Source organism: Chiloscyllium plagiosum, unplaced genomic scaffold (assembly GCF_037043375.1).
Source record: "Chiloscyllium plagiosum isolate Xiang-an unplaced genomic scaffold, Cpla_swu_hap1 HiC_scaffold_35, whole genome shotgun sequence".
NCBI lineage: Eukaryota > Metazoa > Chordata > Chondrichthyes > Orectolobiformes > Hemiscylliidae > Chiloscyllium > Chiloscyllium plagiosum.
Genome location: NW_028270173.1, coordinates 13461685 through 13533773, shown reverse-complemented (window position 1 = coordinate 13533773; position 72089 = coordinate 13461685). Strand labels below are relative to the sequence as shown.

The window sequence follows — 72089 nt, the reverse complement described above, 5'->3', positions numbered from 1 at the left end:
AAACAGACCCCTTGGCCCAACAAGTCAACACTGACCCGCCAAAGCACACCCAGCCAGACATTTACCCCTTCCACTACAGGCAATTTAGCAAGGCCAGTTCACCTGACCTGCACATCTTTGGACTATGTGAGGAAACCGGAGCACCCCAAGGAAATGGATTAAATCAAGTTCAGGAAAATCATTGAATTATTGATGGCTCACAGCAGTAAAAGAAGCCATTTGGTCCGTTGTGCCCATGCTGTCCACCTGGAAAGACCCACTGAGCCCAGTCTGAGAACCACTGACTGATTCATCTCCAACACCGTCATGTACCGCCACTTCCCGCCTGTGGAGCAACATTTCAGGCAGGAAGGTCCCCGGATTCCTGCAGCTTACAGCTCACTCTACCCAGAAGCAACACCGCCACAGAATCTCGATTTGTTCAATACCTGTACCTGTATATCGTTTCAGTTGTATGACACCGTATTTTTCTTTGTACCTTGTGCCTTGTGAACCTGCTCCACAGCTACCTGATGAAGGAGCAGCCCTCCGAAAGCTCGTGCTTCCAAATAATCGTGTTGCACGAGAACCTGGTGTTTTGTATGGTTTTCAACTTTGTAGATTGCAACAGCCTCAGTAATCGACAGGAAGTGGTGCTGTCTGTTCTCCCGGGAATCCCGACAAATCAGTCAGATCAATTTCTTCTTAGTTTCAGAAAACAGCTTCAGATCTTCTCGATGTTGCTCACAGTGAAGTTTACTGTTGTCTTGGAGAAGGTGCAGCCCAGATTCACAGGATGGAATAGTTCAGCTCTGAAGAGAAGCTGGATAGGCGAGGGTTGTGTTCTATAGAGCGACACAAGTATGAGAGGGGACCTAACTGAGGAGTATACGATTTAAAGGGCATGAACAGGCTGGGCAGAGAGGATCTGAACCCATTAATCTGAGAGTTGAATGGTGGATACCGAGGTCTTTAATTTTAAGATGAATAGCAGGAAAATGTTTTTCCCTCAGTGGAATGCATTGCTTGGGATGGTAGTTGAGGCAGGAAACCTCATGAGCTTTGAAAAAGTCCTTGGATGAACTCTTGAGCCATCATAACATTCACAGTTTGGATCAATTGCTGGGAAGTGAACGAGTTGAGAAAGGTAAAAATCACACACACAGCTCCTTCATCACCACCAGATGCTAGTGTGCTTCCAATTAAACCTGTTGGACTATAACCTGGTATTGTGTGATTTTTAACTTTGTACACCCCAGTCCAACACAGGCATCTCCAAATCAAGAGCTGAGAAAGGTCAGTGCAGGATCGATGGACCAGAGGTTGCAGATCCCACTGAATAGAAGAGCAGGGTGTTCTCCCGGGGTCAAGACAAGATGAATTATTTTCAGACAACTGTAAGCTTCCAAGAGACATTAACCGACCAACCGTTTTATTTCCTGATTGTGCTGTTCAAGACCGTACTTTGTATGTATTGGCTGCTCCATTTCCCTAATTCACTGAGGCTGGAATGGGTGGAGATGCCGGACTTTCTTTGTTACACGATGCATGGCTGCCACCTGCTGACAGCCCCTCAGAACTGCAGGAAGAAAATGTTCACTGAAAAGAGCACGAAAAGAAGAATACCCAAAGAACTGTCGATGCTGCACATCAGAAACAAGAAAAGTTCAGCAGGTCTGGCAGCATCTGTGGAGATAGATCAGATTTAACGTTTCGAGTCCGTTGACCGTTCCTCAAACCAAAAAAAATGCAACAATGCCTTTGATGGTGAACAGCCCGAATGGCCAAGGACTCTCTGAGAGAATTGCATGGCTGTACTTTTACTGGAAAGCAGGAACAAAATTAAACGCTTTTGTTCAAAGTTTGTGAGAAACGGTTTTGTGCTTTTAGAGGGAGGCTGTGTGCTTTATTTTCATCGAATTCCTGCACTTGCCCACTGTCTGTGAAATCGCAGAAATACCGATATCTTTCCGGGAATAAATTATCGTGATCTTGGGTTTTCATTGTTTTCCGTGATCGCCAAGTTCAGTTTTCTCTTAGAATATTGAGTCTGAGATGGATTTATGGCACAGAAGGGAACTATTCGGCCCATCGATTCAAAACCAGCTCAGTGCAGAGCATGCCTTTCATTTAAAAAAATCCTCAATCTCGACAGTCCCATCCCATTCCGGACAGGTCTCCCACAACCCACCCGCTGTCAACCTGCTGTCAAACTCACCCGTGTCCTGTACACACAGCACCAACACCCACCCCCCGGACTCAGTGAGCTCCCTGGACTCCTGGTGAAGGAGAATCTGGGTTTTAATATTCTCCACCTTACTTTGAAATCCATGACCTATCTGCTCTATATTTACAAGATCAGCTCCAGTGCAAACCTCTCTGAGATATCTGCATTCCTGTAAACTCTGTCCTCTGGCATCACCCTTAATTTGAGTCGCTCACAGGTGGCTCTGGCTTCCGATTGCCTGGGCCTCAATCTCTGGGTTGCCCTCCATCCCCCTCGCCCCTCGACTTCGCTTTCACCCTTCTCCCTTCAAACATCCCTCTTTGGCCAAGCTTTTGGTCACATGACCTTCCAGCTCCAAAAGGGCCTGGCTGCCAGGTTTTGTTTTATAATACAGGACCGTGCCCTGGGATGGTCTGAGTCGGTTAAAGGTGATACATAAACGTAAGTGGTTGTTGCCTACAATGTTCAAAGCGTCTTCTGCAGTACTATGACCATTGCAGGATATTATGAAATTGGAGAGGGTTCGGAAAAGCTTTACCAGGATGTTGTCAGGAAAGGAGGGTTTGAGTTATTCAAATGAGCTGGGACTTTCTTCACTGGAATGTAGTAGGTTGAGGGGTGACCTTACCGAGGTTTATAAAATCAAGAGGGCCATGGTAAGGTGAATAGCTGTTTTCCCCGGAGTGGGGAGATCAAAAGTATTTTAAGATGGGAGGAGAAAGATTTATAAAGGACATGAGGAGCAACCGTCTTTTACACAGAGTCGTTCATGTGTGAAGTTAACTGCGAGAGAAAGTGGTGGATACAGGTACAGTAACTGCATTTAAAAGGCATTTGGCTGAGTTCATGAGTACGACAAGTTTGGAGGGATATGGGTCAAACGCAGGCAAGTGGGACTAGTTTAGTTTGGGAACATGGATTACATGGACTAGTTGGACTGAAGAATCTGTTTCCATGCTGTATCACTCTATGACTCTATAATCCGATGTGTATTTGAAATTCTCATAACAACCCAATGTGTATCTGATACTCTCACACAGCCCAGTGTGAGCATGACACTGTAAAACCTACAGAGTTTGCATCGTCCTCAAATAAGCGACATTTAATGCCCTGACGGCTATAATCTGTAAAGGTTGACATATGTTGTGGTTCTGTTCGCCGAGCTGGGAATTTGTGTTGCAGACGTTTCGTCCCCTGTCTAGGTGACATCCTCAGTGCTTGGGAGCCTCCTGTGAAGCGCTTCTGTGATGTTTCCTCCGGCATTTATAGTGGTCTGTCCCTGCTGCTTCCGGTTGTCAGTTCCAGCTGTCAGCTGCAGTGGCCGGTATATTGGGTCCAGGCCAATGTGCTTATTGATTGAATCTGTGGATGAGTGCCATGCCTCTAGGAATGCCCTGGCTGTTCTTTGTTTGGCTTGTTCTATAATAGTAGTGTTGTCCCAGTCGAACTCATGTTGCTTGTCATCTGCGTGTATGGCTACTAAGGATAGCTGGTTGTGTCGTTTCGTGGCTAGTTGGTGTTCATGGATGCGGATCGTTAGCTGTCTTCCTGTTTGTCCTATGTAGTGTTTTGTGCAGTCCTTGCATGGGATTTTGTACACTATGTTGGTTTTGTTCATGCTGGGTATCGAGTCCTTCGTCCTGATGAAGGGCTTTTGCCCGAAACGTCGATTTTGCCTGTCCTCGGATTTTGCCTGTCCTCGGATGCTGCCTGAACTGCTGTGCTCTTCCAGCACCACTGATCCAGAATCTGGTTTCCAGCATCTGCAGTCATTGTTTTTACCCTGGTGAGTTGTTGTGTGAGAGTGACTGTTGGTTTGTGTGCTGTTATGAGTCCTAGTGGTGGTAGTAGCCTAGCTGTCAGTTCAGAAATGTTCTTGATGTATCCTGCTCCTCGGATGCTGTCTGACCCGCTCTGCTTTTCCAGCACCACACTCTCGACTCTGATCTCCAGCATCCGCAGCCTTCACTTTCTCCTCCCTGATACAGTGGGTGTGTGACAGTCGCTGCCAACGTAACCGGGGATTCGTGTTAAGTTTCAGTTTCTATTGCCACTCCTCAACCTTCCTTCCAAAATGCATCCATTTCCATCCCCCTGTTCATTCCCATCTCTCCTGTCTCCGCTCATTTCACCACATCTTCCCGTGGGTCTGTTACTGTCAGGCTCACTGTTTCTGTGTGGAGTTAGTTCAGGAGGAAGTTTGTGGAAAGCAAATGACACGCTCTTTACTGAAAAGCAGTTCAGTGAAATTGCTGACGAGGATTTATTTCCTGGTTAATACAGAGGCTGTCAGCGAGGACAGTGAGCACTGAAATCAATTCTTAAATATTCCAGCAAAGTCAAATTCATTACATCGACTGTTCAATAATTACAGACCGAGTGATAATCATCTCAGTCGCTGATAGCGCCCTGCCTGTCAAAAAGTTTAAAGGCACTTACATAGTGTGGAGAGCAATGACAGATGTTAATCACTCTGGTAAATCTCTGATAATAATTTTGCTGATAAATCCTATTCTGAGAGGACTAAGGGGGCCCAAGGCCTCGTATTAAATACTCGGCTGTTGCCGGCTGTTAATGCCTTTTCACATGTTGTTTTCTGTGGGTTCCTCTGAGTAAGTGACTGAAGTACCCAGCACTGTGTTTATTAACAGTGAAGGGGTCTGGATAAACACATGAAGGGAGCACGGATCTCAGGATGTGAACTCGAGTTTGTCTTGGCGGTCGGACACCTGAGCAGGATTTTGATCAGTGTGTTCGTGGGAGGGTACACAGACATTGGAGAGCATGTGTGAACAGGCAACTAACCGGCTCAGTGGATCCCAGAGGAGTGACAGCAGAAAATGCAAGTCTCTTCTGGATAGTGGACATGATTTGGAGATGCCGGTGTTGGACTGGGTTGTACAGAGTTAAAAATCACACTACATCAGGTTATAGTCCAACAGGTTTAATTGGAAGCTTCCAGTTATGTATAGTGGAGGCCACGTTGTGTCCTGACAATATATGAATGGTGGCAAATGGAATTTAGTCCCTGTAATTATGAAGTGATACATTGTGGGACAACCAACAAGGCCAGTGATTACATGGTGAACGGTAGGACCCAGTAGGTCCAGAGGATCAGAGGGATCTTGATTTGCATCTCCATAGCTCATTGAAGGTAGCAGGGCAGATAGGTGATGGTATATGAGATACTTGTTTCTATTACTCTGGGCCCTAAATACAAGAACAAAGAGGTCTGGATTTGTCTGTATTGCATGCAAAATAATACTGTTCACTGTATGTAGGTACATGTAACAATAATTAATCAATTCAATATTATAATTTGATTACCTACAGTGTGAAAACAGGCCCTTTGGCCCAAAAAGCTCACACCAACCCATTCCCTTCTTCACCTTACACGACAGGCAATTTAGCATGGTCAATTCAACTAACCTGCACATCTTTGGACAGACAATTGCCCGAGGTGGGAATTGAACGCATTGCCCTGGGCTGTGAGGCAGCGCTGTGCCACTGTGCCACCCCACAATGGAGCTGTGTGTAACATTCTTATATGCAACATAAAAATCTAATTGCTTTTGTTTAGCGAGAATTACTTCAGTAGAAAACATTCGATTTTAGCACTGGTACAGACCTCTCATATATTAGAGTCGATCTTTCTCTGCACCTTCTCTGTAGCTATAGGATTATATTCTGCATTCTTTCCTATTACCCTGATGTACTTCTGTAAGGTATGATTTGCATGCACAACAATACTTTTACAGTGTGTTGGTACACGTGGCAATAATGAATCATATCAAATTGAAATTTCATATCTACTTAATCGGCAAGAAGTTCATGGATGTTCTGGATTTCTCAAGGTTGATCTGTTACAAAGAACATAAAGATATACACCAGAGGATTAGGCCCTTCAGCCTCCCAAGCCTGTGCCAATCATCATGCCTGAGCTAATCTAAAAAAACTGCCCTTATTCAGTTTGTATCTCTCTATTCCCTCCCTATTCATGTTACTATCCAGACGTTTCACCAATGTGCCTGCTTCCACCACCTCTTATGGCAACGTGTTCCAGGCACAGATCACTGTCTGTGTGTAATATTTCTTCACTCATCCCCCTTAAACTTTCCCCCTCTCATCTTGAATCTGAGCTCCCTTGTAATTGAAATTTTAACCCTGGAAAAATGCCTCTGACTGTATAACCTATCTATGCCTCTCATAATTGTGCAGACCTCTATAAGTCTTCTCTCAGCCATCATCTTTGCAGGGAAAGCAATCCTAGTCTTTTTTTTTTAACATTTTCTCATTGCCAATGCCCTGAGACCAGGCAACATCCTGGTGTACTTTCTCTGCACTCTTTCCAAAGTTTCCATATCCTTCTGGTAGAGTGATGACCAAAACTCCATATAATGCTCCAAATGCAGCCAAGCACGTGTTTTGGTTGGAACCACTTGTACCGCTGCAGTCGGCAACTGCCTACACCAAGAAGAGTTGCCAAAAGCAACCAAGGGTAGCCTGACATTATTAAGGAAGTTCCTAAGAAAATTGCTCATTTTGGCCAGAGTTGATAAACTTGGCATTTCTCACCAAGTAATTTTCAAGAGCAAGAAAGTGATAATATCAAAAGCATTACACCAAGATATTATGACCATGTTATACCAAGAATAACAGGTACTGAACATACAGAAGGCTTGCACATGAATCTTTAAGCTACCCGGGATGAATGGGGATATCCAACAACTCATGAATGCACATGAAGCACACCAAATGATTAACCTCCTTTCCTTTCCCTCGACTCCCTTTCCAAAGCATCCTCCTTCCTCCCATTCCTCTGTGTGATCCTTCCCTCCAGCTACCAACTGGATTCATTCCTCCCATCTGCCAATCAGGTCAGACCCTCCACCTGTGTTCATCTGTCACTACCTCATCATTTCCCCTCCACCCTTCTCCCCCTGCAAATCCTCCTCCCTTCCCCCCACTCCATTTTCTGCAGCTCCCCTTAACCCCACTCCGTTCTGAAGAAGGATTATATCCGAAATGTTGACTTCTCCAAATCCTGATCATGCCCAGCTTCTTGTGTTCTTCCTGCCTCCTGGCTGTTTGAAAATGATTAACCCGAGCAGTGGAAGGTGCTTCTACATCCATACATTGTTACTTCCAGTCTGCAGGAAAAAAAAGTAACAGATTTACTCACAGTAAATGGGGAAAATTACATCCTTGTGACATTGCTTTTGTAAATTTCTTAAAGTTTAATGGTCTGAGCAACAAAGTGAGTGCAACCATCATTGAAACAAAGACTTCGATTTTCAGCTTATTCACTGTGCCAAAGCAAATTGTATCTGACAAAAAACGCATTTCACTGGCAACGCATATCAAGATATATGCTAATTGGGGAGTTACTCATATCATATTGTCATCCCATAATCAAGTTTAGCACAACTAATGATACATCAAATTCATATACTTCAAGTGTCGACCATAAAAACAAGATTTTCACATTGCAATGCCAAACGTTCAACACTAATTGGGAAAGGACCATCATCCCCAACACAACTTAGACTTGGCAGGACCACCACAATTAGGCACTGGACACAGAGAATGGATCAGAAATCCAGTCACAAGTGCTTGGATACCAAGAAACGTTTCTAAGATATACAATCAACCCATGTTGTATGAGATCATGATTGATCACCACGCTACATTGTAAAACAACAAAAGCCAACTCCAGGGCAATGTCAGGTGTGCTGAAAGTTAGGAATAGAAGACTAAACGTAATGATTGTGTGATGATGCCAGCATCAAGATGACCAAGAGGAACCGTAAATAACACATACCTCTCCAAATGGGCATATAATTATCAGATCAGGGCATACTGTGAAAAATATTATGTCAAAATTTAAGTTGTTAATCTTGTTAACTTTGTTCATACATATCTGTATGGGTACAGAATTGACAACGTGTAGTTATGTACAACATTGTTTATCGATGTTGGATATCTTTTTGGAAACTTTTGAGATATTGTGTTATGTCTCACAGCAGAAGTCTAATGTATCTTCAATAACATGCTCATATCATCACTATATCATAACATGTGACTTGAAGCTCTCAGTCTCTAACTTACTAAACTCGGTCCTTTTGCAACATGGCATGCCATGTGAAGCATGCAGTAATGCATATGAATTGTTCAGCTTAAGCCTGGTCGTGCAAATGGATTTAGTGGTGGTGCAGATAACAAGTACTGGACTAAACATTGCTTGGATTCTTCAGTACTATGCAACCCACATCGCATGTTATGGAAACAATGCCAGTATCATTGCATGATAGTGTAGACCATCAGCATTCACATGTCATCTCTCTTCACAGATCTTGCCAGTCCTGCTGAGTTTCACCAGCAATTTCTGTTTTTATTTCACATCATCACAAATGTAGTACTATGTTTTTATCAAAGTAAGAATGTTATAGTTCAATTATTTAGGGCATTCATGTCACTACATAGATGCATAGAATGCCAGTGGACCGAGAGGTGGTGGATGGAACTTAATTTAGATAAATGTGAGGTACTGCAATTTGGAAAGACAAATCAGGCCAGGACTTGTACACTTCAGAGTAAGATCCTGAGGAGTGTTGCTAAACAAAGAGGCCTTGAGTGCAGGTTCATATTTCCTTGAGGGTGGAGTCACATGTAGGCAGGATAGTGAAGGGGGAGTTTGGTATGCTTGCATTTATTGGTCATTAGATTAAAAAAGGAGTTGGAAGGTCATGTTGTGGCTGTACAGGACATCCTTTAGGCCACTTTTGGATTTTTGTGTGCAATTCTTGGTCTCCCTCCTATGAGAAAGATGACAAACTTGAGGGGGTTCAACTGAAGACACTGGATAGGTTGGGGCTGTTTTCCCTGGAGAGTCGAAGGCTGAGTAGTGACCTTATGGGTATTTCAAAAAATCATGAGGGTCATGGATAGGTTAAATCGACAAGGACTTTTTCCTGGGTTGGGTGAGTCCAGGACTAGAGGTTTAGGGTGAGAGGGAAAAGATTTAAAAGGGACCTAAGGTGCAACTCTTTCAACGGGTTGTGAAAGGGGGTGGTGCGTGGATGGAATGAGCTGCTCAAGGAAATAGTGCAGATTGGTACAATTACTACATTGAAAAGGTACCTGGATGGGTTTATGAATTGAAAGGGTTAGAGGGGTATGGGTCAAGTGCAAACAAATGGGACTAGATTTATTTAGGATTTCTGGTCAGCAGGCACAAGTTGGACTGAAGGAGTTGTTTCCGTGCTGTACATCCTTACGAATCTACCTTTTGGCCAAACTAAACTGGGGTCTGTTCAGTTATCGGAACCTCCTGCTCCCTCCAGTAAATAGCATATTGCACATTTAAGAAACTCCATGGTTTGTTCGTTGGAACTGTTGGGAAAGTCTTTGTTCTCCAAAGACTGTACAGACTTGAAAGGCTTAAGTGACTGTGCATGTCTTTTTTTACCGAATGAAGTAAATTTTTGAAATAAAAAAGAAATCTGGAGCAGGAAGCAAGATGCAGATTCATAAAGCTAAACCTTGCAGCCTTTTGTGCAGTTAGTGATCATCTAAAGCATGAGCAATGAGCTCTGAGAAAGGATTGTTCCCAGAGAGGAGACACACAGTGGGTGCCCTCTTGGTAGGGGAGGTGATGGCCGAATAGTATTATCGTTGGACCTGTTAATCCAGAGAGCCTGGGGACCCAGTTCAAATACCGCTATGGAAGATGGTGACATTTGTATGCAACAAAAATCTGGAAACTTGGAGTTTCATGAATCCATTTTCGATTGTTAGGAAAACCCACCTAGTTCACTAATGTCCTTTAGGGAAGAAAACTGCCATCCTGATCTGATCTGGCCGACATGTGACTCTAGACCCACATCAATGTGGTTGACACTTAACTGCCCTCTGGGCAATTAGAGATGGACAATAAATGCTGTCTGAGGCCCTCATCACGTCAATTAATTTAAAAAAACACAATTCCTCAATCTATCCCAGAAAATCACTCCATTGGAAATGAATGAAGGAAATGGAGTGGGCAATGTGTACAAAGTGCGATCCTGAAAAGTACAATCAGAAAATGAAATGAAATGAGTAAACAGTTAATCCTTTTGCAAGTGAGGGCTGCTGGATGATCATCACTGAGAAATATGAACTGGAAGCAGTGAAATGAGTATCACATCATAGAGTCATCGAGATGTACAGCATGGAAACAGACCCTTCGGTCCAATCCATCCATGCCGACCATTTATCCCAACCCAATCTAGTCTCACCTACCTGCACCCGGCGCATATCCCCTCCAAACCCTTCCTACTCATATACCCAACCAAATGCCTCTTAAATGTTGCAATTGTACCAGCCTCCACCACTTCTTCTGGCAGCTCATTTCATATCTGTACCACGCTCTGTGTGAAAAAGTTGCCCCTTAGGTCTCTTTTATAACCTTCCCCTCTCACCAAAAACCTGTGTCCTCTAGCTCTGGACTCCCTGACCCCAGGGAAAAGACTTTGCCTATTTACCATATCCCTGCCCTCATAATTTTGCAAACCTGTATAAGGTCACCTCTCAGCCTCTGAAGCTCCAGGGAAAACAGCCTGTTCAGCTCTCCCTATATCTCAAATCCTCCTGGCAATATCCTTGTAAATCTTATCTGAACCCTTTCAAGTTTCCATTAGGAAGGAGACCAGAATTGTATGCAATATTCCATCAATGGCCTAACCAAAGTCCTCCCAATTCCTGTACTCAAACTCTGACCAATAAAAGAAAGCATACCAAATGCCTTCTTCGCTATCATATGTACCTGCGACTCTACTTTCAAGGAATGATGAACCTGCACTCCAAGGTCTCTTTGTTCAGCAACACTCCCTAGGACCTTACCATTAAGTGTATAAGTCCTGCTAGGATTTGCTTTCCCAAAATGCAGCTCCTCCCATTTATCTGAATTAAACTCCATCTGCCACTTCTCAGCCCAATGGCCCAACTGGTCAAGATCCTGTTGTAATCTGAGGTAACCCCCTTCGCTGTCCACTACACCTGCAATTTTGGTGTCATCTGCAAACTTATAAACTGTACCTCTTACGCTCGCATCCAAATCATTTATGTAACTGACAAAAAGTAAAGGACACAGCACCGATCCTTGTGGCACTCCACTGGTCACAGGCCTCCAGTCGAAAAAACAACCCTCCACCACCACCTTCTGTCTTCTACCTTTGAGCCAGTTCTGTATCCAAATGGCTAGTTCTCCCTGTATTCCATGAGATCTAATCTTGCTAATCAGTCTCCCGTGGGGAAACTTGTCGAACGCCTTACTGAAGTCCATATAGATCATATCTACTGCTCTGCCCTCATCAATCTTCTTTGTTACTTCTTCAAAAAACTCAATCAAGTTGAGAGACATGATTTCCCATGCACAAAGCCATGTTGACTATCCCTAATAAGCCTTTGCCTTTCCAAATACACATACATCCTGTCCCTCAGGATTCCCTCCAACAACTTGCCCACCACTCACGTCAGGCTCACTGGTCTATAGTTCCCTGGCTTGTCCTGATGACCCTTCTTAAACAGTGGCACAACGTTTGCCAACCTGCAATATTCTGGCACCTCGTCTGTGACTATCGATGATACAAATATCTCAGCAAGAGGCCCAGCAATCACTTCTCTCGCTTCCCACAGAGTTCTCGGGTACACTTGATCAGGTCCTGGGGATTTATCCACCTTTACCTGTTTGAAGACATCCAGTACTTCCTCCTCTGTAATCTAGACATTTTGCAAGATGTCACCATCTATTTCCCTACAGTCAATATCTTCCATATCCTTTTGCACAGTAAATACTGACGCAAAATACTCATTTAGTATCTCCCCCACTTCCTGTGGCTCCACACAAAGGCCGCCTTGCTGATCTTTGAGGGGCCCAATTCTCTCCCTAGTTACGCTTTTGTCCTTAATGTATTTGTAAAAACCCTTTGGATTCTCCTTAATTCTATTTGCCAAAGCTATCTCATGTCCTCTTTTCGCCCTCCTAATTTCCTTCTTAAGTATATTCCTACTTCCTTTATATCTTCTAAGGATTCACTTGATCTATGCTGTCTGTACCTTACATATGCTTCCTTTTTTTTCTTAACCAAACCCTCAGTTTCTTTAGTCATCCAGCATTCCCTATACCGACTAGCCTTTCTTTTTACCCTGATAGGAATATACTTCCTCTGGATTCTCGTTATCTCATTTCTGAAGACATCCCATTTTCCAGCCATCCCTTAACCTGCAAACATCTGCCCCAATCAGCTTTTGAAAGTTCTTGCCTAATACCATCAAAATTGGACTTTCTCCAATTTAGAACTTCAACTTTTAGATCTCATCTATCCTTTTTCATCACTATTTAAAATCTAATAGAATTATGGTCGCTGGCCCCAAAGTGCTCCCCCACTGACACCTCAGTCACCTGTCCTGCCTTATTTCCCAAGAGTAGGTCAAATTTTGCACCTTCCCTATTCGGTACATCCACATACTGAATCAGAAAATTGTCTTGTTCACACTTAACAAATTCCTCTCCATCTAAACCTTTAATACTATGGCAGCTCTAGTCGATGTTTGGGAAGTTAAAATCACCTATAATAACCACCCTATTATTCTTACAGATAGCTGAGATCTCCTCACAAGTTTGTTTCTCAATTTCCCTCTGACTATTAGGGGGTCTATCATACAATCCCAATAACGTGATCATCCCTTTCTTATTTCCAAATTCCACTCAAATAACTTATCTAGATGTATTTCCGGGAATATCCTCCCTCAGCACAGCTGCAATGCTATCCCTTATCAAAAATGCCACTCCCCCTCCTCTCTTGCCTCCCTTTCTATCCTTCCTGTAGCATTTGTATCCTGGAACATTCAGCTGCCAGTCCTGCCCACCCCTGAGCCATGTTTCTGTTATTGCTATGATGTCCCAGTCCCATGTTCCTAACCATGCCCTGAGTTCATCTGCTATCCCTGTTAGGCCCCTTGCATTGAAATAAATGCAGTTTAATTTATTAGTCCTACCTTGTCTCTGTTTGCCCTGACTGTTTGACTCGCTTCTCTTCTCAACTGTACCAGTCCCAGATTGATCTCTTTCCTCACTATCTCCCTGGGTACACCCCCCCCCCCCCCCCCCCACCCCCCAACCTTACTAGTTTAAATCCTCCTGAGTAGCTCTAGCACATTTCCCTGCAAGTATATTAGTCCCCTTCCAATTTAGGTGCAATCCGTCCTTCTTGTACAGGTCACGTCTCCCCCAAAAGAAGTTCCAATGATTCAAAAATCTGAATCCTTCTCCCACACACCAGCTCCTCAGACATGATTCATCTGCTCTATCCTCCTATTCCTGCCCTCACTTGCTCGTAGCACTGGGAGTAATCCAGCTATTACTACTCTCAAGGACCTCCTTTTTAAATTTCTACCTAACTTTCTGTAATTTCCCTTCAGAATCTCAACATTTTCCCTTCCGATGTTATTGGTTCCAATGTGGAGAGTGACCTCTTGCTGGCTCCTCTCCCCCATGAGAACATTCTGCACCCTCTCTGAGACATCCTTGATTCTAGCACCAGGGAAGCAACACACCATTCTGCTTTTTGTTGCAGGCCACAGAAACATCTGTCTGTACCTCAGACTTCAGAATCCCCTAACACAATTGATCTCTTGGAAGCCGACTTCCCCCTCCTTGCATTAGAGCCAGTCTCAGTACCAGAAACTTGGCTGTTCGTGCTACTTTCCCCTGAGAATCCATCACCCCGTACCTGTTTGAAATGGGTATATCCACAAAAGACTCCTGCACTACCTGCCTATCTCTCTTACCTTTCCTGGAGTTAACCCATCTATGTGCCTGTACCTGAGTCATCGCCCCCACCTCCGTTAACTGCCATCCATCACAAAGTGTTGTTGTTGCAAATTCCTCATTGCTTCTAATTATCTCTCCAACTAATCCATTTGATCTGATAAGATTCGCATCCAACAGCATTTATGGCACATATAAAACATGGAACATAGAACAATACAGCACAGAACAGGTCCTTTGGCCCTTGATATTGTGCCAATCTGTGAACTAATCTAAGCCCATCCCCCTACACTATCCCTTCATCAGCCATGTGCTTAGCCAAGGATTGTGTAAATCTCACTAACTTTGCTGAGTTAATGACATTGACAGGCAGGGCATTCCATGTCCGAAGCATTCTCTGAATATAGAACCTGCCTCTGACATCTGTCTTAAATCCATCACCCCTCAATTTGTAGTGATGCCCCCTCATACAAGCTGATGTCATCATCCTCGGAAAAGGACTTTAACTGTCCAGCCATCTTGTATGTCTCTATTAAATACCCTCTTAGCCTTCTTCTCTCCAAGGAGAACAGATCCAAGTCTCTCAGCCTTTCCTCATAAGACCATCCCTCCAGAGCAGGCAACATCCTGGTAAATCTCTTTTACATCTTTCCTGTAATGGGGCAACCAGAACTGTACACAATATTCCAAGTGTGGCCGCACTAGTGTTTTGTCTAGTTGCAGCATAACATTATGGCTCTGGAACTCAATCCCTCTACCAATAAAACCGAACACACCTTCTGCTTTCTTAATAACGCTATCAACCTGGGTGGCAACTTTCAGGGATCTATATACATGGACTCCAAGATCCCTCTGGACACCCACATTACCAAGAATCTTTCCATTGACCCAGTATTCTGCCTTCCTGTTATTCTTCCCAAAGTGACATTTATCTGCATTGAACTCCATTTGCCACCTCTCAGCCCAATTCTGCAGTTTATCCAAGACACCCTGCAACCTGCAATATTCATCCACGTTGTCAACTTTTCCATCGACTTTAGTGTCCTCTACAAACTTACTAATCCATCCACCTATGCCTGCATCCAAGTCATTTATCAAAATGACAATCAGCAGTTGTCCTAGAATAGATCCTCATGGCACACCACTAATAATCAGACTCCAGGCTGAATATTTTCCATCAACCATCACTTGCTGCCTTCTTACAGAAAACCAGTTTCTAATCCAAACTGCTAAATCAACCTCAGTCCCATGCCTCTGCATTTTCTCCAACAGCCGACTATGTGGAACATTATCAAAGGCTTTACTGAAGTCCATGTACACCAAGTCAACTGCCCTACCCTCATCCACATGCTTCATCACCTTCTCAAAAAAATCTCAATGAGGTTTGAGAGATATAATCTGCCCTTTACGAAACCATGTTGACTATCTGAAATCAAATTGTTGCTTGGTCGATGGTTTTAAATCCTATCTCTTAGAATCCTTTCCAAACCTTTTCCAACAACAGATGTAAGGCTTACTGGTTTATAATTACCTGGGTCATCTTTACTGCCCTTCTTGAACAACGTTTGCATTCCTCCAGTCCTCTGGTACTAAACCTGTAGATAATGACGACTCAAAGATCAAGACCAAAAGCTCCAACATCTCCTCCCTTCCCAGAGAATCCTCAGATAAACCTCATCTGGCCCAGGAGACTTGTCTCCTTTCACTCATTCTAGAATTGATGACACCTCCTCCTTACTAACCTCAATCCTATAATCCACAGTAACCCGTAAACTCTTTTTAATCTCCCACATTTGACAAGAAGTACATATCACTGTACTAAAGGCCATTTTTGCTCCTTCACAATCTACAGACTGAGAAAATAACACCCTCTTATTCCTCTACAAAACACTTCCCCAGGTTAAATTAATAATTATGGCTTAAATTTCAAATTTAATCAAGAGACATATCTCCAAAATCATACAAACAAGAAAGAACCCACTCTACTCACTACTGCAGACTTTCTGCAGGCCACTTAAACAATTAAATTATCTGATTCTGTGCTGTGAACGTCACCCAAACAGTTCCTCCAAGATCAGTTGTGAACTTCACTGTTTGTTAATTTTCCGAGACACACTCCAGAGATACATGAATTCAAAACAGCAATTGCAGTAAGTGTGCAGGTGCCCTCTCTCTCTGCTGCACTGTGTTCACCATGTGCTTCCTTTTTTGTTCTGCTCCCTTTTAAAACTGCTGTTGTTTTGACTTTTTTTTCAAAGGAAATATTAGAATTCTCCGTTAATGTGTAATGTGTGATACATTCTGCAGTATTTCACTGGCTCTGAATTAGTCGACATCAACCAAGTTTATTGACATCAGGGTCTTGTTTTCACAGGGACAGCGACACTGCTATCAAGGGGAACAAATGTTTCGAGATCTCAGGGATTGAGCAGGTTCATGTCCTGGCTGGGGTTCAAGTGCCTGATGTATTTCCTTCATCACTTCGGTCAGTACATGTGTGGAGTTTGCATATTCTCCCTGTGTTTGCGTGGGTTTCCTCCGGGTGCTCCGGTTTCCTCCAACAAAAATGTGTAGGTTATGTGAATTGGCCGTGCTAAATTGCCCGTAGTGTTAATTGAAGGGGTAAATGTAGGGGAATGGGTCTGGGTGGGTTGCTCTTCGGAGTGTAGGTGTGGACTTGTTGGGCTGAAGGGCCTGTTTCCACACTGTAAATAATCTAATCTAAAAAAAATTTCAGAGGGGCCGAATGGCTTCAGTATGTTCTATTGTTGTGATCGACGCTACATAAATGCAGGGAACTCACAGTCCCATTTCTGCATCTGTCATCGCAGTGTCATCTGGTCATTTTATAATTCTTTTTGTTTGAGGTTGAGTGCCTGTAATCATTCACACAATTCAGGTTACGGATCCCGATCTGACCCTGAGTTTCACCAGAGGGTTTGTGATCGCCAGTGAGATTCGTCAAACCTGGGTCCCAGCCCATCTACACACTTTCTCTCCTCCCTCCCGCCCTCTCTCTCACTGTCCCTCTCCCAAAGGTAACTCTCCGGGCACCTTCACCCTCCCGGCCAGGGTGAAATCCCCCTCGGCGGTCTAAAGCTGTTTTTATTTCAAAATATTGTCTTTCACTGGTTCCCAGGTCAAAATCTTCTTAAAACATAGTTACTAATTACTCTTCTCTGACATTTGCAGTGAAATCCATCGGCAAGTGATTGAACTGAATGTGTTCACCAGCGCAGTCACATTGAAACTGAAAGTGGTTTGAATCGGGAAGTGCTGAGATCGATCATGGCTTCCAAACAGCAGCTCCAGAAACTGACCGAGGAGACAGTTTGTCCCATTTGTCTGGATTTCTTCACTGATCCGGTTACACTGGATTGTGGACACAATTTCTGCCGCTCCTGTATCACCGAGAGTTGGGAAAAGAAGGAGATAAACTCCTGCCCGGCATGCAGAGAGGAGTTTCCGGAAAGAAACCTCAGGGTAAATCGGGCCTTAGCGAATCTGGCCGAGGAGGCTCGAAAATTAAAGCTGGATCCGAAAGAGAAGGAAAGTAAACCTCACTGTGAGGAACATCAGGAAGATCTGAAGCTGTTTTGTGAAACTGACAGGAAATTGGTCTGCCTGATTTGTAGAGATTCCCGGGAACACAGAGAGCACCGCTTCCTGCCGATCAATGAGGCTGTTGAAATCTACAAGGTAAAAGACAGAATATTTTATAAACTGCGCGTTTCATCACATATCCCTGATCCCACACCAGACCTAACACATTTAACTTTTCAATTTCTTTTTCAATCACAGGATAAACTGAAATCTTCCTTAGATTCTCTCACAGAGAAAAAATCGGCGGTTCTACAAACGGAACTGACCCAGAAACGGAAGATTTCCGAAGTGAGGGTGAGCTCTCCCTGTGCTGATTCTCTGGGATCTCGGTTAGTTTTGTTCCCTTTATCGCGGGACATTAATGAGGTTTCACATTTCATTTGGTAGGAACAGGCGAGCAGACTGCAGACCCACATCACATCCGAGTTCACTAAAATGCACCAGATTCTCACTGAGAAAGAGCAGCGTTTACTCAGAGATCTCAGGGAAGAAGAGGAGAGGGTTGTAGAACCAATGGAGAAGAACCTTCGAGAGATTCAGGAGAATTTAAATTCTATTGAGGAGAAACTCTCAAAGTTGCAGAAACAGATGGAGCAAAAAGACAAGCTGATGTTTCTGAAGGTGAGGGAAGATATTGCAGGTTATTTCAGACAGATTTCGGACATGATGACAACTGTAAAAATAATATGGAATGTCGTGTAAAAAAGTGAACTGACCTTGTGACTGTCCGGACGGTTCGACTGTTAAAGTTAAAAATCACACAACACCAGGTTATAGTCCAACAGGTTAACTTGGAAGCACACTGGCTTTCTGCTGTTGGCACTGAAGAAGGGTCAATGCTCCCGAAACGTTCACTCTGATTTCTTTCCACAGATTCTTCCAAACCTGCTGAGATTTTCCAGTAATTTCCTTTTTTTGTAACCGCTGCCACACTCTCTGCACATTCTCGGGAACGCCGACATTCTCCCGAGAATGGGTTGGATGTTTTTATTTGTTTTGATCTCCGTGTTCCCCAATTTTAATTATCTCGTGAACTCCCATTGTTAATCCAGTTCCAGTTCCATGTGGAGAGTGTGTGGGTGTGTCTGGTATAATGGGAGTATGAGAGTCACTGTGTCTGTGAGCGGGATTGATGGCTAGTTCCAGTTTATTTTACCCTCTCCTCAATCTTCCTTCCAAAATGTATCACTTTACACTTCCGTGTTGTGTCTGCTCATTTCAGCAGCCTGTCTGTCTCCTCCTGAAATCTGTAACTGTCATCCTTACTGTTTGTGATTCATTTCTTTCAGGAGGAAGCTTGTCGGAAGAGAAGGTAGGGCATGCTCTTTAATTAAACTCTGCACAGTTTGCTCAATAACTCAGGGACGGGTTATGATGGGGTGATTTCCTGGTTAAAATCGCCGCTTCAAAGGGTGATTCATCGGATAACAGTAACTCCGGTTATGATTCACACACGATTGTTTTTATAAGAAGAAGATTGTTACAGGTTTTAAACAGTATTAGATTTTATAAAACTGTTCGACAATATTGTAAACAATGACAAGATACCTGTGAATACAGCCTGGAAGTGATCACTGCCCCGATTTGGGCTGTTTGCCTGACTGTGACCTTCCCCCTGACCCTGTGAGAGACACACTGCCCATGTTTCCAGGGAATGGCCATCCCTGTCCCTGCATGGCTCCTGACCAGCCCGAGACAGTCAGAGTTTAAAGGGCGAATCATTTTTGTTTCACCTTTTACAATACTAACTCTCACCGTAGCCTTTATAAAAGGTACAATAAATGCAAAATAAAAAGATCTTTAATTAGTACAATCTAATGTTCTGAGGTATTTTACAGGAGAGTTAGAAAGTGTAGAAAAGTGTCACTGAGCTATTAATCCAGATGATTGCTGTGGGTTTTAGTGGATCTTAAAGGAGGAAAAAGGAATACAGAGATGGAGAGTCTGGGGGAATGGAATTCCAGAGCTGAGGATCTCAGCAGCTGAAGGCCCAACATCCAATGGGTGGAGAGACTAAAATCAGAGATGGTCAGAAGGCCGGAGGAGTAGGACTCTCTGAGGGATGTGGGACCCATGTATTGCACAAATGGACGTGGGGCTTTTAGATTTTTCAGGTTTTTTGCCTCTGTTCCACAAGCTCTGTTTAGAATACAGCAAGGGGATGGGGAAATGTATATCATCTCCATGGTGTGTGATGTCTCAGTTACTATTCTGTTGTCAGGACATGGGCCTTTCTCTGGACCTGGGCATTTCCAATCCTTGCCCGTGCATTGTCAAATTCTTGTTGGATTAGTTACAAAAATAAGAGGAACATTTCACCTTCTAACCCAGGGACTCAAACATGGAAAATTCAGAAAGCTTGAATATTTAAATGTTTTCATAAATGTTTGAAGAAAGCAGAGGTTATCGTGTCATCTGTTTAATGTTTACAGGATTAGTGATGAGGAGATGACACTCTCAGCTGCTGATGGCTCTCTGTCTCTTGGACAGTTCACCGGCCCTTTACAATACACTGTCTGGAGAGAAATGATACACACCATTCACCCAGGTAAACATGTGTATTCATTTTCCTAATGATAGATCCAGATGTGCAGGGTCTCCAAGGCCCCAGTTTACATCTTCACATCACTAGTTGTTAATTCTTGGAGACTCTCCCTGGAAACATTGTACTTTCTCTGGGTCCATTTGGGTAAGTGTCTGAAGCCATCAGCTCTGTGTGTCAGAGCAGTGAAGGGTTCTGTCTAACCAGAGGAATCGAGCATGGAGACAGGATTTTGAGAGGAGACTGGGCTGGCTGCATCGGGAGTGACATTGGAGGACAGTTTTATCATAATATCAGGAAGGCATGTAGACATTAAAGGGCCAGTGTTAAAAGACACATATCTCATGGGGGTTGTGAGAGAAACAAAAACAGAAATTGCTTGAAAAGCTGAGCAGGTCTGTGGAGAGAAATCAGAGTTAACCTTTCAGATTGAGTGATCTTTCCTCAAAACTGATAGTAGCTGGGAAAAGTCAGTTTATCTGCAGAAGGTACAGTGGGGAGGAGGTAAGAAGGAAATGATAGGTTGGGATAGACCCCAAGGAGAGAGAAGAACAGTTAGAAAGATAAAAGAGTAGATAATTATTAGGTTAGGAGAGTGAATACCTGGTGATGGAGACTGTTAATGCCTAATAATAGGCAGAGTGTAATGGCAGTGATATGTGGGGTAGTGGTCTAGTTCATGGTAGAGCTCTGGGCCTAGAATTATTGGACTTGAAATTGAGTCCAAAGAATTGCAGGGTCCGGAAGTGTAAAATGAGGTGTTGTTATTCCAGCCTGCACTGAGCTTCAGTGGAGCTCTGCAGCAAGCCTGAGACAGAGATGTTGCCCAGAGAACAGGACGGTGTGTTAAAGTGGTAGGCAACTGGATGCTCAGGGTCTTTTTTTTTAGGCAGAACACAGATGATTTATTTCCCCAATACAGAGGAGACCACATTGTGAGCAGTTAATAAAGGACACGACATTGTGAAAGTGCTACTCACCTTGTGGGTGTGTTGGACCCTGGATACTGAGGAGGGAGGAGGTAAATGAGCGGGTGTTGTACCTTTGGAAGTTGCTGAGGATGTTGCTGTGGGGCTGTGCGTGGGTGTTGGGAGTGAAGGAAGAGTGCACCAGGGTGATTGGAAGGGAACGGTCCCTGTGAAAGGCTGACAAGGGAGCAGAGGGAAATATGTGCCTGGTGGTAGAAATACTGTCTGATGCTCTTCTGGTTGTGGATCCTGGTGGGATGGTAGGTTGGGACGAGGAGAATGCTATCACTGTTGTGGCAGAAAAGAGAGAGGGTGTGGACAGAAGTGTGGGAGGTGGGCCAGACCCGATTGAGGGTACTCTCAACAACATTGCTGAGGAATCCTCAGTTGAGGAAGGATGTGGGCATTTCCGAGGCTCCCTTGTCAAAGTTTGCCTTGTCGGAGCAGATGGAATGGAGATGGAGAAACTCGGAGAATGGAATAAGAGTGTTTACAGGAAGCAGGATACAAGGATGTATACTTTAGGTAGCCAGGGGAGTCGGGTTTATAGTGGATATGATTGTTCAGTCTGTCCCCAGAAATGGAAACAGACATGTCAAGGAAGAAAAAAGGAGGAATCAGTGATCGACTTGGTGGAGGTGAGGGTGGGATGGAAGTTGGAAATTGGCAGTGTCAGAATGGGGGGAGATGATGGTCAAATGGGGAAGGTGGGATTTAGATAGCTTAGCGAAGAGAAGGAGTTGCAAACACTGAGAGACTACATTTTATAATAGAAGATGTAGGATGGTCTTACTGAAGTGATCAATGATGAAAACCGCAGCAAATAAATATCAATTGAAAGAACTGTGGATGCTGTAAATAAGAGACAAAAACAGAATTTGCTGGAAAAGCTCAGCACATCTGGCAGCATCTGTGATGTGTTAAAGGAGCAGGCAACTGGAAACTCAGGGCCTTTTTTACAGACAGAATGCAAGTGTACAGCAAAGCTGTCACCCAGTCAATGCTTTATTTCCCCAATGTAGAGGAGACCACATTGTGAGCAGTGAATGCAGTAGATTAGATTGAGTGAAGTGATTGAGTTTTTTGAAGAAGTAACAAAGAGAATTGATGAGGGAAGAGGAGTAGATGTGATCTATATGGACTTCAGTAAGGCGTTCGACAATCGGAGACTGATTAGCAAGGTTAGATCTCATGGAATACAGGGAGAACTAGCCATTTGGATACAGAACTGGCTCAAAGGTAGAAGACAGAGGGTGGTGGTGGTGGGTTGTTTTTCAGACTGTGACTAGTGGAGTGCCACAAGGATTGGTGCTGGGTCCTCTACTTTTTGTTATTTACATAAATGATTTGAATGCGAGAATAAGAGGTACAGTTAGTAAGTTTGCAGATCACACCAAAATTGCAGGTGTAGTGGACAGCAAAGAGGGTTACCTCAGATTACAACAGAATCTGGACCAGATGGGCCAATGGGCTGAGAAGTGGCAAATGGAGTTTAATTCAAATAAATGCGAAGTGCTGCATTTTGGGAAAGCAAATCATCGCAGGACTTATACACTTAATGGTAAGGTCTTAGGGAGTGTTGCTGAACAAAGAGACCTTGGGATGCAGGTTCATAGCTCCTTGAAAATGGAGTCGCAGGTAGATAGGATAGTGAAGAAGGCGTTTGGTATGCTTTCCTTTATTGGTCAGAATATTGAATACAGGAGTTGGGAGGTCATGTTGCGGCTGTACAGGACATTGATTAGGCCACTGTTGGAATATTGCATGCAGTTCTGGTCTCCCTCCTATCGGAAAAATGTTGTGAAACTTGAAAGAGTTCAGAAAAGATTTCCAAGGATGCTGCCAGGGTTGGAGGATTTGAGCTATAGGGAGGGGCCGAACAGGCTGGGGATGTTTTCCTCAGAGCGTAGAGGCTGAGGGGTGACCTTTTAGAGGTTTACAAAATTACGAGGGGCATGGATAGGGTAAATCGGCAAAGTCTTTTCCCTGGGGTCAGGGAGTCCAGAACTAGAGGGCATAGGTTTAGGGTGAGAGGGGAAAGATATAAAAGAGACCTAAGTGGCAACATTTTCACGCAGAGGGTGGTACGTGTATGGAATGAGCTGCCAGAGGAAGTGGTGGAGGCTGGTACAATTGCAACATTTAAGAGGCATTTGAATGGGTATATGAATAGGAAGGGTTTGGAGTGATATGGGCCGGGTGCTGCCAGGTGGGACTAGATTGGGTTGGGATATCGAGTCGGCATGGACAGGTTGGACCGAAGGGTCTGTTTCCATGCTGTACGTCCCTATGACTCTAAGTGCAGATAAGGCATTGCTTCACCTGGAGGTCTGTTGGGCCCTTGAATGCTGAGGAGGGAGGAAGGAAACGGACAGGTGTTCCACTTTCAGCAGTCTCAGGGGTAGGTGCCATGAGGCAGTGGGGGCTGTTGAGAGTGAGGGAAGAATAGACCAGGGTGTCCATGGAGGAAACAGTCCCTGTGGAATGTGGACAAGGGAGGGGAGAGGAATATGTGTCTGGTGGTGGCAGAAATTATGGTTGATGATCTTCTGGATGTTGGTGGGATTGTTGATAAGGACAAGGGGAACCTTATTAGTGTTGCAGGAGGGAAGAGAAGGGGTGAGAGTTAAAATGCCAGAGATGGGTTGGACCCAGTTGAGGGCCCTGTCAACAACAGTGCTGGCGAATCCATGGTTCAGGAAGAGAGATTGCATATCCAAGGGAAAGAGGAGCCAGCTGTAGCCATAAGCTGGAAGTTTTGGAATGGGCATAAAGTGTCAGAGGAATGGTATTTCTAAGTGAGCAGAGACTGGAGCAGGGGAGGCAAGACTGCGTCATGGTAGGAAATGATGAGGTCTGTGAGGCAGGAGCAGGCAGAAAGAATGGGTCTGCCCAGGTAATCCTGTTTGTGTATTTTGGCAAAGCGGTAGAAGCGAGTTGTGTGGGATTGGGGGATGATCAGCTGGAGGCAGTTGAAGTGGGGGCAGATCCCCAGATGAAATGAGGTTGGTGACCATGAGTCACACAATGGCCTGATGTTCCATCATGGGGTCACAGGCTAGAAGCAGATAGGAGGAGGTATCTGAGTGGTACCTCAGTTTCTGCAACGCAGTGGTCAGTTTGCTGACTATCATAGCACCACCCTGATCAGCAGGTTTAATAACAAAGTCAGGATTGGAGCTGAAGGCATTGAGCATGGTGCTGCTTCCCTCTTCCAATCGGAATTAAAAAGCTTTATCGATTTTCTTTCCAACTTCCATCTCACTTTCCCCTTCACCCAGTCGCTCTCCAAATCCGCCCTTCCCTTCCTCAACATCTCTGTTTCTATTTCTGGGGATAGATTGGCCACTAATATCTACAATAAACCCACCGACTCCCAAAATTACCTGGCCTTTATATTCTCACATACTGCTCCCTGTAAAGTCTCCATTCCATTCTCCTAGTTATTCCGTCTCCATCGGATTCGTTCCGATGATGTTAACTTTGACAAGGGATCCTCTGAAATGTTCACCTTTTTCCTCAACCGAGGATTCCTCTGGGCCCTCAAGTGGGACCAACCCATCTCTTGCACTTCAGCCCTCACCCCCTCTCTTCCCAGTTGCAACAGTGATAGGGTTCCCCTTGTCCTTACCTACCATCCCAACAGCATCCATCTCCAGAGGATCATCAGCTGCCATTAACAGCGAGATGTCACCACCAGACACCACGCCCCTCACCTCCCGCAGGAACCATTCCCTTTGGGACACTGGTTTACTTCCAACACCCCCTCACAATGCCATAGCACCTTCCCCTGCAACTGCTGAAGGTGTAACATCTGTCCATTTACTTTCTCTTTCCTCAGTATCCAAGGGCCCAAACACACCTTCACCTGCCTGCACTTCTCACAATCTCGTCTACTGCATTCACTGCTCACAGTGCAGCCTCCTCTCTACTGGGGATATGAACGGTTGACTTCAGAACACTTGCATTCTGTTTACCAAAAAAGACCCTGAAATTCCAGATGCCTTTTAACACACTACCGTGTAACCTGGCCAACACCTCTGCCTCAGGCTTACTGCAGTGCTCCAATGCAGCTCAGTGTAAGCTAGAAGAACAGCACCTCACTTTCAGCTTAGGGATCTTGCAGCCTTCCAGACCCAATAGCAAATTGATTAACTTTGGGGTCTGAGCTCTCCCATGTCCTTACCCCAACCCAAACAACCAGGCCTTGTTATCACAGAGTCTGCTATTACATACAAATCATTTTTAGCCACTAACAGTGTCCATAAACAGCTATTCACCCCCCCTAGCCAGATTGTCTATTCACCCCACTCCTTTGTCTGTCTAACTGCTCTTCTCTCTCTTTGGGCTCAATCCCCATCTATCATTTACTCTTCATCCCTTCTCCCCCACCATATCTTCTGTATATAAACTGACATTTCTTAGCTATCAACAGTTCTGAGGAAGCGTCATTCAATCCAAAATGTTAACTCTGATTTCTCTGCACAGATGCTGGCAGACCTGTTGAACCTGATAAATATCTATAAGTGTAACATAGTCAAATATTAAACAAAGCAGATATTTATAAACTTCCATAAGGGGAGGGTGAAAAGCCAGCTTGCAGCTAGTGAGATTGTTAGAATCACATAATCCTTCCTGTGTGGAAGCAGGCCATTCAACCCATCGACTCCATACTGACCCTCTGAAAAGCATCCCACCAGGACCTAACGCCTTCGCATACTCTTTTAACTCCATATTTCCCATGGCAAATCCACCAAGCCTGCACTTCCCTGGACACAATGGACAAAAGCTGCACACTGTTGGACTGTGGGAGGAAACCAATGCAGACATGGGAGAATGTACAAACTTCATACAGTTACCTGAGACTGGAATTGAGCCCAGCTCCCTGGTGGTGTGAGGCAGCAGTTCTAATCACGAAGCGACTGTTCCAATATTTTCAGTAATCCTATTGATCAAGCAGTAAACCCAATGGCTACTCCATGAAGTTTTGGATTCCAATTCAATCTGAAGTTTCTTATTCAGTGTAATGTTCTTGGTCAGTTTTCCAAGGGTTCAGAATGTGAGAAGGCACAGGATGGTCCTGCAGGAGGGAGCAGGTACCTGGAAAACTGCTATCACTTCCAGGTGAGGGAAGGATGTAATTTGGAATGTTGGGAATATGGGAGCAAATGAGCAATGAGTAGCCACCCGAGCTACAAATCTTCACGTGAACCTCGAAAGCAATCTAACATTTTGAGTCTAAATGACTCTTCATAAGTGCTTAACTTCCCTAGTTAACCATCGCTGGCTTATCCCCTTCCCAGAAATCTTTTTTCTCACTGAAATATATCTTTGCTGTGAGTCATGTACTGTTCTTTTAAACATCTGCCATTGATTCTCAAATTTCTTTGCTGCTAAATACCTTTCCTACTCCACTCCAACAAGCTCAGCCCCCATTCCTTTGCAATTACCCTTGTTTAAGCTTAGCACAGTTATTTCCCAGCCAAGATCCTCCCTTTCAAACTGAATGCTACACTCCTCCATGTTGTGGTCAGTGTTGACTCTGACATCATTTACTAAACCTGCCTCATTAGACATCACCAGATTCAAAATAGCCAAATATATGGTTGGATTCACAATATTTTTGTTTCAGGAAAATACGTGCTCATGGCTTCCTCTGCTAATCTCACTGTTTAAATGGACATGTTGATAAAAGTCACCCTGCTTTAATGTTTCTTGCACTTTTTATCTCCTGATTATTCTCTGCCCTGTTTGGGGTCTTACAGACCATTTCTGCCAATCTTCTTACTTTATTTCTTACTTTCACTCATGTGGAGCCTATATTTTTCTGATTTCAGATTATTTCTTGCTGTTGTATTTACTTCATCCCAAATCAACAATGCTATCCCATCGCGCTTTCCTTTCTCCTTATCCTTTTGAAATTTACATATTTGCTAGATGACGTATCCCCTCTTGTTTTTTGAAAGCTACAAAGAGGATTGATGAGGGCAAAGCAGTGAATGTGATCTAAATGAACTTCAGTAAGGCATTTGACAAGGTTCCTCATGATAAACCGGTTATCAAGGTTAGATCTCATGGAATACTGGGAGAATTAGCCATTTGGATACAGAATTGGCTTGAAGGTAGAAGACAGAGAGTGGTAGTGGAGGGTTTCTTGTCAGACTGGAGGCCTGTGACTAGTGATGTCCCACAAGGATCGAGGCTGGGTCCACTACTTGTCATCACTTATAAAAATGATTTGAATGTAAACATAGGAGGGACAGTTAGCAAGTTTGCAGGTGACACAACAGGATCATGATCAGATGGGACCAATGGACCGAGGAGTATCAGATAGATTTTAATTTAGATAAATGTAAAGTGCCGCTACTTTGGAAAGGCAAATCTGAGCAGGATTTAAACACTTAATGGTCAGGTCCTGGGGAGTGTTTCTGAACAAAGAGACATTGGCGTGCAGGTTCATATTTCCTTGAAAGTGAAGTCGCAGGTAGATAGGATAGTGAAGAAGACATTTGATATGCTTTCCTTTCTTGGTCAGAGCATTGAATATAGGAGTTGGGAAGTCATATTGCAACTGTACAGCACATTGGTTAGACCAGTTTTGGAATACTTTGTGCAGTTCTGGTCTCCCTCCTATTGGAAGGCTGTTGTGAAACTTGAAAGAGTTCAGAAAAGATTGACATGGGTGTTGCCAGGGTTGGAGGATTTGAGCTATAGGGAGAGGCTGAATAAGCTAGGACTGTTTTCCCTGTAGCGTCAGAGGCTGAGGAGTGACCTTATAGAGGTTTACAAAATTATGAGGGGCATGGATAGGGTAAATCGGCGAAGTCTTTTCCCTGGGGTCGGGGAGTCGAGAGTAGAGGGCATAGGTTTAGGGTGAGAGGTAAAACAGTTAAAATGGACCTAAGGAGAAACGTTTTCATGCAAACGATGGTCCATCTATGGAATGAGCTGCCAGAGGAAGTGGTGGAGGTTGTCACAATGACAACATTAAAAATGCATCTGGATGGTTATATGAAGAGGATGGATTCAAGAAGGATATGGGTCAAGTGCTGGCAAATGGGACTAGATTAGATTATGATATCTGGTCAGCACAGACGAGTCAGACTGAAGTGTCTATTTCTGTGCTGTACATCTCTCTGACTCTAAATGAGAGAATCAATCTGTGAACAGTGATATCACAGAAACGGCATTGTGATGATGAAAAGTAATCAGTTTTGATGATATCAGTTGTGGTGGAAAAGTTCAGTGACACTGAGGAAACTAATACATTGTTTTGTTCCTAATAGTGATGCGGGGGATTACAAAGAGGTCCTCAATGGTAGTAATATCTAGATTACTCCCAGTACCATATGCTGGTGAGAGTAGGAGTAGTAGGACAATGTGTGGCTAAGGAGCTGAAGTAAGGAGCAAGAATTCACATTTTTGGACCGCTGGGACCTTTGTTGGAATAGACGTGACCTGTAGAAGACAAATGGTTTGCACCTGCATTCCTGCATTGGAGGGGGATCAATATTCTGGCAGGAAGATTTGCTCGTGTGACTTGGGAGACTTTAAACTAGTAAGCGGGGAGAGGCTGTATTGATGGGACTCAGATATTGATATAAGAAATAAGGTGCAGTAGATAAAGGGCGCAAATTAAGTACTCAAGGTAGGCATGAGCACAGCAGAGAATGAGGTAAGAATAAGCAATTGAACTGCATTTATTTAATGCAAGAGGCCTGACAGATAAGGCCGATTAACTTAGGGCATGGTTAGGAACACAGGATTGGAATATCATAGCTATTAGTGATGAAACGTGGCTCAGGGAAGGGTAGGGTGTCATAGTAAAGATAGAAAGGAAGGCAAGAAAGGAGGGGTGTGGTATTGTTAATAAAAGATAACATTATGGTTGTACTTAAGGAGAATACTCCTGGGGACAATCCAGGGAGGTTATTTGGGTGTAACTCGGGAAGATCTCATTGTGATTGTAGTATAAGCTGTCAAATAGACAGTGGAAAATTGAGAAGCAACATGCAGGGAGATCTCAGATATCTGTAAGGTTAATAGGGTTGCAATAATAGGGAATTTTAACTTTCCAAGCGTAAACTGGGAATTCCATTGTGTTAAGAAGTTGGATGGCTAGGAGTCTATGTGTGTCCAAGAAAATTTTCTGCGGGTGTACCTGTTTTCCCTGGAGTGTCAAAGGCTGAGGGGTGACCTTATTGAGGTTTATAAGATCATGAGGAGCATGGATTGGGCAAATAGACAAAGTAGGAGTGGGGGAGTCCAGAACTAGAGGGCAGAGGTCTATGGTGAGAGGGAAAAGGTTTAAAAGGGATCTAAGGGGCAAATGTTTCATGCAAAGGTTACTGCGTGTATGCAGTGAGATGTAGAGGAAGTGGTGGTATGATTCCAAAATTTAAAAGGCATCTTGATGGGTACACAAATAGGAAGTGTGAGGAACAAAGCTCACGTATCAATAAATTTCAGTCCGAGTCAAATTCTGAAGCAGCAAACATTATTGAAATGTTCTTGCTAAACGGGTGGCTAAAAGGTAGGCACACCGATCCAAAAATTACTTCACAATTTATAAAGTTTAACTGAGTCTCTCTCGGTACTTCCCCGTTTACTTCATTAGCCTAGCATATTATGCGTCAAACCTATCACTATTCCTTACTGTATTCCGCTCCTGCCTAGCTGCACTCCGCCCTTGTTTACTTCTCCCACTACTCTAAGCCTGGCGCTCCTTACTCTTGTTTGTTTTATCCCTTACTTGTAACTAACTTGGCTCATTCTGGTGCCTACGTGAAGATAATGCGCTGAGCTGGTATGGCTCAGTGTCCTTTTCTTCCTACCATCTTCCTTGTCTACTAGTCCGTAACATATTCCGTTGTTGCTCGTCCAAGTCTTAACCTGACTCCCTTCATATAGTTTCATCTTTGCATGCAAGTTTAGCTAACTCAGCTCTTTGCTGAAACAATTATGCAATTGTGTAAGTTAGCTCAGAAGCAACACTGCTTTACTTATATACCACAGGAAGGTTTAGAAGGACATGGTCCAAGTGCTGGAAAATGGGACGAGATTAATTTGGATGAGTTGGTCCAAAGGGTTTGTTTCCATGCTGCATACCTCTGACTCTAGTAACATCTTATTTTCCACTCCGCTGAGGCCACACGGGGAGAACTTTATAAAAATTGGGGATTACATTGTTAGGAATGTACTATAGACCCACACCAGTCAGAGATTAAGTGCTGACAGGCAGACAAATCTCAGACAAGTGAAAAAACAAAAGGGTTGTTACATCAGAGGAATTCAGCCTCCCCAGGATGAACTGGGACAGGCAGATTGTGAAGGGCTTAGACAGGACAAAATTCTTAAAATGTCTCCACTTAATCTTTTTGAGGAGTGTGTCGAAAATCCAACAGGAGACAGGGCAGGACTGGAACAGCTGAGATTCACCAAGATGTTGCCTGGGCTGGAGCATTTCACCTCTGAAGACAGACTTGATCGGCTGGAGATGTTTTCATTGAAGCAGAGAAGGCTGAGGGGAGAACCTGATGATGGTGTAGAAAGTTATGAGGAATGGATTGGACAATAACAGGTGCATAGATTTAAGAGAAGGAGCAGGGGTTTTCAAGGGGAATTAAGGATAATATTTTTACCCAAGATCGCAGTTGGCATCAGGACCTCACTGCCTGAAAGGAGACAGAAATCTTTGCAACATTTAGGAAGTTATTCAGATGGAGTGATAGAGTCACACAGGATGGAAACAGGCTCTTCCATCGAATGAGTCCACACAGAACAGATATCCCAAACAGACTCCAGTCCCATTTGCCAGCATTTGGTCCATATCCCGCGAAACCCTTCCTATTCATATTCCCATCCTGATGCATTTTAAATGTTGTAATTGGACCAACCTCCACCACTTTCTCTGGCAGACCATTCCATACATGCACCACCCTCTGCATGAACAAGTTGCCCCTCAGGTTCTTCTTAAATCTTTCCCAACTCACCTTAAATCTGAGCCCTCCAGTTCTGGAGTCACCTACCCTGGGGAAAATACATTAGCTATTCACCCATTCCATGCCCTTCACGGTTTTATAAATCTCTAAAAGGTCACCCCTCAGCCTGCAATGCTACAGGGAAAAAAGCCCCAGCCTATTCAGCCACTCCTTATATCACAAACCCTCCAGTCCCAGCAACAGCGCTGCAAATGCCCTCCACACTCTCAGGCCTCACAACATACTTACCCCATGGTAGGGTGACCAGAATCACACTCCAGTGTGCCGCACAGCCACAACATGACATCGCAACTCCAATACTCAACGCTCCGACCAATGAAGGCAAGCGTGCCATACTCTCTCTTCACCACCGTGTCTCCCTGCAACTCCACTCCAAAGAACCATGTACCTGCACCCCCAGGCCTCCCATTCAATAACACCCCCCAGGCCTACACCATCAACTGTACTACTCTGGCCTGGTTTGTCCGAACAAAATGCAACATCCATCAAAGTTTTACCTGCACATCCACCAATATCATTTATTGTAACTGTTGCTCCCGATGCAGTCTCCTCTACATTGGGGAGTCTGGACACCTCATAAAAGAGCGCTTTCGGGAACATTTCTGGGACACCTGCACCAATCAACCCCACCGCCCTGTTGCCCAACATTTCAACTCCCCCTCCCACTCTGCCGAGGACATGCAGGTCCTGGGCCTCCTCCACTGCCGCTCCCTCACCACCCGATGGCTAGAGGAAGAATGCGTCATCTTCCACTTCGGAACACTTCAAGCAATGGCATGGCCACTCCCACAGCCACTTCTACCCCTCACAATTCCTCATGCACAACACATGACATCACTTCTGCCCCTCACATCATCGCTGATGTTACACGCTGAGTGAGTTCCACAGCCCCACTGCCATGTTCACCACCACTTCCGCTCCCACTAACGCCACTCACCTGCATTCTGCTGACACGCCCCCCCACATATCCCACTGTTACCATCCCTGCCCACCAGAACCCTGAGGGGAACACCACCCCTGCTCATGACTCCACCCCCATTCCCCCTAACACTACACCCACTCCAGTTACAGGCTCTGCCCCCACTCCCAGCTCCACACCTTCACCAGGCCCTAACTCCCAGCCCTGCCAAGTTTTCACCATTCCCCCGATCTCTACCTCATCTGAGGATAAACGATCAGTCCTCAGCAAAGGCCTCACCTTTATCCCCCTCCATCCACACATCAATGAATTTAATACACACCGTGACATCAAACACTTCTTCCGCCGACTCCACCTCCGAGCTTACTTTCACAATCAGGACTCCCGCCCACCTTCCGAGGACTCCTTCGCCGGCCTCCAGCACACTCCATCCACCTGGACACCCCGCGCTGGCCTATGACCCGCCCTCGACCTCTTCATTTCCAATTGCCGCCGAGACATTAACCGCCTCAACCTATTGATGCCCCCCCACTCCAACCTCTCACCCTCACAACGCGCAGCCCTCCACTCCCTCTGCTCCAATCCCAACCTCACCATCAAAGCAGCAGATAAAGGGGGTGCAGTGGTAGTCTGGCGCACTGACCTTTACACCGCTGAAGCCAGATGCCAACTTGAAGACACCTCCTCCTACCGCCCCCTCGACCATGACCCCACCCCCCCATCACCAAACCACATCTCCCAGACCGTACTGAACCTCATCACCTCAGGAGGTCTCCCACCCACAGCTTCCAACCTCATAGTCCGGGAACCCTGCACTGCCCGGTTCTATCTCCTTCCCAAGATCCACAAGCCTGGTCACCCTGCCCGACCCATTGCCTCAGTATTCTCCTGCCCCACCAAATGCATCTCCACATACCTCGACACTGTCCTATGCCCCCCCTAGTCCAGGAACACCCCAAATATATTTGAGACACCACGCACGCCCTCCACCTCCTCCAAGACTTCCGTTTCCCAGCCCCCAATGCCTTATCTTCACCATGGATATCCAACCCCCCTACACCTCCATCCGCCATGACCTCCAAACCCTCTGGTTCTTCTCTCCCGACGTTCCCAACAGTGCCCTTCCACCGACACTCTCATTCGTTTGGTTGAACTGGTCCTCAGCCTCCTCCAACTCCTCCCACTTACTCCAGACCAAAGGGGTAGCCATGGGCACCTGTATGGGACCCAGCTATGCCTGTCTCTTTGTTGGCTACGTATAACAGTCCATCTTCCGTAATTACACCGGCACCACTCCCCACCTCTTCCTCCACTACATTGATGACTGCATTGGCGCCACCTCACGCTCCCGTGAGGAGGTTGAGCAATTCATCAACTTCACCAACACATTCCACCCCGACTTTAAATTTACCTGGACCATCTCTGACACCTCCCTTCCCTTCCTGGACCTCTCCATTTCCATTAATGACGACTGACTTGACACCGAGATTTGTTACAAACCCACCGACTCTCACAGCTACATGGATTACACCTCTTCCCACCCTACCTCCTGCAAAAATGCTATCCCATATTCCCAATTTATCCACCTCCGCCTTATCTGCTCCCAGGAGGACCAGTTCCACCACAGAACACATCAGATGGCCTCCCTTCTTTAGAGACCACAATTTCCCTTCCCACGTGGTGAAGATGCCCTCCAATGCATCTCATCAACATCCTGCCCCTCCGCCCTCAAAAAATCCCACCCCTCCAACTGTAACAAGGGCAGAACCCCCCTGGTGCTCATCTTCCACCCTACCAACCTTCGCATAAACCACAACATCCGATGACATTTCCGCCACCTCCAAACGGACCCCACCACCAGGGTTTTATTTCCCTCCCCACCCATTTCTGCTTTCCGCAAAGACCGTTCCCTCTATGACTACCTGGTCAGGTCCACGCCTCCAACAAGCCACCCTCCCTTCCTGGCACCCTCCCCTGCCACTGCAGGAATTGCAAAACCTGCGCCCTCACCTCCATCCAAGGCCCCAAAGGAACCTTCCACATCCATCAAAGGTCTACCTGCATATCCACCAATATTATTTATTGTATTCTCCACACTGGGGAGACTGGACGCCTCCTAGCAGAGCACTTTAGGGAACTTCTCCAGGACACTAGCACCAATCAACCCCATCGCCCTGTGACCCAACATTTCAACTCTCCCTCCCACTCTGCTGAGGACATTCAGGTCCTGGGCCTCCTCCACTGCCGCTCCCTCACCACCCGACGCCTGGAGGAAGAATGCCTCATCTTCTGCGTCGGAACACTCCAACCCCAGGGCATCAATGTGGATTTCACCAGTTTCCTCATTTCCCCTTCTCCCACCTCACCCCAGCTCCAACCTTCCAGTTTAGCACCGTCCCCATGACCTGTCCTACCTGCCTATCTTCCTTTCCACCTATCCACTCCACCCTCCTCTCTGACATATCACCTTCATCCCCACCCCCATTCACCCATTGTACTCTTTTCTACCTTCCCCCACCCTCCTCTCTGACCTATCACCTCCATCCCCAACCCCATTCACCTATTGTACTCTATGCTACTTTCTCCCCACCTCCATTCCCCCTCTCATTTATCTCTGCACTCTGCAGGCACCCTGCCTCTATTCCTGATGAAGGGCTTTTTGCCCGAAACGTTGATTTTCCTGCTCCTCGGATGCTGCTTGATCTGCTGTGCTTTTCCAGCACCACCCTAATCTAGACTCTGGTTTCCAGCATCTGCAGTCCTTGTTTTTACTCGACCATCTTCCTTGTGAAGACTCCCTTTCCCCTTTGAGCTAAAGGGGACAGTGAACCTGTAGTTCTCCCCTCCAGTTCAGCCATCCCTTCCTTCTCACTCTCAACACCCTTTCTCTCTTCCCCTCACTCACTGCATTTCCATCCCACTCACTCTCCCGATCTCCAAACCGCTAATGTCCACTTATTTTGCAGACCTCCTGTTGTCACCCTCCCATTCTATACTGTCACTCACTCTCTCCTACCCCATCCCAAACAGTCACCTCCCCTCAAAAAACCTCCATACCCTCTTCTATATCCTTATTCAGCTTCCAATCATTCCCTTCTCCATCACTTACTCCATGTCTTCACTCTTTCATTCCCTCTCCTGAGATTAAAAACCTTCCCTCATTTCCTCCCATTCTCCATGATTCTCCCCTTCCCCTTCCATAAACCTTCCCCTACAAATACAACCCCACTCTACCCTCCCTCAGTCTCCCCACTGCCTTGCTGCCCATTTCTCCTGCCTCCCCTCACTGTCCCCCTTCCCACCCATTCACATCACTTTGCTTTCCTCTTTCCCTTGCATTCACCCACCTTCCACTTCTATCCCCACCTGCCCCAATCTTCTTTTCCAATCCTCCATGTGCTCCCTTCCTCATGTTATCACACTCCTCATGCTCACTTTCCCAGCATTCTCCCCTCCTCTCATTCTTCCCTTTCTCTCACTTTCCCTTCTCCATTTTGTCACGTACATTCTCCTACTCACCCTTCCCTCTTAATTTGTCTCTTCCTCCTGGACCCAGCCATCTCCCCTTCCAGTCCATGCCCTATCCCTCTCTCTCTCATTCTGTCCTCTCCCTCACGTTGCCTTCCCCCACTCTGTCCACACCGTTCACTCTGACTAACCCCTTCAATCTCCCCCATCTCTCCCGTACCCCTCACTCTGCTCATCACTCTCCCCTCCCCCTCCTGGCCCCCACCATCTGACACTCCCCTATGCTGTCCAATACCCCCTTGCTCTCCCCTCACTCTCCTTCCCCACCCCTGAGTGCTTCATCTCCCTCGACTTCTGCCACACTCTCTGCTCCTTGCTTTCCCCTCACCTTCTGTTTCAGTTTACCCTCTCCACCACACACCCCCTTGCCACTACTATCACACTTTCCCCATTTCTCCCCACTCCTACTGGCTCCCCAGATGATCTTATCCCGAGGGATACCCCTTCCCACTGCTCTCACCTGGGCACTCAACCCTCCCATTGCCAATTCCCCCTCAGAGCTCCCCCTCATTCTCTACACCTCTCTCTCTTATACCACCTCTTCACTCTCCTCTCCTCTCACTCCCACATCTCCTCACTTTCCATACTCTATCCCACATCTACTCACTCTCCCCCTCTTTTTAACCTTGCCCTCCATCCTGCGATAGGATTAGGTTTAGGGTTCTGTTCTTCCTGTGCACTTCATTTCCCCATCACTCTCCTCCAAATGAGCCCTCTCACCTCCCTTCCCTTACTCCTCCCTCCCCAGCCCTCTGCCTCACCCATCCTTCCTCCTCATTCCTCCACTCTCATCACTCACTGCATTCTCCCTCACTCACTCCTCTTTCCCTGTCCCTCCCCTCCATCAACTCACCTTTTCCAGACTCGCTCCATCTCTCTTTTACTCCCACACCCTCTATCGCTTCGCCCCTCACTACCTGCTCTCTCTCTCTGACGGTGTTATTTGATCTCTCCCCCCAGCTCCAGCCTCTCTGACTCTGGATCCGAACACAGCGCATCCCCGGCTCATCCTGTCTGAGGGCCGGACCAGTGTGAGACTCGGAGACACAGAGCAGCCGCTCCCTGACTCCCCGGAGAGATTTGATCCCTGGCTCTGTGTCCTGGGATCAGAGGGATTCACATCAGGGAGACATTACTGGGAGGTGGAGGTGGGGGAGAAGACCTGGTGGGCTCTGGGAGTGGCCCGAGAGTCTGTGATGAGGAAAGGGGGGATCACCCCGAGCCCGGAGACCGGATTCTGGATTGTGGGGCTGGGACCCGGACGTGGTTATTTTGCCGCCACCTCCCCCTCACTGACCCCCCTCTCCCTGAGTGTGAATCCCCGGAAGATCGGGGTTTTCCTGGACTATGAGGGTGGACAGGTGTCATTTTACAATGCGGACACCATGTCCCATCTCCACACTTTCACCCACACTTTCACTGAGAGGATCTTTCCCATCTTCAGTCCGGGATGGAATGACGGCGGGAAAAACCCCGCCCCGCTGACAATCTGCGGGATTAAAGGGCACTGACAGATCCATCCCATAATTTCACCCCGTCCCCCTGCCTCCTGCCAGCTGTAAACTGATGGAGGTCGGTCTCAGTCTGGGGGAAAGAAGGAGGGAGGGGGAGAGAAGAAACAAATAGAAGCTCAGTTGTAGAGTGGGACTGACTGGGTAGAGTGAGCTGTGAGCTGCAGGAACCCGGGGACCTTCCTGCCTGTAATGTTGCTCCACAGGCGGGAGGTGGCGCTACATGACGGTGTTGGAGATGAATCAGTCAGTGGGTCTCAGACTGGGTTCAGGGAAGTCTTTCCAGGGGGAGACCAAATCATTTCAATGCAGGTCAGTGGAGTCTTTCCAGGGGGACTGGGCTCAGTCAAAATAAAAATGTCAGATTGATCTTCTTTAGACTTCCACCATGTGTCAATAATGTATACCCCATACATAGAACATAGAATAGTACAGCACAGAACAGGCCCTTCAGCCCACGATGTTGTGCCGACCATTGATCCTCATGTGAGGTAAACCTAATGTACGAACCCTCAAATTTCTGTGACCATATGCATGTCCAGCAGTCTCTTAAATATCCTCAATGACCTCGCTTCCATAACTGCTGCTGGTAACGCATTCCATGCTCTCACAACTCTCTGCATAAAGAACCCGCCTCTGACATCCCTTCTATACTTTCCACCAAACAGCTTAAAACTATGACCCCTCGTATTAACAATTTCGGCCCTGGAAAAAAGTCTCTGGCTATCAACTCTATTTATGCCTCTCATTATCTTGTACACCTCAATTAGGTCACCTCTCTTCCTTCTTTTCCAAGCCCAGTCAACCTCTCTTAGTAAAATAAGCCCTCCATTCCAGGCAGCATCCTGGTAAACCTCCTCTGAATCCTCTCCAAAGCATCCACATCTTTCCTATAATAGGGCAACCAGAACTGGACACAGTATTCCAAGTGTAGTCTGACCAAAGTTTTATACAGCTGCAACAAGATCTCATGGCTCTTAAACTCAATCCCCCTGTTAATGAAAGCCAAAACACCACATGCTTTCTGAACAACAACATGATGTCATAACATTGAGAAACTGGTCTTGTTTTGCTCAGGTTTGTAACTATTGCCCAGAATGTGACTGCTCTTTCATAAAATTGGAAAATTTGAAAACCTCAGATTTGAAAGTGATGGGTGAACTGATCATTTATGTCATGATCATATAATATTTAACCATGTTTGAAACCATTCGTTGATTGAGCTTTTGACTGAAGACACAATTAGGATTCAGAGGGAAATTGATCCTGAACTAGAAAAATGCTTTTGAGAAGTTGTCACCTGAAAGAATTAGAATTAAAATCGAAGCCCATGGAATGAAATGCCAGTGATAATGCCAGGGCAGCATGGTTGCTCAGTTTGCAGCACTGCTGCCTCACAGCACCAGGGATCCCGGTTCATTTCCAACCTTAGGCGACAGCCTGTGTGGAATTTACATACTCTCCCCATGGATTTCCTCTGGGTATTCCGGTTTCCTCCAATAATCCAAAGATGTCCATTTAGGTGAATTGGCCATGCTGAGTTGCCCATAGTATTAGGTGCGTTAGTTAGGGGTAGATATAGGGGAATGGGTCTTTGGAGGGTCGGTGTGGACTTGTTGGGCCAAAGGGCCTGTTTCCATACTGTAGGGAATCTAATCTAATCATAACATGAAGATGAATTTGACAGGGTGACAGTGAATGAGGACTTCTGTGATGAGTTTTTCAGCAATGTTCTGTGTTGGCCTGTTCCAGGCACAGGTCTAGCAGCATTTGTGCAGAGAAAATATTTTCTCAATCAATTTCTACTTTGTTTCAGATTTCCAGCATTTGCAATTCTTTGTTTGTTGAACACTAGGTGTGTTACAAACTTCAATTTTCACTGCCAAGGAGTGCTACAAAAACAGAAATTGCTGGTGAGAATCAGCAATCTGGCAACGTGAGTGGAGGGAAAGAAGAGACAATATTTAGATCTAGTGACACTGCTCCAGGTTCTCGAGCATTTTTTTATTTTTGTAGGAAACCTTGTGATTGGCAGTGAAATGTAGATTCTTCCAGATCATTTCAAAGGGTTGATGAATTAGGTTTCAAGTAGGCTGAGGCATTAACTTCCCCACTGCTGACCAAGGACTCTTGAATTCCCTTTTACATTGCAGGGCTATGCCTCTGTGGTGAGAAAGGGACTCTGAAGCCTGTCTGACCCATCACATAAATCAACACATTTCTACACCCTCCCACTGGACAGACACAAACAGATCTGAACAAGAGTCACACTGGATTTGAAACATTTCTCACACCTCAGCTGTTGCCAGACCTGCTGAGTTTCTCCAGCATTCTCTGTGCTTGTGTGGAATTTGAAGCTGCAGAGGGCTGTTGAGGCTGGGTCATTCAGGATATACAGATTTTTAACAAGGAAGGAAATCAAAAGTTATGGAGTTCAGGCCGGAAAGTCGATTTGAGAATGATCAGATTAGCTATAATCTTATTCAATGGCAAAGCAGAGGAGAGGTCACATCTGACAAAACTCAGTGAGTTTTTTGAGGAAGTGACAAAGAAGATTGATGAGTGCGATGGAAGTGTGTTTTTCTGACTGGAGATTTGTGACCAGCGGTGTTGTGCAGTGATCTGTGTTAGAACATAGAACATAGAACAATACAGCACAGTACAGGCCCTTCGGCCCACGATGTTGTGCCGAACATTTGTCCTAGCTTAAGCACCCATCCATGTACCTATCCAATTGCCGCTTAAAGGTCGCCAATGATTCTGACTCTGCCACTCCCACAGGCAGTGCATTCCATGCCCCCACCACTCTCTGGGTAACGAACCTACCCCTGACATCCCCCCTATACATTCCACCCTTCACCTTAAATTTATGTTCCCTTGTAACACTCTGTTGTACCCGGGGAAAAAAGTTTCTGACTGTCTACTCTATCTATTCCTCTGGTCATCTTATAAACCTCTATCAAGTCACCCCTCATCCTTCGCCATTCCAATGAGAAAAGGCCGAACACTCTCAACCTATGCTTGTACGACCTATTCTCCATTCCAGGCAACATCCTGGTAAATCTTCTCTGCACCCTCTCCAAAGCTTCCACATCTTTCCTAAAGTAAGGCGACCAGAACTGCACACAGTGCTCCAAATGTGGCCTAACCAAGGCCTTGGACAGCTGCAACATCACCTCACGACTCTTGAATTCAATCCCTCTGCTAATGAACGCTAATACACCATAAGCCTTCTTGCAAGCTCTATCCACCTGAGTGGCAACTTTCAAAGATCTATGAACATAGACCCCAAGATCCCTCTGCTCCTACCACCTTAATAAGAACCCTACTGTTAACCCTGTATTCCACATTCTTATTTGTCCTTCCAAAATAGACAACCTCACACTTGACAGGGTTGAACCCCATCTGCCACTCCTCAGCCCAGCTCTGCATCATATCTAAGTCCCTTTCCAGTCGACAACAGCCCTCCTCACTATCCACAACTCCACCAATCTTTGTATCATCTGTAAATTTACTGACCCACCCTTCGACTCTCTCTTCCAAATCATTAATAAAAATTACAAACAGCAGAGGTACCAGAACTGATCCCTGTGGAACTCCACTTGTAACTGGGCTCCAGGCTGAATATTTACCATCTACTACCACTCTCTGACTTCGACTGGTTAGCCAGTTTTCTATCCAACTGGCCAAATTTCCCTCTATCCCATGCCCCCTGACTTTCCGCATAAGCCTACAATGGGGAACCTTATCAAGTGCCTTACTAAAATCCATGTATACTACATCCACTGCTCTACCCTCATCCACATGCTTGGTCACCTCCTCAAAGAATTCAATAAGACTTGTAAGGCAAGACCTAACCCTCACAAATCCGTGCTGGCTGTCCTTAATCAAGCAGTGTCTTTCCAGCTACTCATAAATCCTATCCCTCAGTACCCTTTCCATTACTTTGCCTACAACTGAAGTAAGACTAACTGGCCTGTACTTCCCGGGGTTATCCCTATTCCCTTTTTTGAACAGGGGCACAACATTCGCCACTCTCCAGTCCTCTGGTACCACACCCATTGACAGTGATGACAAAAAGGTCATTGCCAACGGTTCTGCAATTTCCTCTCTTGCTTCCCACATAATCCTAGGATATATCCCATCGGGCCCGGGAGACTTGTCTATCCTCAAGTTGTTCAAAATGTCCAACACATCTTCCTTCCTAACAAGTATCTCTTCTAGCTTACCAGTCCGTTTCACACTCTCCTCTTCAACAATATGGTCCCTCTCGTTTGTAAATACTGAAGAAAAGTACTCATTCAAGACCTCTCCTATCTCTTCCGACTCAATACACAGTCTCCCACTACTGTCCTTGATCGGACCTACCCTCGTTCTCGTCACTCTCATGTTTCTCATATACGTATAAAATGCCTTGGGGTTATCTTTGATCCTATCCGCCAAAGATTTTTCATGCCCTCTCTTAGCTCTCCTACTCCCTTTCTTCAGCTCCCTTCTGGCTATCCTGTATCCCTCCAATGCGCTGTCTGAACCTTGTTTCCTTAACCTTATGTAAGCCTCCTTCTTCCTCTTTACAAGACATTCAACCTCCCTCGTCAACCAAGTTTCCCTCACACAACCATCTCTTTCCTGCCTGACAGGTACATACATATCAAGGACACATCATATCTGTTCCTTGAAAAAGTTCCACATTTCCACGACATCCTTCCCTGACAGCCTATGCTCCCAACTTATGCTCCTCAGATCCTGTCCTTCAGCATCGTATTTCCAAAGTACAGCATCATATTTACGGTGTTGAGACACCGTACAATAATAATTTGGAGAGAAATGTGAATGTCTGAGCTTGCAGTGTGTGACATGATGATAAAACCTCAGACTGACACTTGAGTTCAGTCCTGGGGGAGTGCTGCAGTATTGGGACTGCACTCCATTCAATGACATTTTGATTCAAACCTCATGTAGGGGTGAATATAAAAAAGGTCCCATGGCCAATGTTTATCCCCCATACAACACCAAATCGATTAGATGATGTGTTCACATTGCTGTTTATGGGAGCCTGCTCTGTACAGACTGGCTGCTTTATGTTCCATTTTGCAACATTAAATACAATATTGAAATACTTCGTAGACTGTAAGAAGCTTTGAGATGTCATTACAAGTGCTTTGCAAATTCCAGTCTTTTTATTTGAGGCATTCAATAGGTTATTCAGGAGCTTGACAGGGTCCCTAATCCATTCAATCACTTGTGACAGTGACTCACGGTTATAAATATAAGACAGTCACTAATATATCCAGCTGCAGGCTTCCCCTCTGTTGACTAAAAGATGCAGCAGCAGAATGAGGTCAAAGAAATGTGATGTGTTGCATCTCTGAAAACCACCCCAGGTCTCCTCCACCATTTGATCGTGGCTGATATATTTCTTAGTCCCCATTCTCCTGCTTTCTCTCTGTAACCCTGGTCCCTTTACTAATCAAGAAGCCATCCATCTCTGTCTTAAACACACTCAATGACTTGGTCTCCACATCATTCTGTAACAATGCGTTCTTCAGATTAAACACCCTCTGGTTGAAGAAATTCCTCCTCATTTCAGTTATAGAATCAAAGAATCATAGAGACGTTTAGCATAGAAACAGACCCCATGATCTTACTTGTCCATGCAAATCAGAGATCCTGAATTAATCTAGTCCCATTTGTCAGCATTTGGCTGTTAGCCTCTCAACCCTTTCAACTCATATACCTATCCAAATGCCTTTTAACTTTGTAATTTTACCAGCCTCCACCACTAGCTATGGCAGTTTCTTTGAAAACATTGCCCCTTCAGTCCTTTTTCTTTTATATTTTTCCAGATATTTCTCTTGAAAGAAGTAGTTTTTTTGTAAAATTACAAAAGTACAACCACAATAAACCAACAAAAAACACTACTATCTCTGTCTATATATATATATATATATATATATCTCAAAAAAAAGAAACAACAATGCAAACAAAACACAACTATATTCAGGTGCAAACTGAAGAAATCAGTGAATGCAATAAATAAATAAATAAAACAGCTTAGCACAAGGAAACATTCACTCTCAACCTCCGAGAGCATTGAGTATTACACATGAATTTATTTGAAATTCTTCCTTCAAGGGCATCAAGTTCACTAAATTAGATTGTCATGGCAACGCAAAAGCCCTAGTTAAGATGGCAGATAAATCCACATCCAGGTAATCCAAAAGGGTGGCCATATCTTGCACAAATTTTCAGTTTTTCGGCCTACCATATTCGTAAGAAAGTCCAAAGGAATATGTTCCATAGTTAGCCTACACTAAACTAACAGAGACTCTGGGGGTTTTCAGGGGTCCAACACATCACAATTCTTTTCCTCACACGAAAAGTGAGAATATTAAGATTTTTTTTCCCATAATCATCTAAAGAAAAAAATTAAGGAGGGCCACGAGAAGAAATACTTCGATTCCCAAGAACCTCTCTATTACTCCTGCCACAGCACTCCAATATCTGCCTGATGCAAGACCACTGACAATGAGTGAGAGTCCCGATACTTACTTCACATTTAGGTCAAAGGGCAGATATTCCCACCTTAAATTTTGTGAGATGCTCTGGGGCCAAATGGGCCCTGTGCAGAATCTTTACCTGCCATGGCAAGGGTCCTGTCACAGATTGAAACCTTTCTCGCATTTCAAGAAATGTCCTCCCATGTCTCCATATACATCTCAACCCTGAGCTCTCTCTCCCAGAACCCACAAAGCCGCTCAACGTCTTCTGAAAGATTACTTCTGAATATATAATAAACAGTACTAACAGAGAAGTCAATTATAGCATAAAGTGCCCTCTCCTCTGTGACAGATCTGTAGGAGTCAGTCGAAAGCATAGTCCTTTTTTGAATATAATCCCTGACCTGAATAAAACAAAAAAGTTCACTGCCAGCCAAACCATACTTAGGGGTGATTTGGTCCAAGGACATCATTATTTCACCTTCACATAAAACACCCAGACAGGAGATTCCACTAGCTACCCAAAGCTTAAACACGGGGTCCATTATCCCCAGTTGAAAACCTGGCACACCAGCGATAAAGGTAAGAAAAGACCTTTTGAATATATTCCCCTCATTCTGCCGAGTTGCCTTCCATGCTTTGACAGTATTAATAATTGTAGGATTATGACAATGTTCCGGAATTTTCTTCAATTTATCTAAAAACAACAGGCTAATGAGGGGGCATTTTGCCTGGGAGGCCGCAATATCTAGCCATACCTCTGCTGGATCCTCACAAGCCCTATCACTAACAAAAGATAATAGAGAACTTAGTTGATATCTTTTTTATCAGGAGGTCTGCTCTCCCCAACCCATGGGGCAAGCAGAATTAAGCCAGCTTAATGAGTGGCTGCCTCCGGTGCCAGATAAAGGAATTAAACCAACCATTACACTTCCGGAATGTTTGCCGAGGAAAGACCAAGGGGAGCATTCGTTCAGGATATAGCAAATGGGGAAGGACATTCATTTTAATGAGAGCCACTCAGCCTAGCCAGGATGTTGGAAGCACCTCACATGGGGAAAGATCTTACTTAATCCTGTGAAGCAAATGGGCAAAATTGCCCTCAAGCAACTGACCAAAAACAAGATGCCAAAACAAAGAAATCCGCCATGACCATTTAAAGGGGAACCGTGATTCACCCTGTACATCAGATATTCTTGTCAAACCACCCCCCCCCCCACCCCCACCGCCACATCCCGCCCTCCCAACATTGGCATAGCCTCCGGTTTTGAGAAATTAATCTTATAACCTGAGAAGGAGCCAAATGAATTGATACATTGTATCAAATGGGGTACTGAGACCACTGGATTCAACAAAAAGACAAGAATATCATCCGCGTATAACGTGATATTTTGCGATATTGATCCTACTTCCAGGGCAGCTATATGAGGATCCCTGCAGATAGCCTCTCCCAGCGGATCAATCATCAACAAAAAAAGTAGTGATGAGAGAGGACAGCCTTGCCGACTGTCCCTACAGATATTAAAATTACTAGTTCTCACACAATTGGTGAGAACCACTGTCAGAGGATATCGACACTCGACCCAATCAAATGCCTTTTCTTCATCCAAGGTGATCACCAATCCCTGAACCGACTGCTGCTGACACACTTGAATCATATTCAGTGATCTCGGGATATTATTGGAGGATCCATGGGCTTTTATAAAACCAGTCTGGTCGTCTCTAACAATGGAATGCAGCACATTTCCAATCTTAATGCAAGATCCTTGGACAAGATTTTAAAATCAGCATTTAAATGTGAGATGGACCTATAGGAGGCACATTCCTCTGGGGTCTTACCTTTCTTAAGGCTAAGAGAAATATTAGTCTCTCTTGAGGATGGCGGGAGGCAATTGTGGCTGTCCAAGTAATAAGCTATGTCTACATTTATTTCTAATTTCTTTGTAAAACTTGGTAGGAAGATCATTAGGGCCAGGCACCTTCCCACTCTGCGTCTGCTTCACAGCCTCCTGCATCTCTTGCTCTGTTAAAGGGGCATTGAGGAAAGATGCCTGAACGGAGGTAATGCCTGGAAGGTTCTTAAGGAAGGACTCCATCTTAGCCCTGAGCAAAACTAATGTAGTGTACAAAATCCCATGCAAGGACCGCACAAAAGACGAGATAGGACAAACAGGCAGACAGCTAACGATCCGCATCCATGAACATCAACTAGCCACAAAACGACACGACCAGCTATCCTTAGTAGCCACACACGCAGACGACAAGCAACATAAATTCGACTGGGACAACACTACCATTATAGGGCAAGCCAAACAAAGAACAGCCAGGGAATTCCTAGAAGCATGGCACTCATCCACAAACTCCATCAACAAACACATCGACCTGGACCCAATATACCGGCCACTACAGCGGACAGCTGAAACTGACAACCGGAAGCGGCAGGGACAGGCCACTATAAATGCCGGAGGAAACACCACAGAAGCGCTTCACAGGAGGCTCCCAAGCACTGAGGATGTCACCTCGACAGGGGACGAAATGTTTGCAACAAAAATTTCCAGCTCGGCGAACAGAACCATAACATTCTATCACTATGAAGAACTTTGGGGCATCCTGACATCAAGAAAGGTATTGTATGAATGCAGGTTTTTCTCTGTACTGTATGGAGATTGTTAACCTGAATTTTGCTCTCTGATCTCTGGAATGAGGGAGCTCCTGGCTGAGCTTCTGAGGAACTATGTTTAGCTGAACACACTGTGCAAGGAATCCATGGGATCTGGAGTTTGGGGGAAGAACCTTCAACTTGATGCTCGACATGGTGCTTGAGGGTAGAAACTGCTCTCTATCTTTAAACAACATTGGGATTTGCCCATGAAGTTCTGGAACCTACACAACTGCCTTTCAGGAGTTGGAAAACAGTTGGAACACTAATTCTGTGTCTTTCCATTAGCATGAATCCTGACCTGAAATGATATAGGCCATTCGACCCATCTGGACTGCTTCACTATTCAACCATGTGTGATCTGTTTCTCAACCCAATTCCCCTCCACTTCCCACACCCCCAGCCCTTGATCAAGGATAGAACCCACCCCTGGTCCTCGCCTTCCCCCCCACCAACCTCTGGAGAGAATGCATCATCCTCCACGATTTCCACCACCTAGAAAACAGATCACACTACCAGGAATATAGTTCCCTTCCCATCCCTACCTGTATTCTGCAGAGACCATTCCCTCCGCAACTCCATTGTTAAGTCCACAGCCCCCGACAACCCATTCTCAACTCAGGGACACGCACTAAACAACCCCACCACATTGTGGCCAAACACTTTAACTCATCCTCACACTCCACCAAGAATATGCAGGTCCTGGGCGTCCTCCACTGCCAAACTCTAACCACCCGATCCCTGGAGGAAGAACGTCTTACCTTCTGTTCGGGAGTATCCAACCACATGGAATCAATGTAGATTTCACCAGTTTCTTTCTTCCTCTCTCACCACCTTTTCCCAGATCCAACCCTCTAACTGAGCACCACCCTCTTAAACTGTCCTACCTGCCCATCTACCTTCACAACCTTCCTTTCCAACCTGTCACCATAATTCCACAACCTCCATCTACCTATCACATTCCTGTCTAGCTTCCAACTATCCCCAACCATCTCCCATTTATCTTTCAGCCCCCTTGTACCAGCCCCTCATTTCCGGATGAAGGGCTTTTGCTCGAAACATCTACTCTCCAGGTCCTCAGATGCTGCCTGACCTGCTGTGTTTTTCTAGCACCACACGTTTTGACTCTGATCCACAGCGCTTGCAGTCCTCACTTTCTCCTATAAATTGCCTTTGCCTAAACTCTCCACCATTATGTCTCTTCCAGACGCCATTTTCACTCATTAGCCCTCCATATCTTCTGTGCATTTATCTCATCAGTTGTCTCACCTTCACGGTTGTCTCTCTACTCCACAACTGCTTTTTGTCCTAATGCTGTCAATTTGCATCCTCCTGTCCACTTCCACCTCTTCTATCCACCTATATCTCTTTTGTCTGAGCTCTGATTGTCCTATTCAACACACTCTCCAGTTCCCCAAACATTGTGGGTTTTCTCCGTCATTGCCTCTTAGCCCGGTATCTCTTTATATCGCCTGTTATCTTTATGACCACTTACATACTATATCATCTTGCCACAATGATTGTGTCTCCCCAGCCCCACATGATGGCTTTCCCCTCCTTCCTACACTGTTTTTGGTGATTTCCAAGATTCCAGACAATAAAACCCTGATTCAGTGTGGCGATAGGCTGAGATATCTCCTCCACAGGGTATAAGCCCTGTTGTGGCAGCAAATCTCACACACCACCCAAAACATGGAGTGACATTGTCAAATATAATTGTTTAAGTAAATGATAGCACAAATTTACATAGCTATGTTACTTAAATTTCTCCAGCTCCAGTTTCTCTGATACTGGATCCAATACAGCGAATCCTTGGTTCATCCTGTCTGAGGGCTGGAGTAGTGGTTTGTGGGCGGCACGGTGGCACAGTGGTTAGCACTGCTGCCTCGCAGCGCCAGAGATCCGGGTTCAATTCCCGCCTCAGGCGACTGACTGTGTGGAGTTTGCACGTTCTCTGCGTGGGTTTCCTCCGGGTGCTCCGGTTTCCTCCCACAGTCCAAAGATGTGCAGGTCAGGTGAATTGGCCATGCTAAATTGCCCATAGTGTTGGGTAAGGGGTAAATGTAGGGGTATGGGTGGGTTACGCTTCGGCGGGTCGGTGTGGACTTGTTGGGCCGAAGGGCCTGTTTCCACACTGTAAAGTAATCTAATCTAATCTAATCTAGTGTAAGACTTGGAGACAAATGCAACGGCTACCGAACAACCTGGAGAGATTTGTGAACTGGCCCTTTGTCCTGGGATCAATAGACAATAGACAATACATGCAGGAGTAGGCCATTCTGCCCTTCGAGCCAGCACCACCATTCATTATGATCATTGCTGATCATCCTCAATCAGTATCCTGTTCCTGCCTTATCCCCATAACCCTTGATTCTACTATCCTGAAGAGCTCCATCTAACTCTTCCTTGAAAGTCTCCAGCGACTTGGCCTCCAAAGCCTTCTGGGGCAGAGCATTCCATATACTCACCACTCTCTGGGTGAAGAAGGTTCTCCTCAACTCTGTTCTAAGTGGCCTACCCCTTATTTTTAAACTGTGTCCTCTGGTTCAGGACTCACCCATCAGCAGAAACATGCTTCCTGCCTCCAGAGTTCCAATCCTTTAATAATCTTATACATCTCAATAGATCCGCTCTCAGCCTTCTAAACTCAAGCGTATACAAGCCCAGTCACTCCAATCTTTCAGCATAAGATAGTCTCACCATTCCAGGAATTGACCTCGTGAACCTACAGTGCACTCCCTCAATAGCCAGAATGTCTTTCCTCAAATTTGGAGACCAAAACTGCGCACAATATTCCAAGTGCGGTCTCGCCAGGGCCCTGTACAGCTGCAGAAGGACCTCTTTGCTTCTATACTCAATTCTTCTTGTTATGAAGGCCAGCATGCTCTTAGCTTTCTTCACTGCCTGCTGTACCTGCATGCTTGCTTTCATTGACTGATGTACAAGAACACCTAGATCTTGTTGTACTGCCCCTTTACCTAACTTGACTCCATTTAGGTAGTAATCTGCCTTCCTGTTCTTGCCACCAAAGTAGATAACCACACATTTATCCATATTAAACTGCATCTGCCATGCATTCATCCACTCACCTAGCCTGTCCGGGTCAACCTGTATTCTCCTAACATCCTCCTCACATTTAACCCTGCCACCCAGCTTTGTGTCATCAGCGAATTTGTTAATATTACTTTTAATACCTTCATCTATATCATTAATGTACATTGTAAAAAGCTGCAGTCCCAGCACTGATCTCTGCAGCACACACTGGTCACCGCCTGCCATTCCGAATGGGAGCTGTTTATCACTACAGCCAAACAATTTTCAATCCATGTCAGTATTTTGCCCCTAATACCATGTGCCCTAATTTTGCTCAAAACCTCCTATGTCGGACTTTATCAAAGGCTTTCTGAAAGTCCAGGTAAACTATATCCACTGGATCTCCCTTGTCCATCTTCAGAGTTACATCCTCAAAAAATTCCAGCAGATTAGTCAAGCATGATTTCCCCTTCATAAATCCATGCTGACTCTGACCTATCCTGTTACAGCTATCCAGATGTGTCGTAATTTCGTCATTTATAATTGACTCCAGCATTTTTCCCACCACTGAGGTCAGACTAACCGGTCGATAATTTTCTGTTTTCTCTCTCCCTCCTTCCTTAAAAAGTGGGACAGCATTAGCGACCCTCCAATCCACAGGAACTGATCCTGAATCGATAGAATATTGGAAAATGATCACCAATGCATCCATGATTTCTAGAGCCACCTCCTTCAGTACCCTGGGATGCAGACCATCAGGTCCCGGGGACTTTTCAGCCTTCAGACCTAACAGTCTCTCCAACACCATTTCCTGCTTAATATAAATTCCCTTCAGTTCAGGTCCTTCAGCCACTATTATATCTGGGAGATTGCTCGCATCTTCCCCAATGAAGACAGATCTAAAGTACCGATTCAACTCTTTTGCCATTTCTTTATTCCCCATAATAAATTCACCTGTTTCTATCTTCAAAGGCCCAAGTTTAGTCTAAACCTTTTTTTTTCAAATACCTAAAAAAGCCTTTACTATCCTCCTTTATATTTTTGGCAGTTTACCTTCGTACCTTATTATTTCTTTGCATCTTTCTTTTTTAGTTATCCTCTTGTTCTTTCAAGCTTCCCAGTCCTCTGATTTCCCACTCATCTTTGCTATGTTATACTTTTTCCCTTTTGTCTTTATATGGGCCTTAACTTCCCTCGTCAGCCACTGCCACCCCTTAGGATCTTTCTTCCTTTTTGGAATGAACTGATCCTGCATCTTCTACATTATACCCAGCAACACCTGCCATTGTTGTTCCACTGCCATCCCTGCTAGGGTATTGCACCATTGAACTTTGGCCAGCTCCTCCCTCGTAGCTCCATATTTCCCCTTATTCAACTGAAATATTGTCACTTCCGATTCTACCCTCTCCCTTTCAAACTGCAGATTAAAGCTTATTGTATTGTGATCACGACCTCCTAATGGATCCTTTACTTCGAGGTCCCTGATCAATCCGGTTCGTTGCACAACACCAGATCCAGAACTGCTTTCTCCCTGGTAGGCTTCAGCACAAGCTATTCTAAGAATCCATCTCGGAGGAACTCCACAAACTCCCTTTCTTGGGGTCCAGTACCATCCTGATTCTCCTAGTCTATCTGCATGTTGAAATTCCCCATAACAACTGTAGTAATATCTTTGCGACAGGCCAATTTCAGCTCCTTATTCAACTTACACACTATATCAAGGCTATTGTTTGGGGGCCTGTAGTTAACTCCCATTAGTGTCTTTCCACCCTTAAAATTTCTCAGCACTATCCATACTGATTCTACAGCCCTTGATTCTAGGTCCCCCCGGGCAAGGGACTGAATATCTTTCCTTACCAACAGGGCCACCTCACCCCCTCTGCCAGTCAGTCTGTCCTTATGATAGCACGTATAGCCTTGAATATTCATTTCTCAGGCCCTGTCAACTTGATGCCACGTCTCAGTTATCCCCACAACATTGTAACTGCCAATTTCCAAATAAGCCTCAAGCTCATCCACCTTATTTCTAATGCTTTGTGCATTCATATATAATACTTTTAATTTGTTACTCCCCTCACCCTTCCTATCAATCCCTATTTCACTTGAACAGATTCATATCAGGGAGATACTGGCAGGTGGAGGTAGGAAACAATGGATTCTGGGAGGAGTCTGGGAGTCTGTGGAGAGGAAAAAGAAAAAGGAAATTTGTCTGAAACTTGACACCGGCTATTGGATTATGTGGCTTTTCTGTGGAAAAAGTTGTTTGGCCAACACCACCACCTTCTCGACCCCTCTCACCGCGAATGTTAAACCCTGGAATATTCGCACTTTGCTGGACTATTAGAATGGACAGGTGGTATTTTACAATGTGGTCAACATGTCCCATCTCCACACTTTCACCCACACTTTCACTGAGAGGATCTTTCCCTTCTTCAATCCAGCATCTAAGAATGGGTGGAAAGAATTAAACACCACTGACGATCTGTGAGATTTAAGATCAAACAAAGGGCCTGCATGTAATTTCACACCATCTTCATCTTTCTGCTATAAAATGTCAGCTATAAACTGATGGAGATTTGTCTTCGTTAGCATGAAATGAATACTTTATCTGTTTTGTAATAGAGAAACATTGATTGACAACACACTGATCAATGCTGTTGGGAAAGTAAAGCATGAACTGCAATAGAATAAAAACCAAAAAAAAACTGGCTGCTGTAAATCAGACTCAAAAATTGAAGTTGCTGGAACAGCTCTGCAGGTCTTGCAGCATTGTGAAGATAAATCAAAATTAATGTTTCGGGAAAGATGCCGCCAGACCTGCTGAGGTTTTCCAGCAACTTCTGTGTTTGTTGATGAAATGTGATGAGTTGTGTGCAAAGTCAGCTCTGAGAAGGACCTCAAAAAGTTGCAAGTAATGGGAGTAAAGGCACTTGTGTGTCATTGGTCTAATGCTTTGGCTGCTTGTTTTATACCCTCCCCACCTGGAGCTTACATGAAACCTGTTAGATAAAATCAAATCACAAGCTCAGGTTTGCAACAGATTGCAGACCATGAGATGTAATTGATTTTGATAAATTGGATGATAAAATAACAGATTAACTTGGGAAAGGAATCTAAACAGTTAAAACTTAGACAAATTCAATTCACTGCACAGTAAGAGACAGGGGAAGATGTGGACATCATGGGCTAGGCCTCAATTTGTATCCCATTGTCACAATCTTTGGAAAGATGGAAGCAAGTAGTGTTTTGGACCTAGTGGAATGCTTGGCATGTTGAGATATGCACAGGGTTAGTTCCAAGATTTTGATGCAGTCACATTGAGGAAATGCCAATATAATTCAAAATCGGGATGGTACTTGGTTTCGAGGGTAACTTGTAGGTTCCTTTATATCTGCTGACCATACGTTTCTAGGTGGCAGAGGTCATGGATTTGGAAGGCGCTATCGATTAAGATTCCCAAGGAAAACCTGCAGTTATATATTGACTTTCATGTAGTTCAGTTCATTCCGTACATAGAGTCATACAGAACAGAAACAAACCATTTAATCCAATTCATCCATGCTGACCATACATCCCAGTCCAACCTAGTCTCATCTGCCAACATTTGGCCCTCAAAATATGTTGAGTTCTGTGTGAAGCCAGCTCTCTGAGGGCCCAAAAAAAGTTGCAAGTAATGGGAGCATATGTACTTCTGTGTCAGTGGTCTAATGCTTCTCCACCTGGAGCTTACATGAAACCTGGAAGGTAAAATCAATGCATAAGCCCAATGTTGCAACTGATTACACACTAGGAGAGGTAATTGATTTGGATAAGTCGACAGATAAAATAACAGATTATCTTGATTATCCAGGGATGGTGTGGTAGCTCAGTGGTTAGCACTGCTACCTCACAACACCAGGAATCCAGGCTCGATTCCAGCCTCAGGAGACTGTGTGGAATTTGCACATTCTCCCTGTGTCTGCGTGAGTTTCCTTTGGGTTCTCCAGTCCCCTCCCACAGTCCGAAAATGTGCAGGTTAGGTGAATTGGCTATGCTGAATTGCCCATGGTGTTAGGTGCATTAGTCAGAGGGAAATGAATCTGGGTGGATTACTCTTTGAAGGATCAGTGTGGACTTGTTGGGCCAAATGGCCTGTTTCCACTCTGTGGGGAATCTAATTGAGAAAGGAATGTATGTAGTTAAAACTTGGACAAATTCAATTCAATGCACAGGAAGAGGTGGACAGAATGGCCTTGGCCTGCAGTTGTTGCCCATTCTCACAATCTTTGGGAAGGTGGAAGAAAGTAACTTTTTGTGCTGGTGCAATCCTTGGAATATAGGGATTCCACAGAGCTGGTTACAAGATTTTCATGCAACCAAATTGAGGAAATGCCAAAATAGTTCAAAATCAGAATGTTACGTGATTTCGAGGGTAACTTGTAGGTTTCTTTACATCTGCTGCCCTTACATTTCTGAGTGGAAGAGGTCATGGATTTGGAAGGTGCTATCAATTAAGATTCCCAAGGAGAATCTGCAGTTATATAATGCTTTCCATGTAGTTCAGATCATTCAGCACATAGAAATCATAGTCATACAGTGCAGAAACAGATGCTTTAATCCCACTCATCCATGCCGACCATACATCACAGTCTGACCTAGCCCCATCTGCCAACATTTCGCCCTCAAAACAATTCCTATTCATCCAGCCATCCGGACCCTTTTTAATGTTGTAATTATACCTGCCTCCAGAACTTCCCCAGGCAGCTCGTTGCAAACATATGTTATCCCTCAGGCCATTTTATAATCTTTCCCCTCTCACCTTAAACCTCTGCTTTCTAATTTTGGCTTGTCCCACCTAAGAAGAAAGAGATTGGTTAATGACCCCATCCATGTTTCTCATGATTTTATAAACCTCTAAACTCTCCAGACTGAGAAACAAATCACTGATTCAAGGGGTCATGGACATTGATGAGTAATCCTCCCAGCGGTCCTCTCTGGGTTTCCTTCCTCACCAGAGATCTGGAGCTTCACTGGATTCCCCAGGAATGAAAGGTCTTGTTTGTAGCCAGCATGGTTTTGTGCAGGGAGGTCTTGCCTCAGTAACCTGATTGCATTTTTTTGAGCAGATAACAGAGGTATAAGTGGTTGATGTTATTTACATCACAGACTTCTGCAAAGCCTTTGACAAGGGCCCCAATGGCAAACTGTTGCGAAAGGTGAAGTCACCTGATATCAGGGGTGAACTGCTAAGGTCGATACAGAATTGGTTTAGTCACAGGAGACAGAAGATAGCGGTGGAAGGATACTGTTCAGAATGGAATGTTGTGACATGTGGTTCCACAGGGATCAGTACTGGGATCTCTGCTGTTTGTGGCCTACATAAATGATTTGGTGGAAAACGTGGCTAGTATAATTAGTAAGTTTGCTGACGTAAAACAGATTAGTGCAGTTGTAGATAGTGAGGAGGACTTCCAGAAAATACAGCAGAATATAGATCAGATGGAGGCATGGGCAGAAAATTGCAGATGTAGTTTAATCTGGACAAACCTGAGGTGATGCCTTTTTGAAACAAATTACAGATAGAAACTTTGGTGACAGAGCCTTAGGAGGATTGATATGTGGAGGGATTTGGGTGTGCAGGTTCACAGATCACTGAAGGTGGCAACGCAGGTAGTTAAGGTAGGAAAAAGGCCTATGCCATGCTTGGCTTCATTGGAAGGAACATTAGTGTAAGGATAAAAACATTATGCTGCAGGTCCACAGAAATGTAATTACTCCACACTTGGAATATTGCTGTTCTGGGTCTCACTACCAGAAGGATAACAATGATTTGCTCAGGGTACAGAAAAGGATGTTTACCAGGAATTTGCCTGTTCTGAGAGATTTTAGCGAAGAAGAAAGGTGGGATAGATTGTGTTTGAGATCATTGAATGCAAGGGGCTAAAGGGAGACAGAAGAGAAGTTTATAAGATTGTGAGTAGCATGGATAGAGTGAAAATTATGAGGCATTTTTCCCAAGGTGGAGTGGTCAATTACTAGGGGACACAGGTTCAAGGTGTTGGTGGGATGGGGTGGAGGATTTAAAAGAGATGTGTGAGGCAGGTTTCTCACACAAAGATGAGTGAGTGCCTGCAATGCGCTGCCAGAAGAAATGGTAGAAGCAGATACAATAGCAGCATTCAAGAAACACCTGAACAAATACTTGAATGGGAAGGGAATTGAGGAATATGGATCCTGCAAGTGAAGACAGTTTTAGTATGGAAGGGCCAAATGTATCTACGCAGGCTTGGAGGACAGAAGGGCCTGTTCCTGTGCTATATTGTTCTTTGTTCTATTACACACAATGTCCGCCCCACCCCCGCTCCTAGCTCGGGTACATGAACTATCCCCCTTTCTCTGCCCCAGGATGGTGGCTGTTCCCTGAAGTGATGCTTCCTGGCAGGGAGAGTTAAAAAAGAACCATCTGCAAATGCAAGCTGCTCTTTCTGCAGGCTTTATGGCCTCCACACTGAGTGTCCGAAACAGCCGTCCAGCCACCGCTTAAATTCTGCAAATCCAACCAGGGTCCCGGGAGAGGGCAGCTCCGTGCAAGCGCACAGTATCTTACAGTGCAGGAGATAGAGGGAGTAACGTACCATGCTGTATGTTGGTCCACAGCTCGCCATTGGAAGCCTTTTGCTCGCTGTGGTTAAATATTTGCTGTGACATTGTAAAGACAGGTGTTTTCTAACTAATGGAGTAGCGGAGTTCCACACATAGCAAGAAATATAGTGGATTCTCACATAATAGCAATCACAGCCGGAACAATTCCTTCAAACAGATGTTAGCTCAGTGATGCCCAGAAGGTGAGATGCTTTAGTGAATCTTTTCTGTTAGGAGCTGCCAAGATCACATTCTCATCGATGTTCCAAGGCAGGCATTTTACTTCTGCTCGTGTATGAAGAAAGAGGGAATCCTTGGGACGTAGTCCACAGCCGCTTTGTTAATCCCGACAGGCTGTCATTACTACCAGCATGGCCTTTTGTTATTGCTACTCTTAATTGCCCTGAGAACATTCTGTTGCACTCATATTTGGTCCATTTGTTGCAATCCATTTTGATTGTAGTATTTTCAAGTGATTTGTACACTTCCACAGCCAGTTAGCACTCAACCACTTTGCTATGACTCTGGAGAAACCTGGAGGCCAGAATCGAATTGCAGGTTTCCCTACTGAAAGGAACAACATCATTTTTAAAAAAAATACGTACTTTTGAACTATGGATCAAAATTGGAACATATTGCTTTGAACTGTACACAGAAAATGACCACAGTTTATAAAGAAATGACTTTTGCTGAATTTGCATGTAGCTTGCAAAGCAAGAGAATTGAATGGGTGCGTAATAAATGGTGTTACTGTGTGGGAAGACTGACACCAGACAATTTCTCTCTACTTGTCTTTTTTCAGGAACATTCTAAGCAGTGACAATTGTTTGACAATGGCTCGCTTTTCCAGTGACCAAGAGGAGTGGATTGGAGACAGAGCAAATGAGAAACAGTTTTATTTTATGGTGACCAGTTTTTCCATGTAAGTAAGAAGGGAAAATTTAAGTCCTGTCGGGAATGAATCTAGAGAGAACTCTGTCTCTCACACCTACATCTGAAATGAACCAGCAAATCCAACTTTTTAAAAATCTGTTTGTGGGATGGAGACATCTCTGGCTGGATAGTGTGTTGCCCTTGAAGTGACTTTTTAGTGATTGGTACATCTGAATGTCTTGCCCAGCAATTTCAGAGGGTAGTTGAGAGTTAACCACATTGGAGTTACATGAAGGGCAGACAAAGTGAGGATGGCAGTTTTCTTGCATGTAAGATATTAATGAATCAGATGGGCTTTCCTGAAAATAGTTTCATGATAGTCAGTCAAAATTTCAGATTTTTTATTTTTTTTATATATTCAAATTCCACTTGACTTGAACCTGCATCCACAGAACATTAGCTGAATCTCTGGATTAATACGATAGCAATTATACCTTTGGGCCATTGCTCCTCATTCCTTATGTTAGTCATTCTCATCTCTCCATTTCCACAAAACTATATTTTGCATTTCCCAACTAATGGAACAAAAAAAACCTTTCAGAGTAGGGTAAGGATCTATTCTAAATCAGTGACTGAAGATTCAATAATTGGACAAACTGTTGCATTTTCAGCCAATAACTGTGAAAGGATCAAGGGGAACTGGAAGACATCGAAATGAAATGGCCAATCACAGCCAATCTTGACACTGTTAAACAGTACTATCACTGTTTTCACTCCTAAAATCCATATATTTAACTGTATCTATCTGTGTACTTATTACAGTATCAGTGTGTTCAGTCTGCAGCTAAGGACTCTGGTTGGGCTGTCGACAGGACTTTAAACTAAAGAGGGGAGCGGGGGAACAGGAGCGTTCAGATACAGGGCACATCAGAAAACCTGAATTAAAGGAGGAGGTAACAATGCAGAACTCAGGAGAGGTTATTAAAATCACCAGCACAGGTACAAATAGAGTGTATGGGAAGAGTTAGCAATCAAACTTCAAGTATACTGGGCAAGTGAATTCCAGTGAGAAGTGGGAAGGTTAATACAGGACTCCAGGTGTTATGTCTGAATGCAAGCAGGAGAAGGAATAAGGTAAATGAACGTGTGCAGATGAAAATTAGCAGTTATGATGTTGTGGGCCTTATGGAGACATGGTTGCAAGAGGATCAGGACTGGGAGCTGAATATTTAAGGATATACACTCTACCGAAAAGATAGGCAGGTGGGCAGAGGGGTGGGGTTACTTTATTAATAAGAAATGAAATTAAATCAACAATAAGAAATGAAGTAAGGGCAGATGGTGTATAATCTGTGTCGGGCAGATGTGAGGAACAGCAAAGGTAAAAACACCATAGTTGGAGTTATGTACAGTCCTCCAAACAGTAGTCAGGAGCTGGGGTGCAAGTTACACCAGGAGATAGAAAAGATGTGTAGGAAAGGCAAAGTTACAGTGATCATTGGAGGATTTCAATATGCAGGTCGACTGGCAAAATTAGATTGGTTGTGGATTGCAAGAAAAGGGATTCGTGGAATGTCTATGAGGTGGCTTTTTGGAGCAGCTTGTGGTGGAGCCTACTAGAGAATAGGCAATACTGGATTTAGTGTTGTGCAATAAGGCAGTCTTGATAAGGAAGCTTAAGGTGAAGGAACCCTTAGGAGGCTGTGATCATAATATGATTGAATTTATTCTGCAAGTTAAGAAGGAGAAAATAAAATCAGAGGTAACAGCTGAACAAAGGCAAATACAGAAGCATAATGGAGAAGCTGGGCAAAATAGACTGGGAGAGGAGGCTGGCAGAAAAGACAGTGGAACAGTGATGGCAGAAGTTTCTGGGAATAATTGAGAAGACACAGAAGAGATTAATCCCGAGGGAAAAAAAGCATGGTACAGGAAGGATTAGGCAACCTCCGAAAGTCAGGGATAACTGAAAAGCAAAACAGGAAGCATATAATGTGCTGAAGGGCAGTGGGAAACCAAAGGATTGGGAAGCTTATAAAGACCAACAGAGGGCAACAAAAAAAAAGAAATAAGGAGAGAGAAGATTAAATATGAAGATAAGCCAACCAATAATATAAAGGAAAAAGGTAAGAGTTTCTTCTGGTATATAAAGAGCGAAAGAGAGGCAAAAGTGGACATTTGGCCACTGAAAAATGATGCTGGTGGGATAGTAGTGGGGAATAAGGAATTGGCTGATGAACTAAATAATTACTTCACATCAGTCTTCACAGTGGAAGATATGAGTATATCCCAAAAATCTGACAGTGAGAGGTCAGAGTTGGGTATGATGGCCATCATCAGGAGAATTTTCTAAAAAACTGAATGGCCTGAAGGATGACCACTCACCTGGACCAGATGGACTACACCCCAGGGTTCAAAGGGAGATAGCTAAATAGATAGTGGAGGTGTTACTGGTGATCTTTCAGGAATCGATAGAATCAGGGAGGGTCCCAGCGGACTGATAAATTGTTAACGTGACACCTCTGTTGAAAACGGGAGTACAGCAAAAGACAGAAACGTACAGACTAACTAGCCTCACCTCAATTGTAGGTAAGATCCTGGAATCCATTGTGAAGAATGAGATTTCTAAATACTTGGAAGTGTATGATAAAATAGGGCAAAGTCAGCATGATTTTATCAAGGGGAGGTTGTGCCTGAGAAATCTTCTGTAATTCTTTGAGAAAGTAATGAGCAGGTTAGAGTAACAAGAACCAATTGGTCTTATCTATCTGAACTTCAAGAAGGCCTTTGACAAGGTGCCACACAAGAGGCTACTGAGTAAGATGTGGTCCCATGGTTCTAGAGGCAAGACGCTAGCATGGACAGCAACTTGGCTGTCTGGCAGAAACCAGAGAGTGGGGATAAAATAGCGCATCTCAAGGTGGCAGTGACAAGTGGTTTTCTGCAAGGCTCAGTGTTGAGGCCACAACTTTTCACTTTATATATTAATGATCTAGATGAAGAAACTGAAGGCATGCTGGTTACATTTGCAGATGATACAAAGTTAGGTGGATGGACAAGAAGCATTGAGGAGTTTGGGAGACTGCAGAAGGATTTGAACAGGTTAGGAGAGTGGGCAAAGAAGTAGCAGATGGAGTGCAGCTCGAGAAACTGTGATGTTATGCACTTTATTGGATGAATAGAGGGATGGATTATTTTCTAAATGGTGTGAGAACTCAGAAGTCTGAAGTGCAAAGAGACTTGGGAGTTCTAGTCTTGGATTCTGTCAAGGTAAACTTTTAAGTTGAATCAACAGCTATGAAGGCAAATGGTATTTATTTTGAGAGGACCTGAATATAAAAGCAGGGATGTACTTCTGAAGCTCTATAAGGCTCTGGTCAGACCCATTTGGAGTATTCTGTGCAGCTTTGGGCCCCATATCTCAGGAAGGATGTACTGGCCTTGGCACATATAAAAAAGAGGTTCATGACAAAGGTCCCAGGAATGAAAAGCTTAACATATGAGGACCGTTTAAGGACTCTGGGTCTATACTTGTTTGGGTTTCGAAGGATGATGGCAGATCTAATTGAAAGATACAGAATATTGAATGGCCTGGACAGAGTAGATCTTGAGAAATGTTTCAATTTGGAGGAGAGATCAGGATCCAAGGGCACAGCCTTAGAGTAAAGGAAATACTTTTTAGAATGGAGATAAAGAGAAACTTCTCCAGCCAGAGGGTAGTGAATCTGTGGAATTCATTGTCACAGAAGGCTGTGGAGGTCAGGTGATTGAATATATTGACGACTTAGATGAATAGGTTCTTGAGTACCAAGGGGATCAAGGGTTACAGGGAGTAAGTGGGAGAATGGGGTTGAGAAATTTATCAGCCATGATTGAATGGTGCAGCAGACTTGATGGGTTGAATGGCCTAATTTCTGCTCCTATGTCTTATGGTCTATGGAGATAGCTCAGACGAGATGTGAGGCATTTAGAATCGAGAGATGTTTGTTTTTGCTTGACACAGACTCAATATCTTCCATGTCCTTTTCCACAGTAAACACCAATGCTAAATATTCGTTTAGTCTCTCTCTCCCATTTCCTGTGGCTTCACACAAAGATCGCCTTGCTGATCTTTGAAGGGTCCTATTCTCTCCCTTGTTACTCTTTTCTCACAGAGTCATACAGCATGAAAACAGATCCTTTGGTCCAACTTGTCCATGCTGACCAGATATCAGAACACAATCTAGTCCCACCAGCCAGCATCCAGCCCATATCCCTCAAAACCCTTCCTATTCACAGACCCATCCAGATGCCTTGGTAAATATTGTAATTATACTCACTTCCTCTGGCAGCTCATTTCATACACGTACCACACTCTCCTTGAAAATGTTGTCCCTTTGGTCTCTTTTGTATCTTTTTCCTCTAACCTTAATATTATGTGCTCAAGTTTTGGAGTCCGACACACTAGGGATGCGATTTTGTCTATTTATCCTAAACGTGTCCCTCATGATTTTATAAAGCTCTACGAGGTCATCCCTTCGCCTCCAACACTCCAGGGAAAACAGCCCCAGCCTATTCAACCTTTCCCAAAAGCTGAAATCCTCCAACCCTGGCAACATCCTTGTAAATCTTTTCTGAACCCTTTCAAATTCCATAATAACCTTCCATATGACGGAGACCAGAATTACACACAATATTCCAAAGTGGCTGAATTAAGGTCCTGTACAGCCTCTGGCATAAGTCACAATGTGCTATTGGATAGAATTCCAGGTCTCTGGCTGTGAAGATTAGCTTTCTGTTAAGATATTAAGTTTTTTTTTATTTTAATTTTCTTTGTTCTTAAATCTCTTGACTCTAAATTTAGAACATGCCCCGCTTATTCTATTCTTGTAAGACCTTATTGTGCCCAATATTGGAATTAATTCGCCACTGTCTTGTTCATGGAATGAACGTGGCAATGTCTCTCTGTAATGTGATGCTTCTCTGACAATGAAGCTATTGTTGTACCATTGGGAATAATGAGCCCAGCATCTAAATCATTAACCAATGGAGTGATAGAAAGAACAGAAATGTAAAGCTATGCTATAAAGTGGATAAAATTACTAAAAGTTCGCAAGAAATGCAGTAGAAATATTTTGGTGTGATTGAGAATAGTCCGGGCAGTGGACCAAGAACACAGGAATAAGGAGGGGATGAGTTGACACATTCAGTAACTAACAATAAAAGAGGTTTATACCAACGGGGCATGGGTAAAATAAAAAAAAGCTGCAGAGAGTCACAGTGTCCCCTGGCTCATTCTGAGCTCTGGGTATTTTTGGAACAAGTTGCTGATGTCACAATGAGTGACCATGTGACTGGATGGAATCAGACTCAACAGGACAGACTGACAGACAGACAGACAGAGGCCTTTGCAGGATGTTGAACAGGGAGAAGGGAAATGAGGGAAGTGGATGGAGAGTAGATACCTGTCCATTCTCCCTCCTCTCTGCCTCCTGTCTCACAGCCAATTTCCCAGACAGGTCTTCAATCTCATGTCCAAGAATGTGGTGCTGGAAAAGTACAGCCGGTCAGGCAGCATCCTAAGATCTGGAAAATCGACGTTTCGGGCATAAGACTCCGCTCAAAACGTCTATTCTCCTGCTCCTCGGATGCTGCCTGACCGGCTGTGCTTTTCCAGAATCACGCTCTTCGACTCTGTTCGCCAGCTTCTGCAGTCCTTGCTTGCCCTTTCAATCTCATGTGCTCACAGTATCGCAGTTTCACATCCATTATACTCTCCAGGTTAACCACTCCGTTTGGCAGAGAGTTTCATAATCCCAATACCATCTGGAAAGAAATAATTTCGGGTATTAGAAGGAAGGATCCATTGTAACGCCTTTTACTGTCAGTTGATTTTCTTTCTTTCTGAGCCAGTATCAGTGGGAAGGATCCATTGAACACAGAGGCCGATTTTTTGGAAATGTCTAGAGTTCACAGCATTGATTGGAAATGCACTGCCTCATCTCTCCAGCCTTCCTTTGGAAAGGAACCTTCCAGAAACGGGTGGGGAACTGCCTCGGCTCCAGTGGGAGATGTCAGTTGTGGATGAGTGGGAGTGCTCTTCCCTCTGAGTCAGGTCAGGAGTATCGAGGCCTGGACAATAATCCAGACGGAGCCTGCCGTGCGGGACTGAGAGGGGACAAGGCAGCTGCTCTGCTCACTGGGCCCCAGGTACCTGACGTATTCCCTCCATCACAGAGAAATTTAGAAAATGTTCCATGGTCCGTAAAGTGGCTTCCTATTGTTGTGAAAGGCAGTAAATAAATGCAAGAACTTTGAAATCCAATCCCTGGTGTGCGAGATATGCGGCTGTCCGGCCCCATCTCCGGCACTTTTATTTCCCTTCCCAGGAACAAAGACACGGAGGAGTCTGTCCAAAACTTTTCATTCAACTTTGCAAAGTCGGGTGCAGTGCCTCGTGGGTACACACATGAATAATAATCTCCACACATTATATACACGTAAATGTGGGCTGGGTCTCCTACTGCTGTCTTGACCAATGAGTGCTAGGGTTCCCCATTGTTTTCCTTATTTGGGTTCTGGTGCCTGCGATTATTTTGTTACTCACTTGGCCAATCAGTGTTCGAGTTCCCCGTTCTTTCCTTATATGGATGATGTTGTACAACTGTGGTTAAGGGCGGTCTCTCAACTATCGAGGAAAGCTGTTACAATTGTTTTATTCATAAAAACATGGGCGAGGTCCGGCACCAGTTTCGAGTGTCTGCTTGTGTTTACTATAAGGTAGAAAAGACTAAAATGCAACTAACCGTTTAAAAATTACACTACCCCCTACAAATCCCCCGTGTCTTTTCTTACGGTCTGTAATTTTTAAACCGTAAGTTTCTTCTCCAGGGCGTTTAATAACTCCCGAGCTTGTTCATCAAACTGCCCGTCTCTAATACTACCCCCGCCCAAGAGGGATTCACGTTGTTCCATCTCGAGATTCATTCGTTCAACCTGCCCGTAGGAACATCCCTCTTAGTAAGGGCAGTTTCGATCAGTCGTTGAGTTAATCCCCGGACGCAGGGAATAACACAACACCCAAGGGCAGTGAGTACCCCTGCCACCACTATACATGAGACAAGAAAGGGAACGACCACCCCCGTCCATTTACCAAACCAAGCTTCCAACCAGTCCGTGAGGCCAGAGTCGATGCCCGAGTTTTCGGCCAGTTCGTCCGCCAATGTGGTGAGTCCATCCAGGGCGCGGGTGATGGACCCATCAGGGGCTGTGTTGTTGGGGATGAAAGTGCAGCACTGAGTGCCTATCATGACACAAACACCCCCCTTCTCTGCCAACATCATGTCTAAGGCCAACCTATTTTCCCACGCCATCCTACTAGTGGCGTCCAGTTGTTCTGCTATTCCTTTCACTGCATCCCGGGTATAATTAATGAACCTCTGCTGATTGTAGTAAATATAATTAATCCAATCCACGTTCTTATTGATGGTCACCCACCAGAACAGTGACGACTCAAAACCCGCCGCTATCTGGTTCCTAGCCTTGTATTCGTCAGGAACACCCCTGGGGACCCCTATGGCATCTAAATATATGTTATCATCGAAAGAGGTCTCCAAAGCTCTCTCAGTTCTTCCACTGGAATGGGGTTGCTCTTGTTTTTCGAATGCCAGGGTGAATGGGATGGCCAATTGAACGATTGCACAAGTGCCCGTCCATTTTCGGGGCAGGGTCGGTCGCAGAACCCTCCCACCACAGTACCACCAGAGGTCTGCCCTAGGCACATGAATGTGGGAGTAATTCCCGCCCCCGGTAGTTTCATTGACCAGCCGAATTGATCCGCTGCACTTGTCAAATGTCCCCACATCGTTGTTCCACTGTAGTCCCGTCCTAGAGACGCAGGCCTGGTGCGTACCCGTTACCCCTGAGAATGATGGCGGGCGGGGCGCTCCCTCAGACCTGACGGGGGGAAACTTCAAACTCAAGGGTCGACAAGTGGAGTCGTTCCAGGCCTCTCGGTCCTGGTACAGCCTTATCATGCAGTCCAAGGCTCGTGGGTGTTTCTCCCATCCCAGCAGGAATGGGACCACCTGAGGGTTAGGGCGGGCACCCGTGCATGCGTAGCAATCACTCTTTTTCATGCTCCTCACAGTTTATTTGACCCATTGCATCCAGGCATTCGCCTCCCCGTATCCCGTTTCTATTTCAAAGGTCTTTTCCAAATCCGTCACCTCAATTATTCTAATCTTTCCCTGCTCATCGGTGGCGGATGAGCCCCCAGACTCAGCTTCAATGACTGTGATATACGTGCAGCACAGCTGCACCCCCTCCTGTCCTGCCTGGCCCCCAACTCTAATACCCAGTATTGTTCTATTAAGGCTCGCCCCGTTGTTTCCCAAGTTCTTTATGGTCAGATAGAGCGGATTGCACTGATTCTGCCCACAATCCTGTCCAGGGGTGATGGGATCACGGACAACTGACACCATAGCCTGGACCCCGGGGGCTGGAGGCCTATGTATGCCTTCCCTACCATGCAATTGTAATACTAACGTCTGACCCTGGAATCCCCTTTCTCTCTCTAGGTTCCGTTTAGTTTGATTCAGTTCACTTTTAGTTCTACAGGGCACCAACCCACATAGGTCTAAGCTAAATGTCTGTGTTGGCTTGTTGGCAAGCACGGAGATGGAGAACCACTGACGGTGCTCTACTTGTTTTTTCCGGAGGCCAAATTGGGTAACACGCACACTATGACCCAGCCCAAGGATAATGGCTTAGCAAGTTAACAATACGATTGACCGCATTTTGTCGCGACACCTGTAACCAGAGGGCACAGTTCCTTTAGACTCGCCAAAGTCCGATTAGTTTGTTCTCAGGGTCTCTGTTCCTTAGATGCCTTTGTCAAAGAGGTTCGTTCGTCCTCCGTCGGTTGTGGCACTGGTCCCTTGACTCGAGTGTAATGTGTCCAGCCCTTTTCGGCCGTACGGACAGCCGTTTCGGTCGTCAAAAGTACCAGGAAGGGACCGTCCCAAGTTTGTTCGAGGGTACGTTGCTTCCAGCTTTTAATTAGGACCCACTGACCCGGCTTGACGGTGTGCACCGCAAACTCGAGGGGCGGCGTCTGTGCCAAAAGTCCCTGTTGGCGTAAACGAGATAGAGCAGACCCCAGAGCCACCACATATTTTTGCACAAACATATCCCGAGACTCGAATACAGGAGGTTCCCCCTTCGGCCCATGGAACGGGAGGCCAAACAGCATTTCGAAAGGGGAGACGCCCAAATCCCGCCTTGGCTGGGTGCGAATTTGCAATAGGTCAAGGGGTAGGCATTTGGTCCAAGGCAGGCCGATTTCACTAGTGAGTTTAGTTAGCTGCTTTTTGATGGTCTGGTTCATTCTTTCGACCTTGCCCGAGGAGGGGGGATGCCAGGGGGTGTGCAAATCCCAGTCAATCCCCATTGCTTGCACTATATTCTGGAGGACGGCCGAGGTGAAGTGGTTCCCCTGGTCAGAGTCAATAGCGCGGGGTAGCCCAAATCGTGGGATGATTTGTTCGAGTAGAATTTTGCTAACCTGAGTCGCTGTTGCCGTGGCAGTGGGGAAAGCTTCCACCCATCCTGTCAGGTGATCTACTATTACTAATAGATACTTCAGGCGACCTATGGGGGGGAGCTCAGTGTAATCTACCTGGACATACTCAAACGGCCTATAGGCCGGTCTCCTACCCCCTTGTCTTGCATGCTGCTGCAGCCCCCTTTTGTTAATCTTTCGACATGTTGTGCAATCTCCTGTGACCTGCTTGGCTACCGTGTACAGACCAGGGTGAGCATATCGGCGCAGGAAGGCATCACACAGTGCCTGGGCGCCCCAGTGACCCCCTTGGTGTAGACGGGCAATAATGTCCCGCGTCAACGGTCGATTTAGTAGCTGGCGGCCATCGGGTAAGGTCCACTTCCCTTCCCTATCCTTTGTACCCCCCAGAGACGCAAGAAGAGTTTCTTCTTTGTCAGTAAACGTGGGCACTTCGGTAATTTCGGATATCTGGGGAATCCTTACCAGGCAGTTTATTACTTCCTTCCCCATCCCGGCCAATTTTGCCTGTTCATCTGCCATTTGATTCCCCAGGGTCTCTATTTTATTGTCTTTCTGGTGCCCTTTCACATGTACTACAGCAATCTCTTGTGGCAGCAACAAATCCTCCAAGATCATGGCTACTAGTTCCTCGTGGACCAACTCCTTTCCTCTACTATTTATCATTCCCCTTTCCTTCCAGATCTTCCCAAAGGTGTGCACTACCCCAAAGGCATACTTAGAGTCAGTGTAGATTGTCCCGGCTATTCCCTTTAAGTTCCTCAGAGCCCGGTGCAAGGCGTACAATTCGCACGTTTGTGCGGACCAGGCATTCGGTAGCCGTCCACTTTCCACTAATTCCCAACCAGTCTCACTAATGACTGCATAACCGTTGTGTCTTTTCCCATCTATCACTCGAGAGGACCCGTCAATGTACCACCTCCTTCCTGCATGTAAGGGGGTATCCCTCAGATATTCCCTCACCTTACTCTGGTACTCTATTATGTCTGAACAGCAGTGTTCCAGTTCCTCCTCCCCTTCCCCTTTCCAAAGAAAGTCCGCCGGGTTCTGGCAGACCCCGACTTCTATTCGGAGGTCTTCTCGGTCTAACAATATGGCTTCATATTTCAGAATTCTCGAGTCAGTCAGCCACCTCCCGGCCTTCTGATTCAGGATAGTTCTAACCTGGTGGGGAGTAGTGACTGTCAAGGGGGCCCCGAAAGTCAACTTCCTGCTTTCCTCTACCAGCTTTGCCGTGGCTGCCACCGCTTGGACACACTCCGGCCACCCTCGGGAGACTGGATCCAGAATTTTTGACAGGAAAGCCACGGGCTTCCTTTCTCCCCCCCAATCCTGGGTCAATACTCCAAGAGCGGTTCCCTTTCTGGAGTTCACAAAGAGACGAAATGTCTTACTAAAATCCGGCAAGCTTAAAACAGGTGCGGTCATCAATTTTTCTTTTAGAATTCCAATTAACTTTTTCTCCTCCTCCTCCCATTTTATTCTGTTGGGTGCCTCCTCAATGAGTTTTAGGTACAAGTCTTTAGTAAGGGGGGCATAGTCGTCTATCCATAACCGACAATAGCCTAAGAGTCCCAAGAACTTCCGCAACTCCCTCTTGGTCGTTGGGAGGCCTAGTTCGATTATTGCCCGCACTCTTTCCGGACTTATTCATTTCTGTCCCTGGCTTATCAAGTGTCCCAGGTACTTAACCTCTTTCTCGACATATTGGAGCTTCTTCTGACTCACTCTTAACCCCTTCTCAGCTAGGTAATTTAACAGGGCATTAGTCCCAAGTAGGACGTCCTCCTCCGTGGGTCCGGATAAAAGGAGATCGTCCACGTATTGTATAAGCTTAAGGGCCGGGGACAAGGTTAGTCCCTCCAATAATTGTTCCAGAACCTGCCCGAACAGAGTCGGGGACTCAGTGAATCCTTGGGGGAGCACGGTCCACCTGTACTGCTGTTTTCTGCCAGTATCAGGATCCTCCCATTCAAAAGCAAAAAGATCCCTACTGTCCTTGTCCAGGGGACACGCCCAGAAGGCATCCTTTAAGTCTATAACACTAAACCAGCCGTGGTCCGGGGGTATTCGCCCCAGAATAGTGTATGGGTTCGGTACCACAGGGTGCCGTACTTGGACAATTTTATTTACTTCCCTTAGGTCTTGGACCATTCGGTAGCTCCCGTCCGACTTCCGGACCGGCAGGATGGGGGAATTGTATCGTGACATACAGGGCTCTACCAATCCATCTTTTATTAGGTCTTCCATAACTGTCTTCAGGCCCTGCCTCCCTTCCCAAGAGATGGGGTATTGGCGCACTCTGACGTCGGGGCTCTGGGGCTTTAATTTTACCTCCACAGGTCGAATTGCGAGTCCCCCCTGGTTCCCTTTGGCGACCCAAACCCTAGGGTCTATCTCTGTCAATCGGGACTCACAAAGGTATGACATGGTAACGGCTAATTCATCCTCTTCTCCCACTTCTATTCGTAATCCGAAATGGACTATCAAATCCTGTCCCAACAACCCATAGGGAAGATGGGGGAGGTGAAGGAGTTCCACCTGGAGCTCCTCCACCTCCAGCCACAAGGGTTGTGGTTCGAATATTTTTGCACTAAAAACCCCACCCTTAACTCCTGAAATGTTTAATTTTTTAGCTTGGAAGCCAACCCCCCTAGGATGGAGGGGGATTGAGGACCTGCCGGCGCCTGTGTCAACTAAGAAGGTAACATCTTGTCTAAATGGGCCCACCCGTAAATTTACCAGGGGTTCTTGGTAGGCCCGTGTTCCGATCCTCCCCTGACTTCCCTAATCCATTTGTTCACGCTCCATTTCATACATCCCTTCTCTTTCCCTTTTAAACTCGGGACAATCCCTTTTGAAGTGTCCCAGTTTCCCGCAATGGTAACATCCGGCCATCGGAGGCCGCTCAATTACATAAGATCCTCCTCTCTCACCTCTGCCCCGTCTCGCTTCTCTCCCTCTCCAACTTTTCTTCGACGTTCCTCTTTCCACCCCATAACTTTCCTCCCCCATTCCGGTGGACTTACAAGCTTCCCGTACGGCTGCCACAATCATTTTTGTCTTCTGTTTCTCCCTTATTACATCCCTCTGAGCATACACCTTCTGTGCTTCCCGTAATAATTCTGCAACATCCTTTTCAGCCCAATCCTCCACTTTCTGTAATTTCTTCTGAATGTCAGGCCATGACTTAGTCACAAAGTGCACCTTAAGCATGCCCTTGCCTATTTCCTTGCCCTTGGATTTCCGCAAACGGTCTAAAAACTCACTCGGGGATTCATCCTTTTTCTGTCCAACTTCTAATGCTTTCGCTAAATTCCACTGTTTGGGCACGCAGGTTTGGATCCCCCAGATTATAAGGCTTCTGAGATCTGTCATATTGGCCCGTCCCCCCGCGTCGTTATGATCCCACCGGGGGTCCTCTAAGGGGTACTTCTGCTCTCCACGCTGAGAGCCGTCCTGATGCTCCCTATCCCAAATGGCCATTGCACTATTCCAGATCATAACAATTTCATCGTAATTAAATAGTATTCTCATCATGGCCTGCAGTTCAGCCCATGTGTACATACTGGGCCCCAGAAATTGATCCAGTTGTATTCCCACACTGATGGAGTCGTCCAGTAGATGGGGTAGTTCGTTACGGAGTTGCCGGATATCCCCAGAATTTAAAGGTTGTACTACGAACCCGGTCCGTTCGTTCCCAAACGGCACCTCTCGTAAGGGGTTCAGCTGTTCAATATTGTCACTCCTCCCAGCTCTCAATTCCTCTTCTCGGCCTTTCCGCATCTCGAGTCGGACTGATTTCCTAGTGCCAAGGGTGGGTTCTGCGCCCCCTCCTGTGCCCCCCCCCAGCAGTCCCTGCCTCACTGATCGTAGCCTGCTGGGAATCGGATTTATCCGTCGCAGGAGGGAAGTCCGCGCTGGACGCCTGGTCGTGCGCCTGGTCGTGCGCGGGTGGTATATACGGGGGCGGGGCAGACGGTGGCAAACCGTCGGTGAGGATTTCCCAAGACTTCTGGGGCTTCCTCGGGTCTGTTTGGGGAATCAGAGGATAGAGACGCGTGGGACTCTCGCCGTCGCCCGCCAACCAGGCGGCGGCGTATTTGCTCTCTTCTGGGTCAAACGGTTGTTTTCTGTTAACATATACATTTAAGATTTGACACACCCAGTCTTCATCAGACCCATACTCGGGCCAAACTACCGAAGGGGCGCGGATAGGTTCTTTGGTCCATATAAAACAACAATATTTTATCATGGTCTCTTTCTTTAAGTCCTTCGTTCTACTACTGTCCGTCCATAGACTTAACTTCCGACCTAATGGACTATCGGGGGGTATTTCTTTCCCATTTGCAGTCTTCCCTGACTTCTCCTTAGTAAATCTAGAAGTCTGATTTCCCATGGTCTATCTTCGGTCCTGGTCTTAAACGCCTAAGACGTTTTCACAGATGACCGTCAAAACCACAATTTCCCGTGGCTTATCTTCGGTCCTGGTCTTAAACGCCAAAAGCGTTTTCACAGATGACTGTCAAAACCACGCAGCCAACAAGGAAGAACAAAAAAAACTCTTACCTTGATCCGTGCACGGAGTTGTCTGGCCTTTTTAAATGTGTGTACCCCCATGTATAGTCACTAACTGGTCGTCCCAGCACTCGTCCGTGTGTTCCTTTTCCAGGATTCAAAATTATTTTTAAATGAGCCGGGTCACATCCTCTCTTGGCCGATGGCCGACGGACCAAGCTGATCAGTGAGAAGTATAAATATATAGTAGAGGCGTCTTTGTTGTGATCAGGCTTGATCTGTGAACCGAAGAGACTGCCCCCCCCGGCAATAATTATTTCATCCCGGACGAGCCCCCAATTGTGCGAGATATGCGGCTGTCCGGCCCCATCTCCGGCACTTTTATTTCCCTTCCCAGGAACAAAGACACGGAGGAGTCTGTCCAAAACTTTTCATTCAACTTTGCAAAGTCGGGTGCAGTGCCTCGTGGGTACACACATGAATAATAATCTCCACACATTATATACACGTAAATGTGGGCTGGGTCTCCTACTGCTGTCTTGACCAATGAGTGCTAGGGTTCCCCATTGTTTTCCTTATTTGGGTTCTGGTGCCTGCGATTATTTTGTTACTCACTTGGCCAATCAGTGTTCGAGTTCCCCGTTCTTTCCTTATATGGATGATGTTGTACAACTGTGGTTAAGGGCGGTCTCTCAACTATCGAGGAAAGCTGTTACAATTGTTTCATTCATAAAAACATGGGGGAGGTCCGGCACCAGTTTCGAGTGTCTGCTTGTGTTTACTATAAGGTAGAAAAGACTAAAATGCAGCTAACCGTTTAAAAATTACACTACCCCCTACACTGGAAAGACTGTTTCGATATCTGCTATCCTGCTATCTGCTGAACATTGACAATATTTTGTGCATGAGGTTGAGCGACCTACACAATATCGGTTATGGATCAGGGTCTTACACCGGATTTCACCAGAGGGATTGTCACCGGCCATGAGGTCAGTCTACAGCAGGGTGGAAGGCACAGTGGTTCCCAGCCATCACCCCCACCGCCCTATCTCTCTGTCTGTTTCTCCCACCCCATCTCGATTGGCAGCATCATGTGTCCATTCACACTCCTCGCCCGCAGTCAATTCCCCTTCCACATTTTAAACCTGTTTCTCTTTCAAATATGTCGACAGAATAAAGACTTGTTTACGATAAGGGACAGATATGGATTAATGACTGGTGAACATAGGGACACAA

General features: G+C 45.3%; 1 pseudogene across 1 annotated transcript; it reads left to right on the top strand.

Moving 5' to 3' along the window:
• Positions 1-17084: 17084 nt before the first annotated feature.
• On the top strand, positions 17085-37138 carry LOC122541436 (zinc-binding protein A33-like; annotated as a pseudogene). The gene is made up of 6 exons (XR_015753032.1): positions 17085-17714; positions 17817-17912; positions 18006-18239; positions 18908-18930; positions 20051-20166; positions 36537-37138. The product of XR_015753032.1 is annotated as a zinc-binding protein A33-like (transcript).
• The last annotated feature ends 34951 nt before the right edge of the window (positions 37139-72089 follow it).